Source organism: Ranitomeya variabilis, chromosome 3 (genome assembly GCF_051348905.1).
Source record: "Ranitomeya variabilis isolate aRanVar5 chromosome 3, aRanVar5.hap1, whole genome shotgun sequence".
NCBI classification, from domain to species: domain Eukaryota; kingdom Metazoa; phylum Chordata; class Amphibia; order Anura; family Dendrobatidae; genus Ranitomeya; species Ranitomeya variabilis.
Window position 1 is genome coordinate 264,207,940 of NC_135234.1, and position 72,089 is coordinate 264,280,028.

Genomic DNA, 72,089 nt, shown 5'->3' on the forward strand with positions numbered 1-72,089 from the left:
TGGGAGTACTGGGACAGACACTCCTTGCACTACTCCTCCACTCACCACCAAGCTGCCTGTGTATCCATGTAACCGCTGTAAAACTGCCATGAGCCTATTGTTTGTTATTTTAGGCCTTTGATAGCCTGTCTGCGGCCCCTACTTGCAATACTCCTCCACTGACCACCAAGCTGCCTGCCCGTGTATCCATGTAACCGCTGTAAAACTGCCATGAGCCTATTGTTTGTTATTTTAGGCCTTTGATAGCCTGTCTGCGGTCCCTACTTTAAATACTCCTCCACTGACCACCAAGCTGCCTGCCCGTGTATCCATGTAACCGCTGTAAAACTGCCATGAGCCTATTGTTTGTTATTTTAGGCCTTTGATAGCCTGTCTGCGGCCCCTACTTGCAATACTCCTCCACTGACCACCAAGCTGCCTGCCCGTGTATCCATGTAACCGCTGTAAAACTGCCATGAGCCTATTGTTTGTTATTTTAGGCCTTTGATAGCCTGTCTGCGGCCCCTACTTGCAATACTCCTCCACTGACCACCAAGCTGCCTGCCCGTGTATCCATGTAACCGCTGTAAAACTGCCATGAGCCTATTGTTTGTTATTTTAGGCCTTTGATAGCCTGTCTGCGGTCCCTACTTTAAATACTCCTCCACTGACCACCAAGCTGCCTGCCCGTGTATCCATGTAACCGCTGTGAAACTGCCATGAGCCTATTGTTTGTTATGTTAGGCCTTTGATAGCCTGTCTGCGGTCCCTACTTTAAATACTCCTCCACTGACCAGACCACTGCTGCCCGTGTACCCCTGGAACCAATTATAAAGTGCCTACAGCCAGCCCATTTTCTTATGTTAGGCCTTTGAAGCCTGTCTGCGGTCCCTACTTTAAATACTCCTCCACTGACCAGACCACTGCTGCCCGTGTACCCCTGGAACCAATTATAAAGTGCCTACAGCCAGCCCATTTTCTTATGTTAGGCCTTTGAAGCCTGTCTGCGGTCCCTACTTTAAATACTCCTCCACTGACCACCAAGCTGCCTGCCCGTGTATCCATGTAACCGCTGTAAAACTGCCATGAGCCTATTGTTTGTTATTTTAGGCCTTTGATAGCCTGTCTGCGGCCCCTACTTGCAATACTCCTCCACTGACCACCAAGCTGCCTGCCCGTGTATCCATGTAACCGCTGTAAAACTGCCATGAGCCTATTGTTTGTTATTTTAGGCCTTTGATAGCCTGTCTGCGGTCCCTACTTTAAATACTCCTCCACTGACCACCAAGCTGCCTGCCCGTGTATCCATGTAACCGCTGTGAAACTGCCATGAGCCTATTGTTTGTTATGTTAGGCCTTTGATAGCCTGTCTGCGGTCCCTACTTTAAATACTCCTCCACTGACCAGACCACTGCTGCCCGTGTACCCCTGGAACCAATTATAAAGTGCCTACAGCCAGCCCATTTTCTTATGTTAGGCCTTTGAAGCCTGTCTGCGGTCCCTACTTTAAATACTCCTCCACTGACCAGACCACTGCTGCCCGTGTACCCCTGGAACCAATTATAAAGTGCCTACAGCCAGCCCATTTTCTTATGTTAGGCCTTTGAAGCCTGTCTGCGGTCCCTACTTTAAATACTCCTCCACTGACCACCAAGCTGCCTGCCCGTGTATCCATGTAACCGCTGTAAAACTGCCATGAGCCTATTGTTTGTTATTTTAGGCCTTTGATAGCCTGTCTGCGGCCCCTACTTGCAATACTCCTCCACTGACCACCAAGCTGCCTGCCCGTGTATCCATGTAACCGCTGTAAAACTGCCATGAGCCTATTGTTTGTTATTTTAGGCCTTTGATAGCCTGTCTGCGGTCCCTACTTTAAATACTCCTCCACTGACCACCAAGCTGCCTGCCCGTGTATCCATGTAACCGCTGTGAAACTGCCATGAGCCTATTGTTTGTTATGTTAGGCCTTTGATAGCCTGTCTGCGGTCCCTACTTTAAATACTCCTCCACTGACCAGACCACTGCTGCCCGTGTACCCCTGGAACCAATTATAAAGTGCCTACAGCCAGCCCATTTTCTTATGTTAGGCCTTTGAAGCCTGTCTGCGGTCCCTACTTTAAATACTCCTCCACTGACCAGACCACTGCTGCCCGTGTACCCCTGGAACCAATTATAAAGTGCCTACAGCCAGCCCATTTTCTTATGTTAGGCCTTTGAAGCCTGTCTGCGGTCCCTACTTTAAATACTCCTCCACTGACCACCAAGCTGCCTGCCCGTGTATCCATGTAACCGCTGTTAAACTGCCATGAGCCTATTGTTTGTTATTTTAGGCCTTTGATAGCCTGTCTGCGGTCCCTACTTTAAATACTCCTCCACTGACCACCAAGCTGCCTGCCCGTGTATCCATGTAACCGCTGTAAAACTGCCATGAGCCTATTGTTTGTTATTTTAGGCCTTTGATAGCCTGTCTGCGGCCCCTACTTGCAATACTCCTCCACTGACCACAATGCTGCCTGGAGTGCCTGCCTGTGTATCCATGTAACCGATGTAAAACTGCCATGACTGCCTACTGTTTGTTATTTTAGGCCTTTGATAGCCTGTCTGCAGCCCCTACTTGCAATACTCCTCCACTGACCACACCAATGCTGCCCGTGTACCCCTGGAACCTATTTAAAAGTTCATAGAGCCTAGTTATATATTTTATTTACTATTAATAAGGCCATGATGGACTACGCTGTACCACGCTACAAGCTAACCAGTCGACACTTCTTTTGCGAGAAAAGCCATCCCAACCCTCCACCAGCATGTAGAAGACCGCATTGTCCATGCACTCTGGCAATCTGTGAGTACAAAGGTGCACCTGACAACAGACGCATGGACCTGTAGGCATGGCCACGGAAGATTACGTGTCCATTACGGCGCAATGGGTTAATGTGGTGGATGCATGGTCCACAGGGGACAGCCTACTAAGTCTGTCTGCAGTCCCTAATTCAAATTGTCCTCCACTGTCTAAATCGGAACTTCCACCTTCTGGCTTTCGGCCTATAGTATCAGAAATTAAACTGCATTTGGCCTTCAACTTTGGTTAGGGCCTACTAACGGCTTCTGCCCCTCCCTGGTGTTGCCCTCAACTAAATAAAGCTGAGCTTCAACCTTCTGCTCCAAATTACCATTTTGAAAAATGCAATAGGCTTTTCAGGCCTACTAAAGGTGTCTGTCTGTGTGCCCCTCCCTGGTGTTGTCCTCAACTAAATAAAGCTGAGCTTCAACCTTCCGGCTCTCATTATGTGGTTTTAAAAAAAAAAATGGTGGTTAGGGCCTACTAAGGGCTTCTGCCCCTCCCTGGTGTTGCCCTCAACTAAATAAAGCTGAGCTTCAACCTTCTGCTCCAAATTACCATTTTGAAAAATGCAATAGGCTTTTCAGGCCTACTAAAGGTGTCTGTCTGTGTGCCCCTCCCTGGTGTTGTCCTCAACTAAATAAAGCTGAGCTTCAACCTTCCGGCTCTCATTATGTGGTTTTAAAAAAAAAAATGGTGGTTAGGGCCTACTAACGGCTTCTGCCCCTCCCTGGTGTTGTCCTCAACTAAATAAAGCTGAGCTTCAACCTTCCGGCTCTCATTATGTGGTTTTAAAAAAAAAAATGGTGGTTAGGGCCTACTAACGGCTTCTGCCCCTCCCTGGTGTTGCCCTCAACTAAATAAAGCTGAGCTTCAACCTTCTGCTCCAAATTACCATTTTGAAAAATGCAATAGGCTTTTCAGGCCTACAAAAGGTGTCTGTCTGTGTGCCCCTCCCTGGTGTTGTCCTCAACTAAATAAAGCTGAGCTTCAACCTTCCGGCTCTCATTATGTGGTTTTAAAAAAAAAAATGGTGGTTAGGGCCTACTAACGGCTTCTGCCCCTCCCTGGTGTTGTCCTCAACTAAATAAAGCTGAGCTTCAACCTTCCGGCTCTCATTATGTGGTTTTAAAAAAAAAAATGGTGGTTAGGGCCTACTAACGGCTTCTGCCCCTCCCTGGTGTTGTCCTCAACTAAATAAAGCTGAGCTTCAACCTTCCGGCTCTCATTATGTGGTTTTAAAAAAAAAAATGGTGGTTAGGGCCTACTAACGGCTTCTGCCCCTCCCTGGTGTTGCCCTCAACTAAATAAAGCTGAGCTTCAACCTTCTGCTCCAAATTACCATTTTGAAAAATGCAATAGGCTTTTCAGGCCTACAAAAGGTGTCTGTCTGTGTGCCCCTCCCTGGTGTTGTCCTCAACTAAATAAAGCTGAGCTTCAACCTTCCGGCTCTCATTATGTGGTTTTAAAAAAAAAAATGGTGGTTAGGGCCTACTAACGGCTTCTGCCCCTCCCTGGTGTTGTCCTCAACTAAATAAAGCTGAGCTTCAACCTTCCGGCTCTCATTAAGTGGTTTTAAAAAAAAAAAATGGTGGTTAGGGCCTACTAACGGCTTCTGCCCCTCCCTGGTGTTGTCCTCAACTAAATAAAGCTGAGCTTCAACCTTCCGGCTCTCATTAAGTGGTTTTAAAAAAAAAATGGTGGTTAGGGCCTACTAACGGCTTCTGCCCCTCCCTGGTGTTGCCCTCAACTAAATAAAGCTGAGCTTCAACCTTCTGCTCCAAATTACCATTTTGAAAAATGCAATAGGCTTTTCCGGCCTACTAAAGGTGTCTGTCTGTGTGCCCCTGCCTGGTGTTGCCCTCAACTAAATAAAGCTGAGCTTCAACCTTCTGCTCCAAATTACCATTTTAAAAAATGCAATAGGCTTTTCCGGCCTACTAAAGGTGTCTGCCCCTCCCTGGTGTTGTCCTCAACTGAACAAAGCTGAGCTTCCACATTCTGGCTTTCGCCCTATACTATCAGATATTAAACTGCATTTGGCCTACTAGTGTGGTTAGGCCCTTGAAACAGTGTCTGCTGCTCTTGGGTTTGCTACTCCACTGAACAAAGCAATGCCGCCTGTTTAGTCCTGTTACCAATTTTGAACTGCATGTAGCCTACTTTATTCTTTGGCCCTATATCTGTTTCCTCCTCATCCTGCCCATTGCCCAGCCACTGCTAAATGAGTCTGCTGGTACATTGACCTAGACCACTACATTCCCCTTGTACTCTACACAGCCAGAATCTGTCCCTGCTGAAAGTAAGGTTCCCCTTCCCGCATGTTATACCACCTTACACAGGGACAAAGAGGAAGGTGCAGATGAAAGTGCAGGTTCCTTCATCAGGTGGGGGGGCATACTCGTTGGCGACGTCACTGGCACAGGGCCCCTCAGAGTACGCAAAAGTGTCGCTGCTGGTGGGAGGCGCCCCCGCCATGCAAACACACCGCCGTACTTTGAGGGGCCCTGTGCCAGTGGCAATGCGAACGAGTGGGCCCCCCCCCTGCTTGCTCAGGATCACAGCACTTGCAACTTTTAAATACTTACCTTTCCCTGCAACACCGCCGTGACGTAGTCCGCATTTCCTGGGCCCACGAAAAACTTGAGCCAGCCCTACTCCCCCCACAACTTTCCCCCAATTCCCTATGCCCAACTATTATTATACAGTTAATTAAGATTGGCAAGCTTCAGAAACAAGAATGGATGTTTTTGGCATTAAAATGGGCACTGTAGGTGTTTTCCTGGCCTCCACTCACTGCCGACTATGCTTCCCCATTGACTTGCATTGGGTTTCGTGTTTCGGTCGATCCCCGACTTTTAGCGATAATCGGCCGACTGCACTCGACTCGACTCTGGACAAAATCGGGTTTCCCAAAACCCTACTCGATCTTAAAAAAATGAAAGTCGCTCAACCCTATTTTCAACTACTATACACGGTATAGAACATAACATTACTTTCAGTTTAAGAGCACCGAGCCATTTCTATATGGCTCCTAGGAGGACTCAGGGTTCACCTTCTATCCTCGTTGTCTATCAACATTATCAAGCATTTCCTATAGAACATTAAACTCTCTTCCATCTTTCACTTTCTTTCAGGGAACATCATCAGCATTTCTTCACAATTAACTAGTTGAATACATATAACTTTCTCATGTAAACTTTATCATCACTTTCTTTCGTCAAAACATTATTGCTACCTGTCTTAAAGCAATATCACCGTTTAAGTGTGACAAATGAACATCCCCTTTAAGAGGGGACCAAGTCTCTATGAGGTAGCACGTCTTCTCAAGCTACCAGTCCATACTCAGCAAAGGTTCCAGTGTGGTATCTTCACAAAGAGTCCTTCTTTAAGTAAAACCAGTAGTGAGCACCTTTAATAAGGTGCAAACTATGTACAAAAAGTTTGTATCATGCACTGTTCATGATTGCGGCAGTTCTGGAAACTTTGTGCAAAAACTTGAAAAACAAACAAAACAATAGGGATCCCGGGTCAACGAAAAGGATCCCCTTTAGAGTTAACCCTGGACGGGTTTTAGCAGCAACATAAGAGAACAGTAACTATTTACATATTGATAAAGCAATTATGCTTACTCGTTCTTCGGTGAAGGTGGTTTCCTTCCGGGCCTCACCAGACCAACGGGTCATGCTGCCGATCCAGGGAGCGGTTCTGGTCCCAGCAACGACAGGATCCCTCGCCGCGATGCCCTTTTCACGGAGGATCCGGCACGCCCCCAAGGTACATGGTGGGTCCGGGTTCCCCGCTGCTCCGCAGGGTCAGGTTCCGTTGCCTTTTCGGCGGGAGGTTCATCTTCGGAGGTTGCAGCGGCGGCCTGGAGCGCGACGCACCGCTGGATGCCCCGCGCCATCCAGCCAGCTTCGCCTGTTGCTCTCCTCCACCTGGTGTAGGTTACGGCATCACCTGGCTCCAGGTCGCGAGCGAACCTTCCTCCGCAGGACTCCACCTCCTCTCGGTCCACGTGGACTTGTAGCGGCTCCCCGATCTCCTGTATAACCCCTCTTCCATGTCGGGGGTTGAAGGAGACCACTACACCCCAGTGGGACGATGGGACCTCTGCAACGCTGGTCAGATCAACCTGAACTGCCGGTTGTGGTCGATCTCGCCATGCAGCCACCAAGCGCCGCAGGTGTTCGGCCTCTGGCATGATCTTCAGGCCCTGCGTCTGCAGCGCACTTTCAGCCGCGGCCGAGTTGGGAGGAGCAGGGGACACCGGAGACAAACGGACCTCTGTGGGCTGGCCCAGCCGAGCGAGCACGCGGGCATCAACCTCCAAACGGCGTGCTATCCGGCGGGCCTCGGCTGCAGCTACACACTCCTCAGACGGTGGAAAGGGGGGTCGGCCCATCGTTGACTCCGTGAGGGTCAGTCCCCACAACGTTGGCACGTCTGGGGCTGTGTCGAGTGGCGCAGCCTCAGGCTGGATCGGGTCAGTCCCACGCGGTGTTCCCGGTGTCGCCATCTTTTTTCCTTCTCCAGTGTCCTCTTCCCGCGGTCTCTTTCGTGGGCGGCCCCATCTCCATGGTCTCCACCCTCCAAACAGGATCAGGAGGCGGACCTCAGCTGTTGACGGACACGTCCTCAGGACACAGAAATATTTAGACTGGGCGGCCATTGTTGTTAGCGCTCTCCAGCTTGTCTACGCCCACTCCACGCCCCTCTTCTTCTCCTGCGCTCTCCTCAGCGCTATAATGGCGGCGGATTTTGGCGGTAAATGGCGCAGCACAGTCTTTGCAATAAAGTACAGTCCAAGCACAATAACTCACAGTTCCAAGGCACACATGACCTGATTCTTCAGGCTTAAGTAGATCCTGTTCGTGACGCCAAAATGGAGTGCCCCCACTGCCGCAGGGCCGAGGGGTACCCGGTACCGGGCCTCCGAGTCTCTGCTCCGGGGTTGTCACGGTGGCTAGGCCCGGTCCGTGACCCTGCCGAGGGGCGTACAGTGATAGATATGATGTATGATGGTGGTGGTGGTGGTGCGGTGCAGTAAATAACGAGGACACCAGGTTGCAGTCTCTTTACCTCTTTACTGAAGATTTCTGGGTCCTCAGTCCGGAATCCGGATAACCAGGCTGCACAAGTCCGGCCGGTCCAATGGCACCTCCAGAGTTCTCTTAGCAGGTGGAAATCTGTGCCTTCCTGCTAGCGCTAGGTGTTGTGGTCCTTCCCTGCTGTGCTTACAGAAAGTCCCCACAACTGTTGTGTCTGTTTCTTAAGTTCCCTCACAACTCGATTAGATGATGTTCTGCTAATCCTCCGTCCCTCCCTGGTGTTCTGGTTGGGACGGCACCCGTTTGACGGGTAGGCTCGGAGCTCTTCCGGGACCCTAGAGTCGCCCCTCTCCACAAGTTGCCCCCCAAGACTGCATAGGTGATTAAAGTTAGACAGCCCGCCTTAAACTGACTGTCCTGCCGCTGTTTGGAGTATTGCTTGAAGCTGAATGTTATGATACTCCCTCGGCGTTCCGGCCACCGGTAGTGCGCCTCAGTAGGATGTTGCTTCGGTCTTACAGCACGACTCCTACTGGTATTTCTCCTTTTGCTTGATCTCGTTTCTCACTCAGCACAATCTATCTCGCTTCTAATCCTTCCTTGGGCACCGCCGCTATCCTGAGCAGGCACGGTCCCGTTACGTTCGTTCAAGTTGCCAAGCCTCTGTCAGGATCCCACCCCTGACAGAGACCCTACTGTCTCTTCCCCCCACAACACCCTCTGCCACAAGGTGTTGCCTGGTTCCAACCCAGTCAGCTTTCTGATCTAACTTCCTGCCTGACCCCCAGTTTACCCACTATGGTGGGGAGTGGCCTAGTGAATAGAACCCTTAGCTCCCCCCGGAGGCCCGGCTGTGAAATGTATTGGTGTCTGTGATACCTGATCAGATGAACTCCTTCAGTGCCATCAGACGCACCATAGCTCCCCATAGTGGCGGAGCCACAGTACTGCAACGACCAGGACTCTGGGGCGCTGCATCATGTACTCCCATTCTGCGCCCCGATCCTGTCATGTGCTGCTCCATCCTGCGTCCCCATCCTGTTATGTGCTGTTCCATCCTGCGCCCCCATCCTGTCATGTGCTGCTCCATCCTGCGTCCCCATCCTGTCATGTGCTCCCATCCTGCGCGCTGAGTGTGGGCGGCTGTGCTGAGTGCGGGCGGCTGTGCTCAGTGCGGGCGGCTGTGCTGAGTGCGGGCGGCTGTGCTGAGTGCGGGCGGCTGTGCGTGGCTGTGCTGAGTGTGGGTGGCTGTGCTGAGTGCGGGCGGCTGTGCGTGGCTGTGCTGAGTGCGGGCAGCTGTGCTGAGTGCGGGCGGCTGTGCGTGGCTGTGCTGAGTGCGGGCGGCTGTGCTGAGTGCGGGCGGCTGTGCGTGACTGTGCTGAGTGCGGGCGGCTGTGCGTGGCTGTGCTGAGTGCGGGCGGCTGTGCTGAGTGCGGGCGGCTGTGCGTGGCTGTGCTGAGTGCGGGCGGCTGTGCTGAGTGCGGGCAGCTGTGCGTGGCTGTGCTGAGTGCGGGCGGCTGTGCGTGGCTGTGCTGAGTGCAGGCGGCTGTGCTGAGTGCGGGCGGCTGTGCTGAGTGCGGGCGGCTGTGCTGAGTGCGCGTGGCGGTGCCGAGTGCGGGCGGCTGCGCTTGGCGGTGCCGAGTCTGGGCGGCTGCGCTTGGCGGTGCCGAGTGCGGGCGGCTGCGCGTGGCGGTGCCGAGTGCAGGTGGCTGCGCGTGGCGGTGGTGAGTGCGGGCGGCTGCACGTGGCGGTGCTGTGCTTGGCGGTGCCGAGTGCGGGCGGCTGTGCGTGGCGGTGGTGAGTGCGGGCGGCTGCGCGTGGCGGTGCTGTGCTTGGCGGTGCTGAGAGCGGGCGGCTATGCGTGGCGGTGGTGAGTGCGGGCGGTGGTGAGTGTGGGCGGCTGTGCGTGGCGGTGGTGAGTGCGGGCGGCTGTGCGTGGCGGTGGTGAGTGCGGGCAGCTGTGCGTGGCGGTGGTGAGTGCGGGTGGCTGCGCTGGGCGCCGAGTGCTGGCGGCCTGAGCAGGCAAGGACACCGGCACGCTGTGGGGGTTCAGGGTCCTGGAGTCGCCGCTAGCTCAGGCCCCCGGCACTTGCTATATTTACCTGTCCCCCGTTCCACTGCTGCGCTCCGCTCCATCTTCCGGGTCCTCTGCCTGTGACTGTTTAGTCAGAAGGCAGCGTGCATTAAGTGCATCATCGCGCCCTCTGAACCGTTCAGTTCAGAGGGCGCGATGACGCGTTAATGCGCGCCGCCCTCTGACTGAACAGTCGCAGGCGGAGGATGGAGCAGCGCGCATCACTGGAATGGGGACAGGTAAATATAGCATATACTCACCCTCCTGGCACGTCCCTGCTTCTCCGTTGGAGATCGCGGTGTGCGTTCAGTGCTTACGCATACCGCGATCTCCTGGGAGCGTCACTCTGTGGGGTCCAGACTGCGCCGACGCTTGCGCTTGCGCAGTCTATAAAGGCTTCGGACAGAGTGACGCTCCCAGCGTTATATTATATATATATATATATATATATATATATATATATATATATATATATATATATATACACTCACCGGCCACTTTATTAGGTACACCATGCTAGTAACGGGTTGGACCCCCTTTTGCCTTCAGAACTGCCTCAATTCTTCGTGGCATAGATTCAACAAGGTGCTGGAAGCATTCCTCAGAGATTTTGGTCCATATTGACATGATGGCATCACACAGTTGCCGCAGATTTGTCGGCTGCACATCCCAAAGATGCTCCATACAAGGCAGGATGGATCCATGCTTTCATGTTGTTTACGCCAAATTCTGACCCTACCATCCGAATGTCGCAGCAGAAATCGAGACTCATCAGACCAAGCAACGTTTTTCCAATCTTCTACTGTCCAATTTCGATGAGCTTGTACAAATTGTAGCCTCAGTTTCCTGTTCTTAGCTGAAAGGAGTGGTACCCGGTGTGGTCTTCTGCTGCTGTAGCCCATCTGCCTCAAAGTTCGACGCACTGTGCGTTCAGAGATGCTCTTAGGCCTACCTTGGTTGTAACGGGTGGCGATTTGAGTCACTGTTGCCTTTCTATCAGCTCGAACCAGTCTGCCCATTCTCCTCTGACCTCTGGCATCAACAAGGCATTTCCGCCCACAGAACTGCCGCTCACTGGATTTTTTTTCTTTTTCGGACCATTCTCTGTAAACCCTAGAGATGGTTGTGCGTGAAAATCCCAGTAGATCAGCAGTTTCTGAAATACTCAGACCAGCCCTTCTGGCACCAACAACCATGCCACGTTCAAAGGCACTCAAATCACCTTTCTTCCCCATACTGATGCTCGGTTTGAACTGCAGGAGATTGTCTTGACCATGTCTACATGCCTAAATGCACTGAGTTGCCGCCATGTGATTGGCTGATTAGAAATTAAGTGTTAACAAGAAGTTGGACAGGTGTACCTAATAAAGTGGCCGGTGAGTGTATATACTTTGTTTATTATTTATGATTTTGTGTTATCCTGAATTTATGTACTGTTTTGATATATATACTTTTCAGTTACTGACGAAGGTCTTATGTGTGACCGAAACGTTTGCATTGGGATACAATAAATTATACGTTTTTCTTCTCACAACAAAGTTGAGTGCTGGGTTTTGTTATTGCTTGCCAAAGAAGAATGGTCTAAAATTCCAGCAGAGCATTGTAAGAAACTCATTGATGGTTACCGGAAGTGGTTGGTCGCAGTTATTTTGGCTAAAGGTTGTGCAACCAAGTATTAGGCTGAGGGTGCCAATACTTTTGTCTGGCCCATTTTTGGAGTTTTGTGTGAAATGATCAATGCTTTGCTTTTTGTTTCATTCTATTTTGTGTTTTTTCATTTAAGACAAATAAAATGAAGATAATAATACCAAAAAATTTGTGTTTGCAATCTTTTTCAGGAAGAAACTGAGTATTATCTGACAGAATTGCAGGGGTGTCAATACTTTGACCACAACTGTACTATATACAGGAGGAGATGAAATACCGGTCTATACTATATATAGGAGGAGATGACATACAGGTATATACTATATACAGGAGGAGATGACATACAGGTATATAATATATGCAGGAGGAGATGACACACAGGTATATACTATATATAGGAGGAGATGACATACAGGTATATACATATATATTCTATATACAGGGGAGATGACATTTTCTCTCAGTATTTATAAGCCAAAACAACGAGTGGGAGAAAAATGCAGAAGCGGTGACATGTTTCTAATAAACTTTTCCTCTGATTGTTTTACTCCAAGTTTTAGCTTACAAATACTGAGGTAAAAATACTGACAAAATAACGTGTGAACAAGGTCTAATACAGGAGGAGATGACACATAGGTATACACTGTATACTACGGAGATGACATACAGATATATACTATATACAGGTGGAGATGACATAAAGGTATATACTGTATACAGGAGGAGATGACATGCAGGTATATACTATATACAGGAGGAGATGTCATACAGGTGTATACTATATACAGGGGAGATGACATACAAGTATATACTGAGGGGAAAATGACAGGTGTTAGGGGGGAAAATGAGAGGAGTGAGGGAGAAAATGAGAGGAGTGAGGGGGAAAATGATAGATGTGAGGGGGAAAATGAGAGGCGTGATGGAAAAATGAGAGAAGTGAGGCGGAAAATGAGAGGAGTAAGGGGGAAAATGAGAGATGTGAGGGGGAAAATGAGAGTCGTGATGGGAAAATGAGAGAAGTGAGGGGGAAAATGAGAGGAGTGAGGGGGTAAATGAGAGATGTGAGGGGGAAAATGAGAGATGTGAAGGGGAAAATGAGAAGTGTGATGGGAAAATGAGAGAAGTGAGGTGCTATAACTAACCACAGTTAGTTACTATGCCCGGGCAACGCCAGGCTCTTCATCTAGTGAACAATAATAATCATTATTTAATTAAATAAGGAGACAACAATTGAATACAGAGCAATGTAAATGGAAATGATTAACAAAACATTATTAAAAGCAGGCCACACATCCAGATGTACACATACTATGTACACCATAGTGAAGAGGGAAAAAAAGAAAATGTACTTTGCAGTGTACTTGAAACTCTATAACTGATTGGTAGGGTTGAGCGACCTTTACATTTATAGGATCGGGTCGGGTTTCACGAAACGCAACTTTTTCAAAAGTCGGGTCGAATGAAATCGGCCGATCCTATAAAAAAGTCGGGGTCGGGGTCGACCGAAACTCGAAACCCAATGCAGTGCATTGGGTTTCCAATGGTTCCCAGGGTCTGAATGAGCGGAAACTCTCTTCAGGCCCTGGGATCCATATTTAAGTGTAAAATAAAGAATTAAAATAAAAAATATCGCCATACTTACCCTCTGATGTGCCCTGGTACTAAGCGGGAACCTTCCTTCCTTAGAATCAGCCTTCCAGGACCTTGCGGTGACGTCGCGGTGACGTCGCAGCTTGTGATTGGTCGCGTGGCCGCCCATGTGACCGCTCGCGCGACCAATCACAAGCCGCGACGTCACCGTGACGTCACCGTGACGTCACCGAAGGTCCTGGAAGGGCTGATTCTTAGGAAGGAAGGCTGCCGGAAAGAAGCCGAGGGTGAGTATATTCCTATTAGGTATATACTCACCCTCGGACGCGCCCTGCTTCTTTCCGGCAGCCTTCCTTCCTAAGACGTCACTGCAAGGTCCTGGAAGGCTGATTCTAAGGAAGGAAGGTTCCCGCTTAGTACCAGGGTGCATCAGAGGGTAAGTATAGCGATATTTTTTATTTTAATTCTTTATTTTACACTTAAATCTGAATTCCGATACCAATTCCCGATATCTTAAACATATGTAACATGTATAGGAGTTGGTTCCTTCTGGCCAGCTCAACCATGATTGGTCAGCATCGCAATCCAGTGGGTCCACTCTAGGTTTTGTAACACATGGGTGTGTGCGAGTGCACCAATAGTGGAAGAGGGGGGTGTGGTGTGATGCATGACAAGCCACAGTGCAACCATGGTGATCACATCATGTGACCAGAGGCGTCGCGATCACATGAAAAACCACGCAACCTGGTGTCACTGAGCACATGAAGACACAGCCAGCAAGGAAAGTCATGAGCATTGATGGTGCGCATGCGTACCGCCATCTTCAGGTGGATCAATGATACCTACACGGGGACCAGAATATGGGGCAAAAAGGAGGATAAGAATAGAGTTAACCACTTGTATACTATAACATAGTGTATATGCAAAGGAACATGTCAGTGAGTGAAAGTGTAAAAAAAAATATATATAAATATAAAATTAGTATTGCCGAGGTGTAAATGGATGGAACAAAGCGGGATATATTAATGAAATGATAAATAATAAGTAATGAAAGTGATGAAGAGTGGCAGTGAAAATAAAACAAAAAGAAAATAAGTAAATTTTGGAAGAATTGAAAGAAAGTGGTGATGGTGTATGTGCAGGTGAAAAGTAAAATTTGAGACCAAAGGAAAAGGGGACATGGTTAGTGCCATGAATCACAAGGGGGATATTTCTATCATCCCCACTGCTGACACCAATATGTCATGAACCGGGGTTGTTTGGTTGCGCTGTTTTTTTCTGAAGGGGATTTATCTATATCCCACTTCCCAGTTCTGGTTTGGAACTTATAGCTCTCTAGCGCCCCCTCCTCTTACCCTCAGGTCATTCAGGGAACTGCACCTAGGAAAATTAATCGCCAGAATGGCAGCTTGCTATGTACAGGCTATTGGGCGCACACTGCAATGAGGGTGATCTAATTATTCCCAGCCGAGCATAACACTATAAAAACCTCATTCCATCAATGCCAGCTTTACGCACCAGCACAGGACACTACAGTTGCCACCAGCTCCTATTTCTTAATTAATAACGGGTCAGGAGCTAACCCAATTAGTAGCGTAATTTACTTCAGAGGACGTGAAAGAACATTATAGAGCAAGGAGAAATGGAGCTAGTAATTTTACATATTTTACTCCAAAAGGTAGGCAGTGTTTGCAAAAGTATAAATCGATATTATAAAATGAGACCAGTATCGTATATACAGACATTTACAAAAATTAAAGGGATTGAAGATGAAAATAAACAGTTCTCTCATATCATGGCTGACCATGCGGCTGGGGGGAGGGGAGCATATGTACCAATGCATCACAGTATGTCTCAGCTAGTTCCCTGGACAAAGGCTCGATCAAAATGAGGTCTCACTGTCTTATAATTGTGCCTAAAACCAAGGCACTCCCCCTATGGTGACCTCACTGGGTGGCTGAATACTCCCCTTTCTTGAAGATATGAAAAACCATCTCTGAACATATCTCAGCGTATGAACCTTGTAGAAATACAACACCAGTGTTGTTATGCTCAGCGTGACATGGGGGTTCATTTAAGTATAAACACAAAGTGGATACATGACTTGCTTATAGAGAAATCTGTTCCTTGCATTTCATTGGGTTTTAATCCTAGAGATTTCAGTGGAGTATAGATCTCTCGGTGGACATTCGGAAAATGTAACTGTTATATATTTATCACTAATTTTGGTCAAGTTATGCTCTACTATTAAGATTTTACATGAACAAAAGAGCATATGTTACCACAGCTGCCTTTAGCCAGCTTAAGGCAATAAACTACTCAGTGGGGGCTTCTGCACATTGGTATCAAGTTGCACAGAGTGTGTAGTGAGAAGATGTTTTCTATGCAGTGTGAAGAAGAGGGTCAGAAAGCCCACAGCGTGTGTCTGTAAAGCCATGTAACCTTCTGGAATTCAGAATATGGTATATTTATATTATCGCGACAGTTAGGGATGAGCGAGTATATTCGCAAGTATTCGATACTCGGCGAGTAATGCGGTGCTCGCAGTACTCTGAACATAGTGAGTATTTCATTGCACGTCTCGCAATATTCGGATCTCCCGCCCAGCATGTTAGCCAGTCATAGTAATGCCACAGCCATCTTGGTTGTGGCATTACTGTGATTGGCTGTACACACAGCATCATAGATTAGTCATAGCCTATATCTTATAGGCTCTATATAAGCCTTGCCACCGCCATTTTCTGCATATTGCATCCAGACCACAGATAGTGCTAGCATAGGGAGAGTTGTGCTTTTGCAAATTGTCCAAAAATCATCTCAAAAACACAAAAGCTCTTCTGAGAGCAACCTGGAGTATTTTAGTAGTAGGTGACTATAGTGCAGGGAGACAGGCAGGAGTTACAGTACATGCATAGTAACTCAATATCTCAGCTCTTCTACGAGCTGAAAGTACTGTATAAGGTCAGGGAGTAGTGACATTTTTACCAGCTATTTTTGGGGTCACATTTACCCCTGCAGGCCAGTTTTTTGCCCTTGCGGTGCTGTTTGCACACCGAATAGCACGCATGGTACTGCACAACTGAGACACAGCCAGCGCGGCTGTCTTCTGTGGTGACTGTTGAGCTAAATCTTCAGCTTTAACCTCAGGCCAATTTTTTTAACGTTGCAGTGCTGTTTGCACACCAAATAGCACGCACAGTACTGCACAACTGAGACGCAGCCAGCACCGCTGTCTTCTGTGGTTACTGTTGAGCTAAATCTTCAGCTTTAACCTCAGGCCAATTTTTTTGCCCTTGCGGTGCTGTTTGTAAAACACAAAGCAGTACTAGGCTGTAGTGCTACCTTCCACAAAGCTCCTTGTTCCCCAATATCTGCATCTGAACATCTGCTGCTATGTCACAAAAACCCCACATTCCCAAAAAGCCTGTTGTGAAGAGACAGGGACATGGACGTTGACGTGGGCGTGGGCTTGTCAGTCGTGCCCGACAAGGCACTGAGTCTGGGAGACAGAAGAAGGTTGATGCATCTATGTTCCTTGTGAAAAGTCCCGGTCTGGCACGTAAACATATCTGGAACCCAGAAGAGCAAGAGCAGATACTGTCTTGGATGGCAGATAAGGGCTCAATGAAATTTTCTAGCAGCACCTAATCTTCTACGATTACACAGTCTACTGTCAATACACAAAACGCTAGGTCATCCAATCCTCAACCTGTCCCCCCCTACTTCCTCCCCCCCTCAGCAGTCACAAGAAACATTTGACCTCAAGCTTGACCACTCCGATGATCTCTTTGCTACATATGATCCTTTGGTTGCCTCTGGCCTATCAACGTGCAACATTGAAGAGGAACGTGAGGAGGTATTGTCTCTTGATGGTCGAATATTTGAAAACCCACGGCCAGAAGAAAGCCACTTTCAGCCACGTGATATACCGGCTCAAGAGGTGGAGGCTGCTGATGATGAGACACAGTTGCCATCTGGCCAGCTGACAATATCAATATGGAAGGAGGATGAAACGGACGACGAGGTGGTAGATGATGAGTCCACTGATCCGACCTGGAACTTTGGTACGCATAGCCAGCACAGCAGCACAGAGGAAGAAGGTGAATACGTAGCACCAACAAAGGCACCAAGGGCTACTGGTTTGAGCAGAGTGGGAAGTGTGTCAACTGTTGCCAAGAGCAATCCCTCTGTGTCCCAAGTCAAAGCAAGGGGTCGTTCATCCTGTCTGGAATTTTTTTCGGATAGTCCTTCTGAACCAAACATTGTCATCTGTAGCAACTGCCATGCAAAGCTGAGCAGAGGCCAGGGCAAAGGTAACCAAAGCACCACCAGTATGCAGAAACACATGGCAGCCAAGCACCCTAGTCAGTGGGCGGATAAACAGGATACCAAATAATTGTCTGCGGGTCAAACCACTGCCATGTCGCCTGTGATCTGTCCTTCCCAATCTGCTGGCCAGGAAGTAGGTGCTCATACCTCCTGGTCACAAGCTGTGGTTGCAGAGACACAGGACACAACAATCCCATTCACTTGTTTGTCCCAGCCAAGCGTCCAGTTGTCCGTGCCCCCGATGTATGAAAGGTAGCAAAAATACCAACCCACACCCACAAGCACAAATACTAAACGCGGACATTGCCAAGTTGCTAGCCATGTTGATGTTGCCATTTAGGTTTGTGGGGACACAGTTTTTCTGCTATCTTTTGGCTGTGGCTTTCTTTCTTCTTCGAAGTCTTTCTTCGCTTCTCTTGGCCTACGATACTCAGTTCCCAGCCAGCAATATTTTTCCCGGTGTGCCGTCCCTGCGTTACACCAGTACGTGTTAACAAACAATCTAAAGTGTGCTCTCACCAATGCCATAACCGAGAAGGTCCACCTAACAACAGACACGTGGACAAGTAGTTGTGGACAGGGACGATACATTTCTGTCACGGCACACTGGCTGAACCTTGTGGAGGATGGGACAAAGTCGCAAACTGGAACGTCACATATCCTACCCACGCCATGAATAGCAGGCCCAACCTCAATCACGGTTTCCGCCTCATCATATACATTATGTCTCCCCTCTTCCTCCTCCTCTGCCTCCTCATCCTATGCTGAATTACCCTCCATATCACTCCCAAGTTGGGAGCTGTGCAGCAGTGTATTGGAAAAGCGGCAACACGCTCTTCTGAAGCTGATCTGTTTAGGTCAAACACCGCATACTGCAGCATAGCTGTGGCAAGGAATAAAACAACAGACCGATCAGTGGCTCTCCCCACTGCAACTCGAACCCGGTCTGGTTGTCTGCGATAATGGGCGTAACCTGGTGGCGGCTTTAAAACTCGGGAAGCTGGTACACATGCCATGCATTTATCAAAACATACCCTGACTTGCCGTACCTACTTGAGAAGGTGCGCAGTATTTGCGCCTATTTCCGCCATTTGTCTACCGCTGTTGCCCGAACTTGCAGCACTTCAAAAGCAATTCAATTTGCCAAATCACTGACTCATTTGCGACCTGCCCACACGGTGGAACTCAACATATAGGTTGGCAAGGATAATTGAGCAGCAGACGGCACTTGCTGAATACCAGCTTAAATATGCCCGTCAGACTGCGACTCAGCCATGACACATACCAACTGTCGAGTGGGTGTGGATTGCTGACATTTGTGATGTGTTTGACAACTTTGAGTAGTGCACCAACCTCGTGAGCGGTGATTAGGCTATTATCAGCGTTACTATACCGATGCTATATACATTGAAGGAATCTATGCACAATCTAAACATGGAATCTTTGAGTGCCCATCAGCTGGGTATGGTGCAAGATTTCACACTGGGTGAGCCTACCCAGCCCAGCCAATATCATGAAGCAAGATTGGGTGATGAAGATGAGGAGGAAGACAAGGAGGGAGAGGACTTCTTTTTCTGTGGTACCGAGGGGACCTCTGATGCTACAGAAGGGACTCCAAACCCCAGCTTCATGTCTGTCCAGCATGGGTGGGCTGGAGAGGAAGAGGTGGAGGAGGAGGAGAGTCAGTGTGAGGAGAGGATGGGTATTGTTCCTCCTTCTGGGGCCACAGATCATTTGCCTCTTTGCAGCTTGGCACACATGGCTGTTATGGTTTCCAATGGCAAGGAAACATCAGAAGCATAGAATAAACGGACAAGCTCTCGGGTGATGGAAACTAGAGCTGACCGCGATGCTAAACCTACACACCACACTAGAAGTAGCCAGGGGGCATTCCTGCGTTGACTCTAGATGCCGCGCGCCAGCCGGAGAACTAACTACCCCTGGTAGAAGAAAACACAGTCCTGGCTTGCCTCCAGAGAATGTCCCCACAGGAGATAGCAGCCCCCCACATATAATAACGGTGAGAGCAGATGAAAAGACACACGTAGTATGAAAGCAGATTTAGCACAGAGAGGCCCGCTAACTAAATAGCAGAAAGTTACAACAGAGGACTTCGCGGTCAGCTGCAAAACCCTTCAAAACACCATCCTGAAATTACCTTAACTCATGTGACAACTCATGCCACTGGAGTGGTAATTTCAGCCCAACAAGAGCTTCCAGCTGCAGAGATTCACATAAGTGCAAACTGGACAAAACATACAAAAATAGACTTAAGGACTAAAGTGTCCAACTTAGCTGAGCAGAAAACTGGGAGCAGGAACATGCAACAGAATCACTCTGGATACATTGATGGCCAGCATTAGAATGACTGAGGAGCAAGGTTAAATAGGATACTCCCACACCCTGATAGGAACAGGTGAACTGAGAAGGCAAAGCTTGCAGGACACCAGTACCACAAGAGACCACCGGGGGAGCCCACGAACCGAATCACAACAGTACCCCCCCCTTAAAGGAGGGGGCACCGAACCCTCACAAGAACCACCAGGGCGATCTGGATGAGCCCTATGAAAGGCACGGACCAAATCAGAAGCATGAACATCAGAAGCTGTAACCCAAGAATTATCCTCTTGACCGTAGCCCTTCCATTTCACCAGATATTGAAGTCTCCGTCTGGAAACACAGGAGTCCAAGATTTTCTCCACCACGTACTCCAATTCACCCTCAACCAGCACAGGAGCAGGATGCTCAACAGAAGGCACAAGTGGTACCTCATACCTCCGCAATAATGACCGATGGAAGACATTATGGATAGCAAAGGATGCTGGGAGGTCCAAACGAAAAGACACAGGGTTAAGAATTTCCAAAATCTTATAAGGACCGATGAACCGAGGCTTAAACTTAGGAGAAGAGACCCTCATAGGGACAAAACGGGAGGACAACCACACCAAGTCCCCAACACGAAGACGAGGACCAACACGACGATGGCGATTAGCAAAACGTTGAGTCTTCTCCTGGGACAACTCCAAATTGTCCACCACCTGCCCCCAAATACGATGCAACCTATCCACCATGGTATCCACTCCAGGACAATCCGAAGACTCCACCTGACCAGATGAAAAACGAGGATGGAACCCTGAATTGCAAAAGAAAGGGGAGACCAAAGTGGCAGAACTGGCCCAATTATTAAGGGCAAACTCAGCCAACGGCAAAAAGGAGACCCAGTCATCCTGATCAGCAGACACGAAACACCTCAAATAAGTCTCCAAGGTCTGATTAGTACGTTCCGTCTGGCCATTTGTCTGGGGATGAAATGCAGACGAAAAAGACAAATCAATGCCCATCCTGGCACAAAACGCCCGCCAAAATCTGGACACAAACTGGGATCCCCTGTCGGAAACGATATTCTCCGGAATACCATGCAGCCGAACCACATTCTGAAAAAACAGGGGCACCAACTCAGATGAGGAAGGCAGCTTGGGCAAGGGCACCAAATGAACCATCTTAGAAAAGCGGTCACACACCACCCAAATGACGGACATCTTCTGAGAAACAGGGAGATCAGAAATAAAATCCATAGAGATGTGTGTCCAAGGCCTCTTAGGAACAGGCAAGGGCAACAACAACCCACTAGCCCGAGAACAACAAGGCTTGGCCCGAGCACAAACATCGCAAGACTGCACAAAAGTACGCACGTCCCGAGACAGGGAAGGCCACCAGAAGGACCTAGCCACCAAATCTCTGGTACCAAAAATTCCCGGATGACCTGCCAACGCAGAAGAATGAACCTCCGAGATGACTCTATTGGTCCACTCATCCGGCACAAACAATCTACCAGGCGGACAACGATCAGGCCGATCCGCCTGAAACTCTTGTAAAGCACGTCGCAGGTCTGGGAAGACAGCAGACAATATCACCCCATCCTTAAGTATACCCGTAGGTTTAGAATCACCAGGGGAATCAGGTTCAAAACTCCTAGAAAGGGCATCCGCCTTCACATTCTTAGTACCTGGCAGATACGAAACCACAAAATTAAACCGGGAGAAAAACAACGACCAGCGCGCCTGTCTAGGATTCAGACGTCTGGCCGACTCAAGATAAATCAAATTTTTGTGATCAGTCAAGACCACCACCTGATGTTTAGCACCCTCAAGCCAATGACGCCACTCCTCGAATGCCCGCTTCATCGCCAAAAGCTCCCGATTACCGACGTCATAATTTCGCTCGGCGGGCGAAAATTTTCGAGAAAAGAACGCACAAGGTCTCATCACTGAACAATCTGAACTTTTCTGCGACAAAACCGCCCCCGCTCCGATCTCGGAAGCATCAACTTCCACCTGAAAAGGAAGAGAAACATCAGGCTGGCACAACACCGGAGCAGAAGAAAAACGGCGCTTAAGCTCCCGAAAGGCCTCCACAGCAGCAGGAGACCAATCTGCAACATCAGCACCCTTTTTAGTCAAATCAGTCAAAGGCCTGACAACGCTAGAAAAACCAGTTATGAATCGACGATAAAAGTTAGCAAAGCCCAAAAATTTCTGAAGGCCCTTAAGAGAAGTCGGTTGCGTCCAGTCACAAATAGCCCGAACCTTCACAGGATCCATCTCAATAGAAGAGGGGGAAAAAATGTACCCCAAAAAAGAAATCTTCTGAACCCCAAAAACACACTTTGAACCTTTAACAAACAGAGAATTGGTCCGCAAAACCTGAAAAACCCTCCTAACTTGTTGAACATGAGATTCCCAGTCATCCGAAAAAATCAAGATGTCGTCCAAATACACAATCATAAATTTATCCAGATATTCACGGAAAATATTGTGCATAAAAGACTGAAAGACCGAAGGGGCATTTGACAGACCAAAAGGCATCACCAAATACTCAAAATGGCCCTCGGGCGTATTAAATGCGGTTTTCCACTCATCCCCCTGCTTAATTCGCACCAAATTATACGCACCGCGAAGATCAATCTTAGAGAACCACTTCGCCCCCTCAATGCGAGCAAATAAATCTGTCAGCAATGGCAAAGGATACTGATACTTGACTGTGATCTTATTCAAGAGTCTATAATCAATACAAGGTCTCAAAGAACCATCGCTTTTAGCTACGAAAAAGAACCCCGCTCCAAGAGGAGACGAAGAAGGACGAATATGTCCCTTTTCCAAGGACTCCCTAATATACTCTCGCATGGCAGCATGTTCAGGTACAGACAGATTGAATAGACGACCCTTAGGAAATTTACTGCCAGGGGTCAAATCTATGGCGCAATCGCAATCTCTGTGAGGAGGAAGAGAATTAAGAGTAGATTCCTCAAAAACCTCACGATAATCAGACAAAAACTCAGGAATTTCAGAGGGAATAGATGAAGCAATGGAGACCAAAGATGTGTCCCCATGATTTCCCTGACATCCCCAGCTTAGTACAGACATTGTTTTCCAGTCAAGGACTGGGTTATGAGTTTGCAACCATGGCAATCCCAGCACCAACACATCATGTAGATTATACAGTACAAGGAAGCGAATCACCTCTTGATGGTCTGGAGTCATACGCATAGTCACTTGTGTCCAGTATTGTGGTTTATTACTAGCCAATGGTGTAGAATCAATACCCTTTAAAGGTATAGGAACTTCCAGAGGCTCTAGATCAAACCCACAGCGCCTGGCAAAGGACCAATCCATAAGACTCAAAGCGGCGCCAGAATCCACATACGCATCCGCAACAATAGAAGATAACGAACAAATTAGAGTTACAGACAAAATAAACTTGGACTGCAAAGTGCCAATAGCAGAGGATTTATCAACTTTCTTTGTTCGTTTAGAGCATGCTGATATAACATGAGTAGAATTTCCACAATAGAAGCACAAATGATTTTTGCGCCTATAAATCTGTCGTTCGCTTCTGGACAGAAAGCTATCACATTGCATACTCAGTGGTGCCTCTTCAGAAGACACCGCCAACTGGTGCACAGGTTTGCGTTCCCGTAAACGCCGATCAATCTGAATTGCCATTGTCATGGACTCATTCAGACCAGTAGGCGCAGGAAACCCCACCATGACGTCTTTTACAGCATCAGAGAGACCTTCTCTGAAAATTGCCGCCAGAGCGCACTCATTCCACTGAGTAAGCACAGACCATTTTCGAAATTTTTGGCAATATATTTCGGCTTCATCTTGCCCCTGAGAGAGGGCTATTAGGGCTTTCTCAGCCTGAATCTCCAAATTTGGTTCCTCATAAAGCAACCCCAAAGCCAGAAAAAACGCATCCACATTGAGCAACGCAGGATCCCCTGGTGCCAATGAAAATGCCCAATTTTGGGGGTCACCCCGCAGTAAAGAAATAACAATTTTTACTTGCTGGGCAGGATCTCCAGCAGAATGAGATCTCAGCGAAAGAAACAATTTACAATTGTATTTAAAATTTAGAAAACAAGATCGATCTCCAGAAAAAAACTCCGGTATAGGAATTTTAGGTTCAGACCGAGGAGCATGTAACAAAAAATCTTGTATATTCCTGACTTTAGAGGCAAGATTATTCAAATTGGTAGCCAGACTCTGGGGATCCATATTTCAACAGATAAAGTCTGAGCCATTCAGGGGTTAAGAGGAGAGGAAAACAGGAGACTGCAATTAGAGCTGGAGTGCAACTTCAGAGGAAGGGAAAAAAAAAAAAAAAGGTTTCACACAGTTACTTTTCTCTCCTGCTTCAGCCTATAGATTAAACATTTGGGCTGGCCATACTGTTATGGTTTCCAATGGCAAGGAAACATCAGAAGCATAGAATAAACGGACAAGCTCTCGGGTGATGGAAACTAGAGCTGACCGCGATGCTAAACCTACACACCACACTAGAAGTAGCCAGGGGGCATTCCTGCGTTGACTCTAGATGCCGCGCGCCAGCCGGAGAACTAACTACCCCTGGTAGAAGAAAACACAGTCCTGGCTTGCCTCCAGAGAATGTCCCCACAGGAGATAGCAGCCCCCCACATATAATAACGGTGAGAGCAGATGAAAAGACACACGTAGTATGAAAGCAGATTTAGCACAGAGAGGCCCGCTAACTAAATAGCAGAAAGATACAACAGAGGACTTCGCGGTCAGCTGCAAAACCCTTCAAAACACCATCCTGAAATTACCTTAACTCATGTGACAACTCATGCCACTGGAGTGGTAATTTCAGCCCAACAAGAGCTTCCAGCTGCAGAGATTCACATAAGTGCAAACTGGACAAAACATACAAAAATAGACTTAAGGACTAAAGTGTCCAACTTAGCTGAGCAGAAAACTGGGAGCAGGAACATGCAACAGAATCACTCTGGATACATTGATGGCCAGCATTAGAATGACTGAGGAGCAAGGTTAAATAGGATACTCCCACACCCTGATAGGAACAGGTGAACTGAGAAGGCAAAGCTTGCAGGACACCAGTACCACAAGAGACCACCGGGGGAGCCCACGAACCGAATCACAACACATGGCACAGTTCATGTCTAACTGTCTGTCCCAAGACCACTTCGTGAGCCACATTTTCAAAAGCAACCTATACTGGTTGGCCACCTTTCTCGACCCATGGTACAAGGACAAATTTCCTTTACTACTGTTGCACTCACCAAGGGGTTTCACATTTGAATCCTTCAAGAGGGCAATGGTCGATCATTTGATGACAACATCACACTCAAGCACCGCTGGTAGCAGAGGTACCAGCTCTTTGCAACAGCATTCATTAACGGGGAGAGACACACCCAGCAGGTCCAAAAGAGGTGGGGTAAAATGTCTACAAACTGGGCCATCTTCAATAATCCGGCTCATCAGCAAGGGCTAGCTGGACCAGTAACAATGTCAAGGAGGCAGAAGTTGAACAACATGATTAACGAGTAACTAAGTGATCATACCTTTGTCCTTCTGACACTTCTGTCCGGTGAATTACTGGGTATCCAAGGTGCAGAGTGGGCCAGACCTATCCTTATATGCCTTGGAGGTGCTGGCCTGCCCTGCTGCTAGTGTGATGTGAAAGCGTGTTTTCATTGCCGCTGGGGCAATCATCACAAATACATCACATGGCTGACTACAGAGAATGCAGACAGGCTGACGGATAAAATTTAACAAGGACTGGATTTCTCCACAATTTTTAAGCCCTCCAGATGACAGCATCCCAACCTAAAATTAACAAAAGCGTTCTTTTATGCTACTGGTGATCACGTCCATCCCTTCCCATACAAACCCCTTTCCTTCTTCTTACATGTGTATCCTACTCCTGCTTCTGCCACATATACCTCATGGTCAACAAGCTAGAAAAAATGTTCCATTCATTAATATTTCCCATCGGAGACATCTTTTGATGAGACCTCTTTCCTGCGTTAACCATGATACAGCCCCTTGGGCTAATTTTTGGAAATTTTGGAAACACTTTGTCTATGCCTGCACATTGGGCACTGTAACTACCGTGCTAGTAGTCCTAGCTTCTTAACCCCTTCATGACCTTGGGATTTTCCATTTTTCCGTGTTCGTTTTTCGCTCCCCTCCTTCCCAGAGCCATAACTTTTTTATTTTTCTGTCTATTTGGCCATGTGAGGGCTTATTTTTTGCAGGATGAGTTGTACTTTTGAACGACATCATTGGTTTTACTATGTCGTGTACTAGAAAACGGTAAAAAAATTCCAAGTGCGATGAAATTGCAAAAAAAGTGCAGTCCCACATGTTTTTTGTTTGGCTTTTTTGCTAGGTTCACTAAATGCTAAAACTGACCTGCGATTATGATTCTCCACGTAAGTACGAGTTCATAGACACCTAACATGACTAGGTTATTTTTTATCTAAGTGGTGAAAAAAAATTCCAAACTTGCTTAAAAAAAATAAATAAATTGCGCCATTTTCCGATACTCGTAGCATCTTCATTTTTCATGATCTGGGGTCGATTGAGGGCTTATTTTTTGTGTGCCGAGCTGGCGTTTTAATGATACCATTTCAGTGCAGATATGTTCTTTTTATCGCCTGTTATTGCATTTTATTGCAATGTCGCGGCGACCAAAAAACGTAATTCTGGCGTTTTGAATTTTTTTCTCGCTACGCCGTTTAGCGATCTGGTTAATGCTTTTTTTTTTGATAGATCGGGCGATTCTGAACGCGGCGATACCAAATATGTGTAGGTTTGATTTTTTTTTATTGATTTATTTTGATTGGGGCGAAAGGGGGGTGATTTAAACTTTAATATTTTTTTTATTTTTTTCACATTTTTTTTTACTTTTTTTTTTTTTTTACTTTTGCCATGCTTCAATAGCCTCCATGGGAGGCTAGAAGTGGCACTACGCGATTGGCTCTGCTACATAGCAGCGATCATCAGATCGCTGCTATGCAGCAGAAATGCAGGTGTGCTGTGAGCACCGACCACAGGGTGGCGCTCACAGCTGCCAGCGATCAGTAACCATAGAGGTCTCAAGGACCTCTAAGGATACAATGCAGAAGCATCGCTGACCCCCGATCATGTGACGGGGGTCAGCGATGCGCTCATTTCCGGCCGCCCGGCCGGAAGCGCCGGTTAAATGCTGCTGTCTGCGTTTGACAGCGGCATTTAACTAGTTAATAGCGATGGTTGAATCGCGATTTCACCAGCCGCTATTGCGGGCACATGTCAGCTGTTCAAAACAGCTGACATGTCCCGGCTTTGATGCGGGCTCACCGCCGGAGCCCTGCATCAAAGCGCGGTATCTGACATACTATCCCGTCCGAGGTCAGAAAGAGGTTAATTATCTGGCCCTTGAGGCCTCCTTCCTGCATCAGCCATGATACAGCCCCTTGGGATGATTTTTGGAGACACTGTCTATGCCTGCACATTGGGCACTGGAACTACCGTGCTAGTAGTCCTAGCTTCATAATTGTCTGGCACTAGAGGTCTCATTCCTGCATCAACCATGATACAGCCCCTTGGGCTAATTTTTGGAAATACTATCTCTATGCTTGCACATTGGGCACTGGAACTACCGTGCTAGTAGTCCTAGCTTCATAATTGTCTGGCCCTAGAGGTCTCATTCCTGCATCAACCGTGATATAGCCCCTTGGGCTAATTTTTGGAAATACTATCTCTATGCTTGCACATTGGGCACTGGAACTATCGTGCTAGTAGTCCTAGCTTCATAATTGTCTGGCCCTTGAGGCCTCCTTCCTGCATCAACCATGATACAGCCCCTTGGGCTAATTTTTGGAGACACTATGTCTATGCCTGCACATTGGGCACTGGAACTACCGTGCTAGTAGTCCTAGCTTCATAATTGTCTGGCCCTTGAGGCCTCATTCCTGCATCATCCATGATACAGCCCCTTGGGCTAATTTTTGGAAACACTATGTCTATGTCTGCACATTGGGCAATGGAACTACCATGCTAATAGTCCTAGCTTCATAAATGTCTGGCCCATGTGGCCTCCTTCTTGCATGAACCACGATACAGCCCCTTGGGCTATTTTTTGGAAACACTATGTCTATGCCTGCACATTGGGCACTGGAACTACCATGCTAGTAGTCCTAGCTTCATAATTGTCTGCCCATTGATGCCTCCTGTCTGCATCAACCATGATACAGCCCCTATTGCTATTTTTTGGAGACATTATGCCTGCACATTGTGCAGTGGCAGTGGAACAAAAAGGACAGTAGTCCAAGCTTTATAATTGTGAAGCCCTAGTGATGATGATGGGTGGCTTCTTCCTGCATTAACCAACACACAGCTTTTTAGCGCCTGCTTTTAAACAATCATGCACCAATTTCAGCCTTTTCCTCAGGCCCCCAGACCACTTTGTATCGTCCAGCAGAAAATTACTCGCATTTACCATTGACTTGCATTGGACTCATTACTCATTACGAATACCTCAGTATTAGGACCTACTCGTTACGAGTATAGCTTGTCCGAATATTTCACTACTCGCTCATCCCTAGTCATGGTATGTAGAAATGGATGTTTTGTACATAGAGTGAATGCCATTGTGTAAATCATACAAGTAAACCAAAATAGAAGTGTCAAAGTGAGAGAGTGTCACTCTAGATTATACATTTCAGGAGTGACATAGTTCTTTATACATATATACTGTTTATGTAGACATTCACCACTGACGCATGCATATAGCTATCCATGCACAGATTCACTTTCCCATATGTTCACAGCATGTGTGTTCTGCCCATTAATTTGCAGCAAGTTAATTCACAATGTAGTACCAGTTGTCATCATTAGAGGTCACTAGGTACACATTTATCCTATTCCTGTATTCAGGAGCATTTCGCTTTCAGCCCTGTGTTGTGACTAGAACCGCCTCCCTGGTTTCCCGGGCAAGAGTAGCCATTTTTCTCCGGACCTTTAAGTTTTACACACGTGTTCCTGGCTCTCTTTTCCTGCAGATCATTGCTTTTGATAAGCGGATTCTGGTGAGGCACAAATGCACTTCCATATGTGTGTTATGTAAGGATCTGTATATGCAGCCACCGTGCAATGTACTGTGTAGTTAGGTATATTGTGCAATGTATCCTGCACTTTATTATAATGCCTTTGCACTGCTTACACATAGATTGTATTTCTGTATATTTCGAACAGTGTTGCAGCATGTATTTGCCTTAGATATTATAACTGCATTCCTGTGTTGTGATGTTGCTGTGCAGCCTCTGTAATTTGAGTTACTGATATAATTGCACTCTGTATAATGCTTTTGTCTCTGTTAACTACCAGTACTGATATATTGTTTATTCCCTTTGTAGCTTTTACCCATTATCGTCCACTGTTCATCATCTCAATAAATATAGACTTAAGAATCCATACAGTCTGTTTACTGGGAAGTGGATGAGGGTTAGCCATATGCTGAAATCCACACAGCACCATATGTGGAGGAAGGCACAGACTGTATGAGACCGCTACCACCCAGACTGCACTGCATACGGGCATTACAGCAGCCACCACACAGCCACAAGGAACAAGACTCCAGGCCCCAGTAAGAACAGAGTAGCTGCCTTCAGTGAACCTGATAGCTGGTCGCAGGCTTCAGTTGATCAGACTGTATGGGAGGGCTAACACCCACACTGCTCCGCATATGAGTATCACAGCAGCTGCCGTACAGCTGCAGAACGATACTGCAGCCTGCCAAGAAGTGCTACGTCATTCCCTCCAAGCCGAAGCTCGCCCGCACAAAGACTCCGTTTCCTGCCATACACAGTAGTATGCAGCTAAGCACACAAAGTCTCGACGTGATAGATCCTCATACAAAACGAGGTCAAGAGCAGGCTCTAACAAGTCTTAAAAGAGCTTGCTGCTGTTGCTCGTGCCGAAGCCGAAGCCACCAAAGCGAGGTCCTCTTTCGCCGAACAAGACATGCATCTAAAGATGAGACAAGCAGAAGATGAAGCAGCAACTGCACGCCTGCAAGCAGAAACTGCACACCTGCAAGCCGAAACCGCACGTTTGCAAGCAGAGAAAGAAGAGGAGAGTGCGCCTGCGAGCGTCGATAGGAAGACTTGCGGCAGACAAAGAGACAGCAGCTGCAATAGCTAAGGCAGAGTACTTGGAAGCTTAGGAGGATCCTGATGATGAGAGACGAAACAATTTTCTCGGAACACATCTAGAGCAGCAAGATCCAGCGCAGCGTGTCGCAGAGTAGTCCATGAACATTCTGGCATGGATGACAGCCCTGACGCACTACATCGACCAGCCTATGCTGATTACCAGCGATGCAACCCTGAACTTCGCTACTATAGACAAGAGGACGCCCAGCATAGAGTTGTCGACCACAGCTACCATTCCACTGAGCAGAAGGTACAGCTCCCATCCCGCCTTAAAGAGACACCTTCAACGGAAAGGTACTAGGCAGATTATCCGAAGCCAGGAGCGTCTCACAGGTATGGTGGTACACCATACATTAGACATGAGTATAACACATCGGCTCGTACCAGCACTGACCAAGCCACCATGGACTTTGCAAAGTTTTTTGCCCGCTGAGAACTGGTTACTAAAGGACTTGTAAAGTTCACTGATAAAGCCGAAAACTATAGATCATGGCGTGCCTCATTCCAGAACGCCATTTAGAGACTGGACCTTTCTAGTAGTGAGGAATTAGACATCCTGGTAAAGTGGCTCGGAAGTAAGTCAGTCGAGCATGCCAAAAGACTAAGAGACATTAATATAAAGTATCCACACATTCAGTAGGTCTACGTAAAGTGTGGGAAAGACTTGATGAATGCTATGGGTCCATAGAAGTCATAGAGAATGCTTCATACAAAAGAATTGATGATTTCTCTTAGATAGGGCCTAAAGGTTATCAGAAGCTTAGAGAATTGAGTGATTTAATGATAGAGTTACAGGTTGCCCAGAAGGAAGGTCATTTGCCCAAATTGGCATTCTTAGACACTGCTAGGGGTGTCAATCCAATAGTACAGAAACTCCCTTACAACTTACAAGAAAAGTGGGATACACATGGTTCATGGTATAAGCAAACTCATAACGTACCATTCCCTCCTTTCACTGTATTTGTGGAATTTGTCACCCAACAAGCTAAGATCAGAAATTACCCTAGTTTTGACTTCACTCTGTCATGTTCCACTGCCCCCGGTGTCAAACTCAGTAAGACACCTGAGGCAGTCCACAAAACTAATATTGTTTCCACAGGTCCTCCTCACAATACAAGTAAGCCCCCTCCAGAAGAGAACAAACCTCAAGATGTCAGTAAGCAGTGTCCTCTACACAGAAAACCACATCCTCTACTGAAATGCAGAGCCTTCAGGGAGAAGTCTTTGGAGGATCACAAAGGTTTCCTCAAGGAAAACAACATCTGCTTCAAGTGCTGTGCCACAACCTCTCATCTCACCAGGAACTGTGAAGCTAGCGTGAAATGTGCAGAATACAGCAGCATGGATCACAGCATAGCCTTGCATCCTGGACCACCTCCACAAGCATTGTCACAAGCAGAGGCTCATGATGGGAACTAAAAGAACACTGATGAAGACACCCCTGTGGTCACCTCTCAATGTACCGAGATCTGAAGGGGACTCATAGGAGGAAGATCCTGTTCAAAAATCTGCCTTGTCCAAGTCTACCCAGCTCGCCGCAGGGACAAAGCATTCAAGATATATGCAATCCTGGATAACCAAAGTAACAGGTCTCTAGACAAGTCCATCTTCTTTGACAACTCCCGCATTGTAGGCCCCGGTTCTCCCTAATCCTTGAGGACGTGCTCAGGTAACGTTGAGACTGCGGGGTGGAAAGCAACCAGATACAAGGTGGAGCCCATACATGGCCAGACCTGCCTATCACTACACTACACAACAGATCTGAGATACCTTCAACGGAGGTGGCAACACATCACCCCCACCTGAAGCGTATAGCCCACCTAATAAATGAGTTTGACCCAGAAGCCCCAATAGCTTTACTCCTGGGAAGAGATTTACTAGGAGCCCACAAGACTAGAGAATATATTAATGGCTCCTGTAACGCTCCATATGCACAGAGGCTCGACCTTGGATGGGTCATTATAGGAGACATCTGTCTAGGAGGAGCACACAAGCCGGCCTCAGTCAACAGTATGCTTACCAACACACTAGAAAATGAATGTCCGTCTCTCTTCCAGCCATGTCACAATAGTCTACTGGTAAAGGAATTACCAAACAGCACTTCCCTACCTTGCCCTTTCTCAGTTCTTACCAACGAACACCATGCCTGTGAAGGTGAACAAGATCACATAGGATGAACAGTCTTCCACAGGACTAATGAAGACGACAAGGTAGTGATGTCTATAGAAGACAAGATGTTCTTGGACATCATGGATAGTCAAATTGTCAAGGACAAGTCAAACAGTTGGGTCGCACCATTACCATTTCAACCTCGGAGAAGACGCCTACCCAACAACAGTGAACTGGTCTACAACCGATTCATCTCCCTCAGACACAAGTTTCAGAAGTCACCTGAGACGAATGAAAATTTCTTTAAGTTCATGGGGAAGATATTCCAGAACAACCACGCAGAGACTGCACCTGCACTTTGGCACTCAGAGGAGTTTTGGTACTTGCCCATCTTCGGAGTGTACTATCCTAAGAAGCCAGGGCAAATAAGAGTGGTATTCGACTCAAGCGCCAAATACGAAGATGTCTCATTGAATGATGTCCTACTGTCGGGCCCAGACCTTAACAACAGACTTCTAGAAGTACTACTCAGTTTCCGCAGAGATACGGTGGCATTTATGGCTGATATACAAGAGATGTTCCACTGTTTTCTCATCAATGAGGAACACAGAAACTACTTGAGGTTCTTCTGGTACTGTGACAATGACCCGGGCAAAGGCATCACAGAGTACCGGATGAGAGTACACATCATCGGGAACAGCCCTTCCCCGGCAGTCGCTATCTATGGCCTCCGGCATTCCATCAAAGAGGGCGAAGAAGAGGGTCAGACGTCAGATCCTTCATAGAAAATACTTCTATGAAGACGACTGTTTGAAGTCCACACCAACAAATGAGTAATGTTACTGTGCAGCCTCTATAATTTGAGTTACTGATATAATTGCACTCTGTATCATGCTTTTGTCTCTGTTATCTGCCAGTACTGATATACCGTTTATTCCCTTTGTAGTTTTTACCCATTATCGTCCACTGTTCGTCATCTCAATACATATAGACTTAAGAATCCATACAGTCTGTTTACTGGGAAGGGAATGAGGGTTAGCCGTATGCTGAAATCCACACAGCACCATACGTGGAGGAAGGCAGAACAATGTGCATTAGATATGCTCTCTCCCCACCCATGATACATATAAGCAAGGTGTGTAAGTATATGTGTTGTATGGCTTTGACACTGTTCTATTTTGGTCTACTTTTATATTTTACACAATAGCATACACTCTGTGTACCAAGCATCCATTTCTACATACCATGACCCCTTTTCCTTTGGTTTGAAATCAGCTGACATGTGCCAGAAAAGATATGGACTCAGCGCCCGAACCCACATCAAATGGAGAGACCCGACATGCACGCTACATGTACGATGCATGTCGTGAAGGGGTTAAACCCTTACAAACAGTGATAAAAATCTAATGCTGAGGCCGTGTAGCGTAAATACTGCAGTCTTTCTGCTGCTTTGTTTCTGCATATTTTCTGTAGATATCCTCACCATATAACGCAAAAACAATCTTCTCTGATTATTGTGTGTTTGCTGCATTTCTTTTATGTATTTTCACTCCTTTTAGATGCGATTTTGGTGCAGATACAAAGCAGACTTTTAAGGGTATGTTTTCACGTTCAGGAAACCCAGCACTTTGGACACAGCGGATACTCCGCTCTTCCCCCTGTTGTACGCTCGATGATTCTGGATGTGTTCATTGCGGAATCACCGCATCGTTCTCATAGACCGGGTTATTTATCTTGCGGAGAAGGAGCATCCCCGCAAGATAAATAGACATGCTGCGGTCGGTAAAGACGCGCCGCATGTCCAGATATACAGGGCCGCCGGATGCGGCCATGCGAATGAAACACCCGCTAGGGCCGTGGGGTACTCGGAACTGGGTTGGATGGTTCTTAAAGGGATGGTCACAGCAGCAATGACCCGGTCCGTGACCCTGGGAGCGCAATTAAAGGGGATGAGGGAATGTTTGTAGAGGATTGTTCATGACACCACCTGTGGTATTTGACTATAGATAGCCGACGCTTCTTAAAGGGACTTCTGGGGCCGATGGTGATGCAGCTGGGTTGGTTCTGCTCCCCCAGGTGGATCGGTGTTGTGGACGATGGGGTGCAGGAATGATTGGAGGACACAGGGACTGTAGTTTCTTTACCTTTAATTGTAGGTGCAGTCCGGAGCACAGGTAGAGGTGGTATTGGAGATCCGGGCAGCCTGGAAGCAGTTCAGAATCCCTCTAGCCAGGTAGGGTTGGAAGCCTCCCTACTGCGCTGTTCTTTAGGTTCTCGATGCCATAAGCTCTCTTCAAGTCCCTCTCTCAGTCTGTCCTTTAAGTGGAACACTACCCGCATGGCAGGCAGCTCGAGCCTTTTTATGATGTCACTCTCTCATGGTGACTCCGGCTCTCTAGTTTGCTGCTGTGCCTTCAGGCATCAGATGAGGCCAAGAGACCTGCAATCTCCTGTTCTCCAGATTCAGTTGCTGGGCATGCAGTTCCCACACAACCACAGACTTCAGTGTCCGGTGTCGTGAAAGTCTATGTTTCTACTGCGGTCAGTCTGACCACTTTTTAATCAACTGTCCCAAGTGTCCCAAGCGGCCTAACAAGGTGATAGCAGCAGTAGGAGAATATGACAACTGTGATGATGAATCTGACATCTTTGAATGTAGCCTGCCTTTAAACGCTGTATTCCATTCACTTTCTATGACTTCACCCCCCAAGGAGCTCAAAGAAAAGAACTCTCACTGTTCTCTCCCTATTAAGATCCTGTGCTCAGGACAGTGGATTTCCAGTGCAGCTAAGATTGACTCTGGTGCAGGTGGCAATTTCATGAATATCGCATTTGCCAAGGAACATGGTATTGAAATTCAGCAAAGAGCCTCTCCAATTACCATGGAAATAGTGGATGGGTCACCTTTAATCTCTGGGCCTGTGGATCAGGAGACCGTACCCCTTGAAATTTTGTTGGAGCCTAATCATCAGGAGCAACTTTCTTTCTTGCTAATTTCTTCTCCTCATTTTCCTGTGATTTTAGGCATTCCTTGGTTGCATTCTAAGAACCCAATTATCAACTGGGAGACCAAGGAGATTATCTTACCAACAAGGAGCAACTCAGCGTTAACAGAAGCTGTCCCTGAGTCCACGGCTACGGAACCACATGTACAGGTATTTACTTTACCTTCAGCATATAAAGAGTTCTCTGACATCTGTGACAAGAAGAATGCAGATCAGCTTCCTCCAAACAGGCATTATGACTGTCCCATTGAGCTGCTTCCTGGGGCAGCTATTCCTTTTGGTAACGTATACCCTTTGGCGGCACCTGAGCTTCAAGCCTTAAAGGGGTATATTGATGAAAATCTGGCCAAAGGCTTCATACGTCCTTCTTCCTCACTAGCAGGGGCACCTATATTTTTTGTAAGAAAGAAGGATGGGACCCTGAGACCCTGTGTTATCTATTGGGAACTCAATAGGGTAACCATACAAAACCGATACCCTTTGCCTCTGATTCCTGAATTACTGGAAAGAGTCCGCCATGCTAAGGTGTTCTCTAAACTGGATCTTCGTGGGGCTTATAATTTGGTACGTATTCATCCAGGGGATGAGTGGAAGACAGCATTCAGATGCCGGTATGGACACTTTGAATATCTTGTGATGCCCTTCGGGCTTTGTAACTTCCCTGCAACATTTCAACACCTTGCTAACGACATTTTCAGAGATTTGTTGGACCAGTTTGTGGTGATCTATTTGGACGATATACTAATCTTTTCTGACTCTCTACAGGAACATGAAGTACATGTCACAACTGTTTTAAGACATCTGAAAGAGAACCATCTGTATATTAAGCCGGAGAAATGCGAGTTCCATCATTCTGAGATACAGTTCTTAGGTTATGTCATCTCTCCCCAGGGGATGAACATGGAATCTGGTAAGATTCAGGCTATCCTTGACTGGCCGGTACCCAAGAATGTTAAGGAGGTCCAAGGTTTTATTGGTTTTGCAAATTTCTACAGACGCTTCATCTGAAATTTTTCTGATATTGTCCGTCCCATTACTTCCTTGACAAAGAAGGAAAAGCCCTTTAAGTGGTCATCACAGGCTCAAGAAGCTTTTGATCGGCTTAAGATCTGTTTGACCTCAGCACCGCTGTTGATACACCCAGATCCAACACTTTCATTCATTGTGGAGGTGGACGCTTCTGATAATGCTTTGGGGGCTATTCTCTCCCAAAGAACTGGAGAGAAGGGTCTGCTACATCCTTGTGTTTTCTTTTAGCGTAGACTAACCTCAGCAGAGAAGAATTACGAGGTGGGAGACAAGGAATTGCTGGCTATTATTGCGGCTTTCAAAGAATGGAGGCATCATCTGCAAGGAGCTGCACAACAGATCATAGTGCTAACTGACCATCGCAATTTAGAGTTCCTTAGATCCGCTAGATGTCTTTCTCCTCGTCCGGCTCGTTGGAACTTATTTTTAAATCAATTTAACTTTGCTATCTCGTACTGTCCAGGTTCTCGTAATGGGAAGGCTGATGCTTTATCCCAAATCCATGCTGCGGATTCTGTACCTGGAGCCCTGTTCAAGACCATTCTATCTGATGCCAATTTCATTGGAGTTATTCACGATCAAGACTTGGGGAAGGAGTGCAGGGAGGCTTATGATGGTGATGTATTTCTGGCCAACCCACCTGTGGATATTAATCTTGTCTTTAAGGGTGGCATGTGGTTCAGAGATCGACATATCTACGTCCCAGAGGTCGTCCGTCTGCAGATCCTCAAGTTGATACATGACTCCAAGTTGGCTGGTCACAGGGGGGTACAGAAGACACAAGAGTTCCTGAGCCGATTCTTCTTGTGGCCAACTTGCCTGAAGGATACCAAGGACTATGTTCTCTCTTGCGAGGTATGTGCCCATTACAAGACTCCTCATGTGGCACCTACGGGTCTTCTACTACCATTACCTGTTTCATCCCGCCCTTGGGGGTCTATATCAATGGACTTTTTTGTGGAGCTGCCTACATCGGGGGGCATGAATACAGTCATGGTGGTAGTTGACTAAAGCTGCTCATTTTGTTCCGTGCACCGGCTTCCCCTCAGCTAAAGATACAGTGAACTTGGTTATACAGAATGTCTTTCGGTTGCATGGGGTCCCGGATGAGATCATCTCTGACCATGGAGTACAGTTCACTTCAAGATTCTGGAAGGTGTTTTGCTCTGCACTCAATATTAATGTCTGTCTCTCTTCCGCTTACTATCCCCAGACAAATGGTCAGACTGAGCGTACCAACCAGACGCTGGAACAATATCTAAGATGCTATATCAGCCATCTCCAGGATGATTGGTTGGAGTTGCTGCCGTTAGCTGAATTTTCATTTAACAATTCTCAGAGCGCCTCCACTAAATTTACACCTTTCTTTGCCAATCTGGGTTATCATCCGTGTATCTTACCTAAGTCTCCAATTAATTCTCCGGTTCCAGCAGAGGAGGAAAGGCTGACTGTGATGAGGCAAAATCTGGAGGTTCTGAAGGAATCCCTGACCACAGCTCAAGAACGTTATAAGAGATTGGCTGATAGATTCCGTAAACCTGCACCCATGTTCAAGGTAGGAGATTCCGTGTGGTTATCAACTAAGAATCTGAAGTTAAACGTTCCTTCACAAAAACTTGGACAGAAATTCATTGGCCCTTTCAAGATCAACGGTATTGTGAGCTCTGTGGCCTGCCGGCTGAAGCTACCTAGGACTATGAAGGTACACCCAGTTTTTCATGTATCTTTACTGAAGCCTGTATCTCCTAATACCTTCCAGGGATGTGTTGTGCCACCTCCGCAGCCTGTGGTGATTGATGGGCAAGAACAATTTGTGGTGGAGGAAATTATTGATTCCAGGATTCGCAGGAATCGGCTCCAATATCTGATAAGATGGCAGGGATATCCCCCTGATGAAGATTCTTGGGAACCTGTGGAAAACATCAATGCCCAACAGAAGATTTCTCATTTTCATCAGAGATTCCCTGAGAAACCAGGTCCAAGATCGTCCTGATGCCGCTTCTAAGGAGGGAGTAATGTCAGGACTCTAAACATTTTTTACCTTTTGTGCATTACTGCCCTTTTCCAAGACGGCGTCTTTGGTCTCATGTGCACTGTGTCTTCCTGCTATAAAACTCCAACCCAGCCTTCAGTCTGTGATAGAGTATTCTGCCTTGCATCCAGCTCCTGACCCTGGTGGCTCCCTGGCTATATACCTGCTCCTGTGAACCTGTGTGGTTATCCTGCTACTATACTCTGAGTTCCTGCTGCATACACCAGTTTCCAGTAATCCTCCTTCATCTGCTGCTCGTATTAACTTCCATCTGCATTTGCTGGACATGTAAGCTGCTGCTGCTCTGCTTAAACCTGAGATTATCACCCAGACCTTCCTGGTTGAGATAAGACTTTGCTTGAACTGCCTTATAAGCATATTTATCTGTGTTTGGACTATACAAGGACTTATTCGTGTCAAGTATCCTCAAGAGTAATTGTGCTTCATGGACTTTCTGCTTGATTGCATTTTGCTCTGAAGTTTCCTATAGACTGCTAAGCTGCGTTTATTATTTGCACCAAGTGTTGTGGACTTGAGTTTCTCTCTGCACCTGTTTGAATCACCATGTGATAATATAGACTTTACCACTTATAAAACTGTGTCCTGTAGTTGTCTTGTTCCATGCAGAGTCTCCTGAGTTATCCCCTATAATTATTACATCCGGTCTGTTGCGCTCAGTCCTAGGGTGAGCTCAGTTGCAGCTCCTATCCCCAGCTTCTCCTCACTTGCTTCCTCCACTAGCTCTGACTTACTGACTAACCCCGCCTCCAGACCAGAACTTATAGGGAAGTTCCCCTTAAACCGGGTTTAGAGCTCCCCCTTCTGGTCTGGAGTCAGGAAAGGTGTTCTTGCTTCCAGGCATGGCATTACCCAATGTGAGGGACACAATGCCACTGTGGCAACCGGACTCCTGGGGTGCCACACGCTCATAGTGGAGACAGGATTTCATAAAATCCCCTCCACTATGCTGTAACATCTGGACGCTGCGGATTGGACGCTGTGGCTGATCCACAGCAAATCCTGATGTAATCCAGCACGTGGAAACATACCCTTACGGTGCACAAAAGCAATGATTCTGCGCTTAAAAATGCATCTTTTTTTTTCATAAGTTTTATTCAGAAGAAGCCTATAGAGGAAAATTCACCAAAACCCTGGAGTTCAGCAGTGTCTTCAGACCACAGAAGGCAGAAAGTTCATGAAATCACATGCACTTTGCTTGGAAATTTAGACCATATTCACAAGTAGCATAAACGCTACATATTTTCTGCTGCTTTTTTTGCACAGAAATTATGCTGTGTTGAACTGTCTAAACAAAGTGGATGTGATTTAATGAAAAGTTTGCACCCATGACATCTAAAGACACTGATACACCTGTGCGGGTTTGGTGATTGTTTTCTATCTTGTCTTCAACATGGAGCCTAAACAAATGCATGTAAAAAACTGCAGTTACTTTTTTAAGTGCAGAATCAAAGCTTTTCTGTACTATAAAAAAAATATTAAATGTGGCTTCACATCTGCACCAAAATTACATCAAATAAGGGGGAAAAGGACTAAAAAATGCAGTAATAATCAGAGAATTGTTATTGTATAGTTTGGTGCAGATCTTGCAGAAAACAAAAAAACACAGTATTTTTGCAACGTGTGATCACGACCTTACAGATAAAAAATGCCAAATGTCATGTAGTCAAGCTGCATAAAGATGAGAATTTTCTGGCTACAACAACTGTGAATGTAGGAGCAAAAAAAATAAATCCACAGGTCCCAACTAGAGATGAGCAGGGCACACAGGACACCGTAAGGTAAAAGATTTGCAGCCTCCCATCCAGGTAGCACTGATCTAGATGCTGGACATGGCCACACAAGGCCCATTCATACTGGTAAATAAAGAAACCAGGCAATATTTGGAATGAATGGCCGTGTCATTTATTTTTGAGTTACTTGAAATCCAATCACATACCAGTTTAACTTTAAACTTAACTCTTAAAGGGAACCTGTCACCACGTTTTTGGAAGATGGGATAAAAATAGCGTTAAATAGGGGCAGAGGTGGGCGTTACATTAGTGTGTGTGTTATGCGTTTATTACCCACCTAAGTTGCCGAAATAACTTTGCAAAGTCTCCGTTTTCGCCTGTCAATCAGGCTGGTCAGGTCACATGGGCGTGGTGTCTTCACCCAGATTTGGCGTAGTTTTCCGTTGGTGGCGTAGTGGTGTGCGCATGCCCAAAGTCCGGAATCCTCTTCCAGGGGATTTAAAATAGCGCGGTGTTCGTTATTGCATTGGTGATCGGTGGGCGCGGCCATCTTCCTTTGGCCGCGCGTGCGCAGAAGCGGCGCTCTGCTGGCCGCGGCTTCAGGAAAATGGCCGCGGGATGCCGCGCGTGCGCAGATGGATATCGCGGCGGCCATTTTCCTGAAGCCGCGGCCAGCAGAGCGCCGCTTCTGCGCACGCGCGGCCAAAGGAAGATGGCCGCGCCCACCGATCACCAATGCAATAACGAACACCGCGCTATTTTAAATCCCCTGGAAGAGGATTCCGGACTTTGGGCATGCGCACACCACTACGCCACCAACGGAAAACTACGCCAAATCTGGGGGAAGACAACGCCCATGCGACCTGACCAGCCTGATTGACAGGCGAAAACGGAGACTTTGCAAAGTTATTTCGGCAACTTAGGTGGGTAATAAACGCATAACACACACACTAATGTAACGCCCACCTCTGCCCCTATTTAACGCTATTTTTATCCCATCTTCCAAAAACGTGGTGACAGGTTCCCTTTAAATTAACCACCAATTTTAACCACCGTAAATGACCAATCCACCCAATAAGGGCGATTTCCCAAATGCCAGGGCTCAAAGAGACATGGCCCCCCTACTAAGCCACAGCCATTTTTCCACCATTGTCTGAAGGTTCAAATTAAATATATCTAGGTCTATATCCGAAAGATGAATTAAATCATTTCTGTAAAACCCAGGCAAAAAACCCTCCAGATCCTCATGCCTAAAAGAAAAGCCATTAATCATAGGAAGGAATTTAGCGATCTCTCTGTTAACCCTTTTTCTTATTTTTTCCAAGGACAGTGCCCTCTTATTCCATAACAATCTGGGAATGATCTCTGAAAAAGCAAAAGACGTATATGGAAAAGTTGCTTAAGGAAAATAATGTCTGCTCTCAAGGTAGCAATTAAATCAAGAGTTTTGATTTTTCCAAGATCATTTCCGGGTAAATGCAAAATAACCAAGTCTGGGTGAGGAAGTTTAATACAACATTTGTTAAATTCCGTAACTAGTCTATCCCAAGACATGCCTCGAATGCTGTGCCAAAAAATTTGCACCGTCTCATGGCTGAATGAAAGGTTCTCAGAGTAGGAACGTTGGCAAGCCCTCTTCTGCGCCCAGAATATATAGGAATGTCCTAGAATCCAAACAACCCTGGGACCTAAAAGCAAACTCAAAGTTAATTGTTATATAAATCATGGCGCACATAAAGTTTAAATCTCCCCGATTCCCACCTGCCCAATTTCATTATTTCAGAATCATGAAGACCAGATCTTGCTGCCTCCGTTGCTGCTCCTATTCTAAATGAATGCGAGGTAAACCTTAAATGCTCTTTTCCTAGCAACCGTAAACACTTTTTAAAAACCGAATGAAACTGAAAAACGTTTGCAGGGGTGCCATCCGAATGAACAAATAGCGGGCCAGGAACGCAGGGCCTAATGCGTAACCAATTCTTGGTGTTGAGTACTGGACAAAAATTTTGATCCGGCATAGAGTAAATTTTTAGCCTAATACCCCTACCCAGCTGATCAGTCTTGGATCGCCTGACAAATAAAAACAAATGGGACTCATATAAAGTCACATCCGAAGCCATAAGTCCAGAAGGATCCGATTTAATTGATGAGACTAACTCACCTACCCTTAAAGCAACGAAAAATGCCAACGAAAAAGCCGATGAAAACAAAAGGGTCTCGAAAGCATTGAGACTATTGAAGAGACTGTTTGAAGAGATGAGCATAGATCTTTCAAGAGAGGAAGTGAAATAGGGCATCTAGAGTCCGGTTTGAATTTAGATCTTTTGAAACCCTTTAAAAATTGTTTAATCGGGAATAAGCCCGTCAGTGGCAGTGACTTGGCTACCGCCGAATAAGATAGACCCTTGTGACATAAAAATTCAACAAATCTCAAGCCAGAAATAGGGCTAGAGATACTGAAATTAAAATTGTTCATGTTACAAAACGTGATCCACTGCTGCCATGCGGCTGAATAGTCAGCCCATGATCGCGCAGACAATGAATGTTCAATAAAATGAGGTATCAGTTCAATACCATGTCCCAAATCTCCTGAGGGCAAGGCGTTATGTCCACGTCTGCGTTGGGCACCTGTTGGTGAAACATTTGCCATTGTTGACTACAGAGAGAATCCGTAATCGATGCTAACACACTTGTCCCAAATCTGGCTTTCAACCAGATGTTAAATTTTAGGCAGGTCAAAACTATCCGTCTCAAAATCCTAGCCGCCCATAAATTTTTGGAAGAAAGGGAGTTAATCAGAAAAATAACGCCTTTATTAATGGAAAGGATTAGGATCCTGGCATTCTTCATCTGGTGGCCCCATAAATGTAAACCTATGAGAATAGTGAAAATTTCCCAAACCATAGGGCTCCCTGTCAATTGTTTAGACATCCAAGCCTCCGGCCATGGATGAGCAAACCAATGTGTAGAAAACAAAATTCCGCAGCCCAAATCGCCATTGGCTGAAAATGCAAAATTCAAATCATCTGCCAGGACAAACGAGGACTGCCAACAGGATTTGCCATTGAATCCTGATAAAAAAAGATAGCCAGATCTTCGCATCTTCTTTTAAATCTGACGATACCCTAATGTGAGACTCAGGGGATGAAAAAAAATTGTTGCGTCGTAAAGCCGTCTGGAAAAAACCCTGCCCATGGGAATGACCCGTAAGGCAAAATTTAAAAGCCCTAATAGAGATTGCATCTCCTTCAAAGTCACTTTCTTTTTTGACCAAAAATTTTCCAAAGATTCGCGTAATTTAAAAATTTTTTCTTCAGGCAACCTGCATTCCATTTGCTGGAATCCAAGGTAATGCCCAAGAATTCAATAACTTTCATGGGAAGGCATGTTTTCTCATGTGCCAGAGGTACACCAAAGGTGCTGAACATATGCATAAAGCTATTTAGCGTTGCAAGGCAATTAACCGAATGGGGGGAACCGACAAAAAGAAAATCGTCCAGGTAATGGAGAATACCTGCATCCCGAACGTTATACTCTAAAACCCAGTGTAAAAAGGACGAAAAAGTTTCAAAATAAAAACAAGATAAAGAAAACCCCAGACATCTGTCAAAGTAAAATTGATCTTCAAAATGGAAGCCTAAAGAATTAAAACCCGATGGGTGAACAGGGAGCAATCTGAATGCGGACTTGATGTCAGATTTCACCATTAATGCATTCCTGCCAAATCTTCTGAGTAGGTCGACAGCTGTGTGAAAGGATGAGTAGGTGACTGAACCTAGCGCTTGATCAACCTCATCATTGAGGGAAGAGCCAATGGGGTATGATAAATGGTGAATCATACGGAAACTACCAGGCTCCTTCTTAGGTACAATACCTAAAGGGGAAATACGGAAATTTAAAAAAGGAGGGGAAGAAAAAGGGCCTGCGATCCTACCCAATTTCAATTCCTCATTAATCTTTTTTTTGGCAACTTCGAGGTGAAAATTCAGGGAAGCCAAATTTTTTACTCGGACGCATACAGGGCCTTTAAATTGCGGTATTTCAAAACCTGAGGAAAAACCGTTAAGTAAGAGCTTACTGCTCTCCCGGTTTGGATATATGCTTAGCCACCAAAGCATTTCTCCCAGTCTCACTGGGGTCTGAGCTCTTTGAGTTAGAATCTCTGGGAGCTGGTTGGGAGGATTGCTTCCGAAAGCATTTAGACATTGGGTGTGGATTTCCACAGAAGGAGCATTCGTGGCAAAACCTGCATGAGTTATTCCACTTGCAGACCGACTCATTGAACGCAAAACAGACTCCCTTCTTGGCTAAACCACAGCACAATAGAGTATAATCCTTATGAAATAATTTTTATTAAGGAACAATTAAAATAGACATGAAATACACATTTAAAATGAGAAAAAACTGGATAACCAACAAACAGGACACACAAAGTGCCTGGCACATGCAGTCTAGGATAATAGAGTAGAAATTCAATGCCCCATAAAGTGCTAATAGTAATTTAATCATACAGCCATATAAATATCAGAGTGATACAAACTACAGCGATCACACCATGGAAACTGTATATGGTGTCAGAGACAACCACATGGTACATAGTATGTGTAATGGCCAAGTTCAGTATAGAAGGTATATACGCTGCTAGATAATAAGTAACGGATAACTAGCATTATCCCACATTAAAGTCAGTGTATAATGTGGCAAGGTGAAACAACAGGCGTGAGCCTAAGATATGAAAGTATAATAAGAAGCATGATATACTCACTAAGTGTTTAAAAGGTAAAGTGCCGGCACCACGTAGGTCCCTGCCGGGAGGCGGCAGGGACCTACGTGGTGCCGGCACTTTACCTTTTAAACACTTAGTGAGTATATCATGCTTCTTATTATACTTTCATATCTTAGGCTCACGCCTGTTGTTTCACCTTGCCACATTATACACTGACTTTAATGTGGGATAATGCTAGTTATCCGTTACTTATTATCTAGCAGCGTATATACCTTCTATACTGAACTTGGCCATTACACATACTATGTACCATGTGGTTGTCTCTGACACCATATACAGTTTCCATGGTGTGATCGCTGTAGTTTGTATCACTCTGATATTTATATGGCTGTATGATTAAATTACTATTAGCACTTTATGGGGCATTGAATTTCTACTCTATTATCCTAGACTGCATGTGCCAGGCACTTTGTGTGTCCTGTTTGTTGGTTATCCAGTTTTTTCTCATTTTAAATGTGTATTTCATGTCTATTTTAATTGTTCCTTAATAAAAATTATTTCATAAGGATTATACTCTATTGTGCTGTGGTTTATCCACCTGTGGTTGTTAATGCTCCTCGAGTTTTTTGTCCTTTAACACATTTCTGGGCATTTGTTGATTTTGATCCCTTCTTGGCTAGACTGGAAACCGGTTGTTTGTTTGTGTAGTGTCTTTGTGGCAACATAAGGTTAATCCATAAACCCAATTAACGTCAGGGTGGACTGCTAACTTCTGTCTAAACGCCTCATCATAGTGAAGCCATGCTAGGCCTCCAAAATTACGGTAAGCCTCCAAGATGATATCAATATGCTGAAATAATTTACTGCATAAGTTAGGGAACTTCTCTCCCAAGACTGCTGAGTAGATCGAAAAAGCCTGAATCCAATTGTTGAACGACTTCAGAGAGCCGCGTTTGGAATCATCAGCGTCAGATTTGTCCTCTTTCTTTTCAGGTCTACTCAGGTAGTCCTTACGGGGAAGAAGTGAAAATAAATCTACATAGTTGTTATTCCAAATGTGCTCTTTAGTTACGGAGCTCAAATGGAAACCCAGGGGGGAAAGGTCACAGGTCAAAGCCTTCTTAAAGGGGTTCTGAGGAGGAGGGTTACACTCCACTATAGGTCTGATTAAGGAGGATGGAGCAGGGTTAACTACTTCCCCCAAAGATTCAGACAAAATGCTTTTTATGATATCCCTAAGCTGGTGATGTGGAACAGACAGGGGTACATTAAGCATCTCACCCCTTCCTGAAGATTCTCCTCTGGTCGTCCGATCAGCTGAGCAGCCAGTATTCCAGCCCTGAGGGGAGGACGAGTACAGCTGTGGGTGAGCCGGCGGAGAAGAATTCTGCCCATCATCCGAATCCTCTTCCTGGGCGATGACAGGCGATGCCTGCAGCTGGGCGCTGGAGACTGGAGCTGAGGTGGAGGCTGCCGCCTGACAGGCTGATGCCGCCACAGCACTTTTACGGCTGCGGGGGGCGGGTAACCTGCAGGCAGTTTTGGATGGCGCCGCCCGGTGGCTGCACTGGGAATCTCGCACTGGACTGCGAGACTTCGTGGAAGATGGGCGGCGGGACTTCCTGCGCACATCCGGTGTGCGGCTGCTGGACCTTGTCGGCTGTGATGGCGGTGAATACGATCTCCGGGGCGTCTTCCTCCTCCCCCGGCTGGAGAGATTCACCGCTGGCTCTTCAGCTTGACCCGACGGATGGAACGGAGGAGACAGCACCGGAGTAGGGGGGACGGCGTCAGAAGCTGCAGGTAAAGGTTTAATAGCAAGGCAGCTCTTAAGCCAGTCCGCCCAGTCCTCCTGGCCGGCCCTAGTCAGGATTTGCTGTAATAGGCTCTCCATTCTTCTCCTGGTATCTTCGGTTTCGTCAGGGAACTGTTGAATGAGGTAAATTCATAAACACAGGGCTTTTTATAATCCAGAAAAAGCCCGCCAATCACCAACCCACCAATAAGAAACCGTTATTTCAGGCGCAAAACAGCTAGAAATAACCGGTTCTGACTGCTCATGGTCTTATCTGACTGCTCATGGTCTTAATACCACAGCTAACTTCAAGTTTACCTCATAAACCACAATTAAAAGGCAAATAAGTTGTTTATTCAGGGCCCGTGTGTTCATGAGACCCCCCCCCCCCTATAATGCTTTATTATGGACGGGGGAGGGCTAACAGGAGTCCTGTGAATCTATCCACTCATCTCTAGTCCCAGCTGTCCTTTACTCAATCCTGGATTTGGGTCTACACCCTGCAGTCTTGGATGTCTGCTGAATGTCCATCACTACCACCATCCCTGACATCTCATCTTGCAAGGGCAGAAAGAAATTGTAAATGGAATTGGACTGGGTTGTGGTCAAAATAATTTATCGCTGCTCAAATTTCATGGTTCCCTTGAGACATGTGGGTAAAAATCAGGCAGCATAAGCATGGTAAGTGTGCTGTCCATTTTTTTCTCACCCACATTGACTTGCATTGGTAATTCTCATCCAATATATGCAGCCATATTGTTCCTCAGCCCAATTACAGTTGAGGAAAAACTCTCAAATGAACACTGCTTCATTGAATAACATTGGTGTGAGTGCAATGTGATAAAACGTATTTATGCGCAGATGTCCACGAACCCTTGGGCCGAGGTCACACGAGCATTGAATACGGACAAGTGCTATGCGAGAAAACATCACATAGCCCTCAGACCATTGTTAATCTATGGGGCAGCTCCCATCAACTTTTTTTCCTCGGGTGTATTCTGCGTGCGAGAGAAATAACAGCATGCTGCGACTGTATCAGTATATCACCCGAGTCTTGCCAATACAAGTCTATGGGTGCGAGAAAAAATCAGATACCAAATGGACTATCAGTGTAGCTTGCAAGAAATACGCAACCATTTTCCTCATTTCAGCCCATTGAGCCATAAAATTGAATGGGGAAAAGCAGTGAGAAATGTAAAGCCATACGCATGTCATACGGATGTCATACGGATACATAGGTGCGGGAAAATCGCATCATCGCATTGCAAACACATTACACATGAATGACCATACAGAGAACATTTATGCAACTTTCAGCAGGGGGACTCAGACCGATTTTCCATAAGGTAAGTGCGACCCCGGCCTCAGTGGGAAAATCAGCTGGCATTTTCCCAGGCTGAAGAGTTCATTTAAGGTCAATCCACCAAGGGGCGCAGCTTCAGTGACGGCACCGCTAGTCACCGAAGCTCTGTTCCCTGGATTTCATTCATTTCCCAGTCGTTTACAGCCGGGAGCGGCATTAGCAGCGCTCCCGGTTGGAAATTGTAAATGCCCCAGATATGGATTATTGCGTGAGACTTGACTGTACAGCGGACAGGTAAGGGATATTGTTGCTTTTTCATTTTGGCATTTTTTACAGGAGAACGAGGGCTTCGCTTGGATTGAGCGTGCAATAAAGATGCCAAAACCTGTGTGTTTATTTCATTAAAAGACTTTATTCTTAATGTGTGTGTATTTTTAACCCTTTCAGACTATTGGATTAATAATGGATAGGTGTCTTATTGACACCTCTCCATTATTAACCAGGACTAATGTCACATTACAATAGCAAAGTGACATTAACCCCAGGTTACCCCATATGCCAATGCTACAGAGCAATGGGAAGAGAGAAGCTAAATGCCCGAATAGGTGCATCTTACAGATGGGCCTTTTCTGGGGTGGCTGGGGGCAGATATTTTCAGCCAGGGAGGGGCCAATAATCATGGTCCCTCTTTGGGCTACTAATATCTGCCTTCAATCACTGGCTTTCCCTATCTGGTGGGGAAAATTGTGCGGGAGCCCACACCAGTTTTTTCCATGAATTAATCCTTTAATTTAATACCTACAGCTCCCAAATTTTACACACACACACTAGTAACATTATGAGTGAGGGACATATAAAAATCTAACTGTTCTGCAATGGTTTACTGTATGTCAACCATGTCTCATATCCTGTCAGGTTCTGCAATGATTTTACAGAACCCGACAATTCTGCCATCTAACTTTCTATGAAATATAAAGATATACAGTATATACAGTTAAGTCCATATATATTTGGACAGAGACAACATTTTTCTAATTTTGCTTATAGACATTACCACAATGAATTTAAAAAAATAATTCAGATGCAGTTGAAGTTCAGACTTTCAGCTTTCATTTGAGGGTATCCACATTAAAATTGGATGAAGGGTTTAGGAGTTTCAGCTCCTTAACATGTGCCACCCTGTTTTTAAAGGGACGAAAAGTAATTGGACAATTTCATGGACAGGTGTCCTTTGTTATGTCATTCTCAATTAAGCAGATAAAAGGCCTGGAGTTGATTTGAGGTGTGGTGCTTGCATCTGGAAGGTTTTGCTTTGAAGTAAAAATGTGGTCAAAGGAGCTCTCCATGCAGGTGAAACAAGCCATCCTGAAGCTGCGAAAACAGAAAAAAAACCCATTCAAGAAATTGCTACAATATTAGGAGTGGCAAAATCTACAGTTTGGTACATCCTGAGAAAGAAAGAAAGCACTGGTGAACTCATCAATGCAAAAAGACCTGGGCGCCCAAGGAAGACAACAGTGGTGGATGATCGCAGAATAATCTCCATGGTGAAGAGAAACCCCTTCACAACAGCCAACCAAGTGAACAACACTCTCCAGGAGGTAAGCGTATCAATATCCAAATCTACCATAAAGAGAAGACTGCATGAAAGTAAATACAGAGGGTTCACTGCAAGGTGCAAGCCACTCATAAGCATCAAGAATAAAACGGCTAGACTGGACTTTGCTAAAAAAAAAAACATCTAAAAAAGCCAGCACAGTTCTGGAAGAACATTCTTTGGACAGATGAAACCAAGATCAACCTCTACCAGAATGATGGAAAGATAAAAGTATGGCGAAGGCGTGGTACAGCTCATGATCCAAAGCATACCACATCATCTGTAAAACATGGCGGAGGCAGTGTGATGGCTTGGGCATGCATGGCTGTCAGTGGCACTGGGTCACTAGTGTTTATTGATGATGTGACACGGGACAGAAGCAGCCGAATGAATTCTGAGGTATTCAGAGCCATACTATGTGCTCAGATCCAGCCAAATGCAGCCAAACTGATTATTATTATTTAATCTGTCCAATTACTTTTGGTCCCTTTAAAAACAGGGTGGCACATGTTAAGGAGCAGAAACTCCTAAACCCTACATCCAATTTTAATGTGGATACCCTCAAATGAAAGCTGAAAGTCTGAGCTTTAACTGCATCTGAATTGTTTAGTTTAAAATTCATTGTGGTAATGTCTATAACCAAAGCTAGAAAAATATTGTCTCTGTCCAAATGTATATGGACATAACTGTATATATATATATATATATATATATATATATATATATATATATGTCTCAATGACATAAATAAATATATATATATATATATATATATATATATATATATATATATATATATATATATATCCTATACTATATGTAGACATTTATTTTATCTATTCTATTCTAACCTGTTAGTGTGATTTTACTGTAAACCGCACTGAATTGCCGGCTTTTCTTAAGGACACCGGTGCGTATTTCTCTCAAGTCACACTGATGGTCCGTGTGGTGCGCGAGTTTTTCTCGCACCCACAGACTTTCATTGGCGATTCTCGGACGATATATGGTGCAAATCGCAGCATGCTGCGATTTCTCTCACACGTATAATACGGCCAAGAAAACAACGGATGATAATAATAATAATCTTTATATAGTGCTAACATATTCCACAGCGCTTTACAGTTTGCACACATTATTGTCACTGTCCCTGTTGGGGCTCACAATCTAAATTCCCTATCAGTATGTCTTTGGAATGTGGGAGGAAACCATTGTACCCGGAGGAAACCCACGCAAACACGGAGAGAACATACAAACTCTTTGCAGATGTTGTCCTTAGTGGGGCTTGAGCCCAGGTCTCCAGCGCTGCAAGGCTGCTGTGCTAACCACTGCGCCACCGTGCTGCCCCATAGATTAACATTGGTCTGAGTGCTATGTGATTTTTTATCGCATAGCACTCGTCCATATTATACGGTAGTGTGACTCCAGCCTTATAGTGAGTCTTCATCTATGAAACTGTTGACATGAAGTAGGGTATTCCCAATTTATTCTTTTTCTTAGTATGATGAATTTTTAACATTTCACATCCCTAAAACGCTTTACATAGAAGGAAGACAGTGGCCAAATATTGTAGGTATAGAACATCCAGCTGTTCTCGTCTACCTGTTGGGCTAATATCTTTCCTGTGTCCTGAACTACCCTGAGAAATGTCATAACTATTAGTAATGCTTTGTGCTATATATACCTCAGCCCAGAAAATCATCACAAAGTAATTTGCCATGAGAAAATAAAAACTGATTTGTTCTTCGTTTAACACCATAATAAACACATGGCCCAGTTTACATGGACACATTTCCTTGCATAACTACAGAAATGGAAGTACGGTTCCAATGTAACCACTGCGCTTCACAACTATGATTTAGCTGTTCATTTGCCATAATGCACTGCAGAATCCATGGGTGATAGAACATGCTCTCATTACAATAAAAGTAATGCAATCATTATGTGTTAGCTCAATTATTCCTCCTGCAGTCTGAGTCTAGACATCCGCAGTATGACTGATCTGGGAATTGGCTTCTATTTGCGGGTCACTTGACTAGATAGACTTTAGTAGATAGTTTGTTTGCAAATTATTCTCATAATTTTAAAGCAATAAATGTCTGACTCTTGCTACTTATGTAATTGTTATTATGAATACAATTTAGGTCTCCTTCACATGTCCTGATATTTCCGATACTGGAAAAATCAGTACCTATCAGGGCCGGACTGGCCATAGGGCACTTCTGGCAAATGCCAGAAGGGCCGGTGCCAGTGGTGGGCCGCTCAATCCGCCGCCCCCGCCGTCGCATTCAACTATACCGGCGTATAGACGCCGGTACAGTTGAATGCAATGATGGAGGAGAGAGCGTCTACAGACGCTCCTCTCCCATCATTCCCCGCTCTGCCTCTGACACTGCGGGTGCGCGATGATGTCATATCATCGCGCACCTGCTGTGTCCCGGGCAGACTGCAGCTGCTGAGACAGGAGCAAGAACCAGGAAGCAACGCTGGGCACGAGGAGAGGTGAGGAGAGTTTTTTTTTTTCTGGACTGTGGGGCCATTCTCGGAGGAGGTGAGGGGAGGAAGAGAAGAGATGTGGGCTGTATATAGTTCTCTGTGGGCTGTGCTCGGTGCTGTATACTGCTGTGGGCTGTATATAGCTCTCTGTGGGCTGTGCTCTGTGCTGTATACTACTGTGGGCTGTATATAGTTCTCTGTGGGCTGTGCTCTGTGCTGTATACTGCTGTGGGCTGTATATAGTTCTCTGTGGGCTGTGCTCTGTGCTGTATACTACTGTGGGCTGTATATAGTTCTCTGTGGGCTGTGCTCTGTGCTGTATACCACTGTGTGCTCTGTGCTATATATAGTTCTCTGTGGGCTGTGCTCTGTGCTGTATACTGCTGTGGGCTGTATATAGTTCTCTGTGGGCTGTGCTCTGTGCTGTATACTGCTGTGGGCTGTATATAGTTCTCTGTGGGCTGTGCTCTGTGCTGTATACTACTGTGGGCTGTATATAGTTCTCTGTGGGCTGTGCTCTGTGCTGTATACTACTGTGTGCTCTGTGCTATATATAGTTCTCTGTGGGCTGTGCTCTGTGCTGTATACTGCTGTGGGCTGTATATAGCTCTCTGTGGGCTGTGCTCTGTGCTGTATACTGCTGTGTGCTCTGTGCTATATATAGTTCTCTGTGGGCTGTGCTCTGTGCTGTATACTACTGTGGGCTGTATATAGTTCTCTGTGGGCTGTGCTCTGTGCTGTATACTGCTGTGGGCTGTATATAGCTCTCTGTGGGCTGTGCTCTGTGCTGTATACTGCTGTGGGCTGTATATAGTTCTCTGTGGGCTGTGCTCTGTGCTGTATACTGCTGTGGGCTGTATATAGTTCTCTGTGGGCTGTGCTCTGTGCTGTATACTGCTGTGGGCTGTATATAGTTCTCTGTGGGCTGTGCTCTGTGCTGTATACTACTGTGGGCTGTATATAGTTCTCTGTGGGCTGTGCTCTGTGCTGTATACTACTGTGGGCTGTATATAGTTCTCTGTGGGCTGTGCTCTGTGCTGTATACTACTGTGGGCTGTATATAGTTCTCTGTGGGCTGTGCTCTGTGCTGTATACTACTGTGGGCTGTATATAGCTCTCTGTGGGCTGTGCTCTGTGCTGTATACTGCTGTGGGCTGTATATAGCTCTCTGTGGGCTGTGCTCTGTGCTGTATACTACTGTGGGCTGTATATAGTTATCTGTGGGCTGTGCTCTGTGCTGTATGCTACTGTGGGCTGTATATAGTTCTCTGTGGGCTGTGCTCTGTGCTGCATATAGTTCTCTGTGGGCTGTGCTCTGTGCTGTATGCTACTGTGTGCTGTATATAGTTCTCTGTGGGCTGTGCTGTATATATTACTTTGTGGGCTGTGCTGTATATATTACTTTGTGGGCTGTGCTGTATATATTACTCTGTGGGCTGTGCTGTATACTACTGTGTGGACTGTGCTGTATACTTCTACGTGGGCTGTGCTGTATACTACTGTGTGGTCTGTGCTGTATACTACTGTGTGGTCTGTGCTGAATACTGCTGTGTGGGCTGTGTTATCTACTACGCGAGCTGTGCTATAGTATGCAGGCTGTGCTGTATACTATGCGGTTTGTGCTATATAATATGCAGGCTTTGCTATATACTATGGGGAGTATATTATATTCTATGGGGGAGGCCATGTTATGTACTATGTGGCTGTGTTATATACTATTGTGGGGGTATATTATATTCTATGGGGGAGGCTGCGTTATATACTATGGGGGGCTGCATTATATTCTATGGGGGGCTACATTATATATTATGGGGAGGTGGGCTGTATTATATTCTATGGGGGTTACATACTCTGGGGTGGCTGCATTATACTCTGTGGGGTGGCTGCATTATACTCTGGGGTGGCTGCATTATACTCTGGGGTGGCTGCATTATACTATATGTGGGCTGCATTATACTGTATCGAGGACTATGGGGTGCATTATACTATGGGAAGTGAATTGTACTACATGGATGACTGTGGCGGTGCATTATACTATATGGAGCACTATGAGGATTGTATTATGCTATATGGAGGACTATGAGGATTGTATTATGCTATATGGAGGACTATGAGGAGTGTATTATACTATGTGGAGGACTGAGCAGTGTATTTTAATATATGGAGGACTATAGGGAGTGTATTATACTATATGGAGGACTATGGAGCACATTATAATATATGGAGGACTATGGGGTGTATTTTACTAAACAAGTAAAATGCTGCATATTCGGATTGTTTTTGCTGGAACAAAAAGCCTTGTTGTCAGCAGCACATTGCCAGTGTAAACTGTAGATGTGCTGCTGAAAACATGATACTGTATGGTGATCTATTAGTGATCGTTCTGTCTCATCATTATTCCTCAGCTGGTGGAAAGAGGCCGGGAAACAAGCGTTGAACAACTTCAGTATTGTCGATCAAACTCGTTTAGCGGCCTGAACTCAGCGCACGTAAATACAACAGAAAGGCTTCTGTGTGATGTGCAATATGTTAGCATTTGGGGACCCATTTTAAACTTTGCCTAGGGCCCCACTTTGCCTAAAACCGGCCCTGCCTACAAGTGTACAAAGATATTATACAGTCACCATGTGACAAGTGGGCCTGTGTAACTTCAAATGCCAGGGCTGAATTTTAGTCCCAGTCCGGCCCTGGTACCTATGCTATCCGTGTCCGTGTGTACAATCCGTGTGGCATCCGTGTGCTATCCATGTCCGTGTGTACAATCCGTGTGGCGTCCGTGTGCTATATGTGTCCGTGTGTACAATCCGTATGCTATATGTGTGTCTGTATGAACCATACCTGCGGCGTCCGTGTGCACCATTATTGTGACTTATACTGGAATAGAATACAGAATAGAAATCACAGATGTTTAGGATTTAGATGTGCAGAGATAGATAGACAGACAGATAGATAGATAGATAGATAGATAGATAGATAGATAGATAGATAGATAGATAGATAGTAAAATAGGTGCAGCACTAGCAATAGCAGACAAAAATAGCATAGTTTCAAACTACAATGGGTTTAATTGCTTACAAAGTGACACATGTATATTTAATTCTAATCATGACTTATGCCACCAACATCTATGATTAACAAATATTTGCACTGCAAATAGCGTCTAAGATTTACCATAGTTCATGTCAATATTGGACTAGACAGAGAGAGAGCGAATTCCCGACTGTGCATGTGCGCAAATATGTTGAAGCCTAATGTGCCATATTGTCGTGGATATACAGAATGTGCATGTCTGTTCCTGTGCAATTGAGATATCGATGGTAGCAGACGTTATCTTAGTGTAGTATAATGCTTCCTTATCCATAACTACATGTTTAAAGTTATAAATATATCCATAATTGTAGGAGTATTGTTCAATGCCGGAATAATAGTTATTTAAGTATATAATATGGAGTTAATATATAAAAATGAATTTTTGGCAGTCAGCTCACCGCTTTGAAAAAACAGGAATGCATCCACTTGTGGTTTGGTTACAGTTTGCACGGAAAACGGATTGGGATAAATCTACACTTGTAAAGAAAAAACTTTTTTTTTGTCCAGCGATCAGCCCAATGGTAGAGTAAAATATACCTGTTATTTATCCATTAAAAAGTTCCAGATTTCTTCAATAACAGTATTGCATACATTCAATCGCTTATGGACGACATGTTTCGACACCACATGTGTCTTCCTCCAGGTCCCAATATGGAGTTAATAGTGCATAGTCTCCCACTAGTTGGGGCAGACATCCTGTAATACCTACATTTAAAGGGAAAGTACATATTTAATAAAATATAACATAATACCACCCTCAATCCCATATTAAATATCTGTGGCTCCCCTGAGGGTCCAGTTGCCACAGAGGTACTGCACCTCATTCAGAGGTGTAGTACCCAACTCTAGGGTAAGAAGGGGGCACTACCCGGTACCCGCACACTAGCAACCAACAACACACCACTCCAGGCCAGGGGATCTGGGCGGACCCTATTTAGGGAGGGCCCCATCTCAGGCTGGAGGGGGAACTATTTAGATGGTGTGGGTGGATGAGGTAGTTTGATAGTGGGTAGTGAAGTGTTGTCATGGAAACGGGATTAGGAGTCAGGTAGTTAGGAAGTCTGTGAGGAGTGAGTCGGAAAAGAGCGGAGAAGACTGGAGCTCCTGAAAGAGAGAGAAAGGGTCCTAGGGGCCAGGGAAGTGAAGAATCCACCCGTGATGCCCGAATCCACGCCAACCGTAGTCGGGTGGAGGGACCAAGTCGCAGTGGGGACCAGCCCCAGACTAGTGGAGAGACTGTAGGGCCCAGCTAGTGAACCAGAGGCTGTGCTGTCTATATGTGCCACAGCCAAAACTACACACATTCACTAAAAAGGCAGCCACATAGGGTCAAGGGGACCAGGAGTACGTCGCCTGACAGGACCTGAGGCTGCTGGCTTGGGACACTGTGTGTTCGGCGCAGGGCAGGAGGGTGTGAACCAGTGCAGAGAGAGATGACTCAGAAAGGTACACAAGAAGGGGGTCATGGAAAAGTGCACCCCAGACTACCTGAGAGCTGGCTGGACCACCGACCTGGAGGACACAGCACCTGGCTGGTGTTTGTAACCGACAGACTGTGAGTAAAGTGTGAAGACTGCACCCCACTGTGTACTCAGAATTATTTACTGCCTCACCTGCCCTGTATCACAACAATTACCATCATCAAAATTTACCCTCTAACTGCCCTGGGGCCCCGCTCCACCTGTGGGGAGCTGTGCCATCTTTGATGCATCACCATCGGCCCCAGTGGACCTGAACAGCAGAGTAGGCCATCCCTTGCCGAACACCATGGGTGGTATCACGAATCAATCCCATATAACTTTTCCCCTTGCATATTTTTATTGCACGCCCAGGGCCACAGAGTCGTGTCATGGCACCATGACTTCCCCAAAGAACTGTGCGACCCAGTTCTGAGTACCCCACAGCCCTGGTGGGTGTCGCATATTCACATCATTGATTATTATAATATAGCCTCAATACTTCATATCAAATATAGAAAAAATATAATAATTCATAAATGCAAGTAATATTTATTCAAGAAACCAACAATTCAAGGCTGATTGTATGATGGGTTCCAATAGATCTTCTGTGTATAGAATTTGTACAATGAAAAAATAATATCAATATGATACCAAAATGCAAACAATTATGCCTTATTATAACACCAATTAATGAAAAGGTGAGTATTCAAAACATTTCCAAAAATTAGGGACAGACAGCAGGAAAAGAGGCATCAATTGACGCACAGTGGAAATTTTATAATGGCGCAGCAGTCAGGCATGGGCCATGCATGAGACAGGGTCTGGCCTAGCATTTATAGCTTTGAAATTAAGTTGAAATTAAGAAGTGGGTGAGGAACTGGTGTAGGCCTGCTGGCCTGGATGTCCTCATATGAACTCGAGCGTGGGAACTTTTCCAAGGCTCCAGTTCATGAGGACATCCAGCAGAGGGCGCATCACCGCAACTCAAGGTAAGTACAGATCATCCAGCTTTCCTTTCAGCACCCGTGGTTTACAGGCACGAGCTTCTTATATATTTGGTAGAGAGAGCTTGATTGTACTATGCTCTTAGCCCCATTATTTCAAAGGTGTTTTTGGATTATTGTGTCAATCTATAATTGTTCTGTGTTGTCCACAGCTTCTAATCTTAAACACATGGATTTTCGGGCCCAGGATTCAACCTGGCTCTCTCGTTTGAACGAGGTTTTCAAGGATTTCTCTAAGTGGGAACAAGAGATAGGTACCACAAAGACTAAAAAATTACAAAGAGATAGTCTTGATTTTTTGGAAAATAGAGTATATAGGTGGAGGGGGTTGAGGAATACACAAAGGGCCCCCCTGCAGACCAGATCAGAGTCCATGTCATCATTTACCTCCATTGATGAGTCCAATACAACATCTGAATCCATCAAAACCACAGGGAATGAAAGGACTAAAGGTGCAAGGAATGTAAAAGGATATTCAAAGAACAATAAGAGGAAAAATACATCTCCTTCTAAGTATGAAAGGAGGGCTAAAAACATGAACTTAGATGTAATTAACTTGTCATCTCATCACTTGTTGGAGGCACAATGTGAACTTTTAAAACTGGGTTTAAATTTGTACCATCTAATGGAATTATTAAGGGAACAACAATCTAAGACGACAGGTACATGCCCACAGTCAATTGTCCCCAGATCTCTTACATTCCCCCCTTTGTCCGTCTGTCCACAGGTTGATATCTTTTTTAGATTGGTCACGGAGTGTTATGGTCTGGTGATTAAGGAGCGACATGCGACTAGCTCTGTGCAGGTGGTAACTATACCGACCGCAGTTCCTGATCTTAACACAGACACTAGCAGTAGCCGTGGGATGTTCCTGTCACTCCCTGGACACCTAGTCACAGCCGGAGATCTAGCTACCCCTAAAGGTAGAAGCAGGAAAGCTATCTTGCCTCAGAGAAAATCCCCAAAGGATAGGACAGCCCCCCACAAATAATGACTGTGAGAGGAGAAGGAAATGACATACGTAGTATGAAACAAGATTTAGCAAAGGAGGCCACTACTAGCTAGAAAGAATTAGTACAGGACAGAACACTGTGCGGTCAGTAATAAAAACTAGAAAAAGTCCACCGCAGAGAAATGCAAAAATCTCCACACCTGACTAAAGGTGTGGAGGGCAAACTCTGCTGCCCAGAGCTTCCAGCTTAGCTGACTAGATACATACTGATAAGCTGGACAAATGAGCAAAACATAGAAAGTGCTAAACAACAAAGTCCACAACAAGTGAACTGCAAAAAGACAAGCAAGGACTTAGCTTTGCTGAAATGGTCAGAGTGACAGGGAAAACCTCAGAGAGCCATGACTCCAAGCTCAACAATTGACAACTGGCATTGAATTAGGGAAAAGGCCAGACTAATATAGCAGAGCCAGAAAGACGATCAGTGAAAACAGCTGCTGATGCTAAATCTAAGAAGCAGCCATACCACTCAAAACCACAGGAGGGAGCCCAAGAGCAGAACTCACAAAAATGCTACTCATAACCACCGGAGGGAGCCCAAGAGCGGAATTCACAACAGTACCCCCCCTTGAGGAGGGGTCACCGAACCCTCACCAGAGCCCCCAGGCCGATCAGGACGAGCCAAATGAAAAGCATGAACCAAATCGGCAGCATGGATATCGGAGGCAACCACCCAAGAATTATCCTCCTGGCCATAACCCTTCCACTTGACAAGATACTGAAGCCTCCGCCTCGAAAAATGAGAATCCAAAATTTTCTCAACCACATATTCCAACTCCCCCTCAACCAACACCGGGGCAGGAGGATCAACAGATGGAACAACGGATACCACATATCTCCGCAACAAAGATCTATGGAAAACATTGTGGATGGCAAAAGAGGCTGGAAGGGCCAAACGAAGACACTGGATTGATAATCTCAGAAATCTTATAAGGACCAATAAACCGAGGCTTGAACTTAGGGGAAGAAACCTTCATAGGAACATGACGAGAGGATAACCAGACCAAATCACCCACACGAAGCCGAGGACCAACACACCGACGGCGGTTAGCAAAAGGCTGAGCCTTTTCCTGAGACAACGTCAAATTGTCTACCACATGAGTCCAAATCTGATGCAACCTGTCCATCACAGAATCCACACCAGGACAATCAGAAGGCTCAACCTGCCCTGAAGAAAAACGAGGATGGAAACCAAAATTACAAAAGAAAGGCGAAACCAAAGTAGCCGAACTGGCCCGAATATTAAGGGCAAACTCGGCCAACGGCAAGAAAGCCACCCAATCATCCTGATCAGCAGACACAAAGCATCTCAAATAGGTTTCCAAGGTTTGGTTAGTTCGCTCAGTTTGGCCATTTGTCTGAGGATGGAACGCCGAAGAAAAAGACAAATTAATGCCCATCTTAGTACAAAAGGCCCGCCAAAACCTGGAAACAAACTGGGAACCTCTGTCAGACACAATATTCTCTGGAATGCCATGCAAACGAACCACATGCTGAAAAAATAATGGAACCAAATCAGAGGAGGAAGGCAATTTAGGCAAAGGTACCAAATGAACCATTTTAGAGAATCGGTCACAAACCACCCAGATAACAGACATCCTCTGGGACACAGGTAGATCCGAAATAAAATCCATGGAAATATGCGTCCAAGGCCTCTCCGGGACAGGCAAAGGTAAAAGCAACCCACTAGCGCGGGAACAGCAAGGCTTAGCCCGGGCACAAGTCCCACAGGATGGCACAAAAGAACGCACATCCCACGACAAGGAAGGCCACCAAAAGGACCTAGCAACCAAATCTCTGGTACCAAAAATCCCAGGATGACCGGCCAACACAGAACAATGGACCTCAGAAATTACCTTACTTGTCCATCTATCAGGAACAAACAGCTTCCCCACAGGACAGCGGTCAGGTTTATCAGCCTGAAATTCTTGAAGCGCCCGCCGCAAATCAGGGAGATGGCAGACAGAATCACCCCTTCCCTAAGAATGCCAACCGGCTCAAGGACTCCAGGAGAATCAGGCAAAAAACTCCTAGAGAGGGCATCCGCTTTAACATTCTTAGATCCTGGAAGATATGAGACCACAAAATCAAAATGGGAGAAAAACAGGGACCACCGAGCCTGTCTAGGGTTCAGCCGCTTGGCCGACTCGAGGTAAATCAGATTCTTATGATCGGTCAAGACCACAATGCAGTGCTTGGCTCCCTCAAGCCAATGTCGCCACTCCTCAAATGCCTACTTCATAGCCAACAACTCCCGATTGCCGACATCATAATTGCGTTCCGCAGGGGAAAACTTTCGGGAAAAGAAGGCACATGGCTTCATCAAGGAACCATCAGAATTCCTCTGTGACAAAACGGCCCCTGCCCCAATCTCAGAAGCGTCAACCTCAACCTGAAAAGAAAGAGAAACATCCGGCTGACGCAAGACAGGGGCAGAGGTAAATCGGCGTTTAAGCTCCTGAAAGGCCTCAACAGCCTCAGAGGACCAATTAGTCACATCAGCGCCTTTCTTCGTCAAATCGGTCAGGGGTTTAACCACACTAGAGAAGTTGGCAATGAAACGGCGATAAAAATTAGCAAAGCCCAAACATTTCTGAAGGCTCTTCACAGATGTGGGTTGAATCCAGTCATGAATGGCTTGGACCTTAACAGGATCCATTTCTATAGACGAAGGAGAAAAAAATAAACCCCAAAAAAGGGACCTTCTGAACTCCAAATAGGCACTTAGACCCCTTCACAAATAGAGCATTATCACGAAGGATCTGGAATACCATCCTGACCTGCTTCACATGAGACTCCCAATCATTGGAAAAAATCAAAATATCATCCAAATAACACAATCAAGAATTTGTCAAGATAATTGCGGAAAATATCATGCATAAAGGATTGAAATACAGAAGGAGCATTAGAAAGCCCGAAAGGCATCACCAGGTATTCAAAATGGCCTTCGGGCATATTAAATGCAGTTTTCCATTCGTCACCCTGTTTAATACGAACAAGATTATATGCCCCCAGGAAGGTCAATCTTGGTAAACCAACTAGCCCCCTTAATCCGAGCAAACAAATCAGAGAGCAAAGGTAAAGGGTATTGGAATTTGACCGTGATCTTATTAAAAAGGCGATAATCAATACAGGGTCTCAAGGAGCCATCCTTCTTGGCAACAAAAAAGAATCCCGCTCCCAATGGTGACGAAGACGGCCGAATATGCCCCTTCTCTAAACACTCCTTTACATAGCTCCGCATGGCGGTATGTTCAGGCACAGACAGGTTGAAAAGTCGGCCCTTAGCAAACTTACAGCCAGGAATCAAGTCAATAGCACAATCACAGTCCCTATGTGGAGGAAGGGAACTGGACTTGGGCTCATCAAATACATCCTGGAAATCTGACAAAAATTCAGGAACATCAGAAGAGGGGGAAGAGGAAATTGACATTAAAGGAACGTCACTATGTACCCCTTGACAACCACAACTAGTCACAGACATTGATTTCCAATCCAGCACTGGATTGTGTACTTGTAACCATGGAAAACCCAGTACAACAACATCATGTAAATTATAGCATTAATAGGAGAATCATGAGTCAAAAAAGTTGCCAAAAAATAATTAGAGCAAAAATACAAAATTTATTAAAGATACAATCGATATCAGGATAAAATATTACCAATTACAGTAAAGTGACTAAATCCGTGGATACAGTGGTGAACTGAGAACACCAGGACGAGACATAGAAATCCTAAGGTATATGAATATGTAATACATATGCTGTTACAATCGTATGTACTGAAGACAGACTGCCAAAAGCAGGCAGCCCGGCACAGAGATGTGATGGTAACATAAGGTGCAGACGTACTAAAACACTTAGCCGGGAGCTACAGCACACACAAAATAAGTAAGGCAGTTAATTACCCATGTGGGATGATATGGAGGTCCCGTACGGCGCCCAGTCACATACCCCAATGCGCGTTTCGCGTTTGAACGTTGCCGCTTCCTCAGGGGGCGTGGCTTAATTGAGATCTCAGTCCCATATAAATAGCGGTCACATCCGATCATGTGACCGAGTGAAGCAGGTGAAATAATGCGCATGCGTGAACCGCAAGTCCAGCGCTGTGCATCCCAAGCCTCATTCCCATGACGTCGACGCCGGTCATGTGAGCGGGCAGGCGCCACGCCCACAACACATGACACGGGACCGCAGCACAGGAAGAGGTCGAGAGATAACACAGGCCAGATTATGCAGTATATTAAGAAGTGACAGTGCGAAAAACAGTGCCAAAGTACTAAATGGTAAGATACCAATATATTGGGAATAATTAGATTGTGTTAAATAACGCTAAAACATGCGAAAGCGCACATGGTAATAAAAGTGATAAGTTCCCCAAAATCCAGTTTCAAGGATCCCATGATGGATGTCGATACTGAGATCCAGCCTATATACAAGAACAAACAATGCAGGGATGACTGGACAGGGGAAAATTAAGTGTGCAATACGACAACATTATAACAGTAAATGGTAATAACATTAAAAAAAATGACAAAGGTAAAATATCCCAGCGGTGTACATGAACGAGTCCACAATTAAGGACATCTAAAAAAGAGCACATTCTCCAATGTATGATGTAGAGCAATTGGCCATAAACCACATATGACAAATCTTCAATTGATTATATCTGCAGAGGCCGTTATTCACAGTTATAATGTTCATTCTAAACTCTACGTGATGCTCAGTGTTGAGGCTTGTAGATCTTCAGTTCCGCTCCAACCTCAGATTAGTGTCCCCAGATAGCAGACATCGCATGGACACCGTCGGAAAAAAAGTTTACACACTAAAATATGAGACAAAGACACACAATTAAAAACTGATATGGTATGGTGGGGACAGCAGAAAAAGCCGAAGGAACGGGAAACACAACCTTATATATTTCAAAGATAAGAGGAAAAACCATGTGCCTCATTGAGGCCTATGGGCGTCATGGTGCCCAATGTGGAAATCCAGCGACACTCTCTCTGTGCCAGAATGCGCTTGATATTTCCACCTCTAATACCACACTTTACAAGGTCAATACCACGTACCATAAAGGACTTCGGGTTACACCCATGAAACTGCAAAAAATGACGTGGTATTGTTTTTAGTTGTGTCATGTCTGTCTCATTTGCAGCCGCCAATATATCTCGCACGTGTTCCCGAGTACGGGTGCCCAAACGACGAGAGGTTAGACCAATGTAGATCTTAGGGCAACTGCACGTGGCGTAATATACCACATGCGTGGTATTACAATTTATGTGGTAATTGATGGAAAAGATTTTTTTACCATCCGCAGATTCAAAGGTGGCGGTGCGACAGACATTAGGACAAGAGACACAATCACCACATTGATAGCAGCCATGAGGCGGTCCGCCAGATCCAAAATTGTATGTATGTATCTTGGGGACATAGTGACTTGACACCAGCAGATCCCTAAAATTTTTACCATCACATCTCTGTGCCGGGCTGCCTGCTTTTGGCAGTCTGTCTTCAGTACATACGATTGTAACAGCATATGTATTACATATTCATATACCTTAGGATTTCTATGTCTCGTCCTGGTGTTCTCAGTTCACCACTGTATCCACGGATTTAGTCACTTTACTGTAATTGGTAATATTTTATCCTGATATCGATTGTATCTTTAATAAATTTTGTATTTTTGCTCTAATTATTTTTTGGCAACTTTTTTGACTCATGATTCTCCTATTAATGCTATATCTATGGTTGAGTCGCCATTTTCTGGTAGTACAAACACGGCTGATGTTCCTGTTTGTGTATGTTCATTTCTGTATATTTTTACAGCATCCAAAATCAGCTCCCACATGGATTATAAAGCCCGTGAACAGACGTGGCTGATACAGCTTAATGATGTGTTCTGTGACGATCCTGGTGCATCTCTGATGGGTAATGGTGGTGATAAGCAGGAAATTTTTAGACAACTGAAAGACCATCTTAATAAACGCTTACGCGTCTGGTGGAATCGGGCATTTTTGAATAAATATTTGGAAAAGCAACTCATACCACGGGGATTAAGGGTGCAGGTGTTCCCTTCGTTTGAAGTGGAGGATGTTAATTTTCGAGAAAAGTGGGAGGAACTAGCCACAACTTGCTCTAGAGGCTTCATGGAACTCTTGGCCCATAATAATCAATCCAATTTGGATATATTGGATAAAAAAATAGAGGAACTTCAGAGTAAACTTAAGCAAGATCTGTCTACCGATGCCCTAGCCCAATTCAACACTGAACTGGACAGTGAGTTCAGTAAGTGGGAAAAAAATATATGTGAAAATAAATCACGTAAATTTCAGCGAGATCTGAGTGATCAACAATCTAATATGATCTATAAATGGAATAGAAGGGGTCATCGGTCGAGGGGATCCTCCCGTGCCAGATCTGCCTCCACGGTATCCATTGCTTCAAGTGAAGAGTCAAATAAAAACCAACCAAGATTTTATGATTTACGGAATTCTGGCTTTAATCGTGAGAGAGGTGGGGCTAAGCGCAAAAACACCCAAGCCACCCAACAAAATAAAAAGAGTAATAAAGGTCTTGAGGTAATTAACCTTTCTCACCATATACTTTCTAATGACCAACTGGATGTTTTACAGAGGGGTTTGACCTTTTCCCCTACTAACAAATTTAATCTCTTCACAGCTACCAAGGATTTATACTTGTTCTCAAGGAAATTGATTTTTAAGAAATTATTTGAGAAGGGTAACCACTTGTCAACAAGTGAGGATGTGGAGAGGGAGGCGCTCATGGCACTGGAGGATCTCTTGGACGAACAGACCTCAGGAATGGTAGGTACTTTCCCACAGGATTGTCGGCCTAGATCTACCAGGTTTCCCCCCTTGTCTGCTTGTCCAGCAGTGGAGATCTTTACCTAGATGGTCCTGCAGGACTTTCAAAAGATTTCAACAAGGCGCAAATATGACAATTTAACATCTAAACAAAGACTGGCCTTGGAACAACTAAAAACATATGATGATGTAGTCATCAAACCGGCAGACAAGGGGGGAAACGTGGTGATCTGGCCCAGTGTTCTCTATGAGAAAGAAGCATTTAAACACCTTAGGGATAAGGAGACATACAAAAAATTGGATTATAATCCCACTGATGCTTTCTCTCATGAGTTGGAGGGAATTTTGGTTGATGCCCATGATAGAGGCATCATTCCTAAACATGTGTTGGACGGCCTGTTGACTAAATTTCCCAGGGACCCAACACTCTACTTCATTCCTAAGATCCATAAAAATCCCATTGACCCACCGGGCCGTCCGATAGTCTCTGGTATAGGGGGGTTGAGCGACCCCATATGTAAATTTGTGGATTACTATTTAAAACCATTGGTTGAGTCGCTCCCCTCCTATGCCAGGGACACGTCGGACATACTGTGTCGGATCAATGGGATACAATTGGAGGAGGACATGTGTCTTGTCACCGCAGATATACAATCCCTATATACCTGCATTGGTCATAAGGACGGATTGGAGGCGGTCCGCTTCTTCCTGGATGCCAGCAACTGGGATGGGGCCACCTGTGAGCTGATCATGGAACTCTTGACATTTATTTTGACAAAATTTTTTTTTGTTTTTAAGGATGTTTTTTATCTGCAGCAGCGCGGCACTGCCATGGGCGCGGCCTGTGCGCCCTCTTTCGCCAATCTCTTCCTAGGGTATTGGGAAAGGGAGATTTTTGGCGGGGGAGGGCCGCGGGCCGCGGACCATGTGCAGTGCTGGCTGCGTTACATCGATGATCTGTTTATCATCTGGCAAGGATCCGATGTGGCTTTACATGAGTTCATGTATCAGCTCAATGAAAATGAGTATAATATTAAATTGGCGTATCAGGTGAGTAGGGCCGAGGTGGACTTCCTGGACATCAAGATTGAGGTTGATAGTGACCGGTTCTTGCAGACTGATGTCTTCAGGAAGTCCACGTCGGTCAACTCGCTTTTACATTCGGAATCAAGCCATCCTTACAGTACAATCAGGGCCATCCCAGTTGGTCAGCATCTTAGGATGAAGCGGATCTGTTCCTCCACCACTAAGTTTGAAGCGCAGGCAGCAGACTTGAAAGTCAGATTTCAGACCAGGGGTTATAGCAATAGAAGCGTTAATAGGGGATATTTAAGAGCTAAGTATGCACCACGTGATGAATTGCTATACGCTGGTAAAAAGAAACTTAAAACCTTTGAACAGCAAAATGTAGTAAGATTTATTTCTACCTACAATGGTGAGTGGTCCACTATGAGGGATTGTCTCCAGAAACATTGGGGCATTCTCCATAGTGACCCACTGCTATCTAAATGCCTGACAAAATGTCCGTTAATGACCGCAAAACGCAGTAAAAATCTTAGGGATCTGCTGGTGTCAAGTCACTATGTCCCCAAGATACATACATACAATTTTGGATCTGGTGGACCGCCTCATGGCTGCTATCAATGTGGTGATTGTGTCTCTTGTCCTAATGTCTGTCGCACCGCCACCTTTGAATCTGCGGATGGTAAAAAAATCTTTTCCATCAATTACCACATAAATTGTAATACCACGCATGTGGTATATTACGCCACGTGCAGTTGCCCTAAGATCTACATTGGTCTAACCTCTCGTCGTTTGGGCACCCGTACTCGGGAACACGTGCGAGATATATTGGCGGCTGCAAATGAGACAGACATGACACAACTAAAAACAATACCACGTCATTTTTTGCAGTTTCATGGGTGTAACCCGAAGTCCTTTATGGTACGTGGTATTGACCTTGTAAAGTGTGGTATTAGAGGTGGAAATATCAAGCGCATTCTGGCACAGAGAGAGTGTCGCTGGATTTCCACATTGGGCACCATGACGCCCATAGGCCTCAATGAGGCACATGGTTTTTCCTCTTATCTTTGAAATATATAAGGTTGTGTTTCCCGTTCCTTCGGCTTTTTCTGCTGTCCCCACCATACCATATCAGTTTTTAATTGTGTGTCTTTGTCTCATATTTTAGTGTGTAAACTTTTTTTCCGACGGTGTCCATGCGATGTCTGCTATCTGGGGACACTAATCTGAGGTTGGAGCGGAACTGAAGATCTACAAGCCTCAACACTGAGCATCACGTAGAGTTTAGAATGAACATTATAACTGTGAATAACGGCCTCTGCAGATATAATCAATTGAAGATTTGTCATATGTGGTTTATGGCCAATTGCTCTACATCATACATTGGAGAATGTGCTCTTTTTTAGATGTCCTTAATTGTGGACTCGTTCATGTTCACCGCTGGGATATTTTACCTTTGTCATTTTTGTTAATGTTGTTATTACCATTTACTGTTATAATGTTGTCTTATTGCACACTTAATTTTCCCCTGTCCAGTCATCCCTGCATTGTTTGTTCTTGTATATAGGCTGGATCTCAGTAGCGACATCCATCATGGGATCCTTGAAACTGGATTTTGGGGAACTTATCACTTTTATTACCATGTGCGCTTTCGCATGTTTTAGCGTTATTTAACACAATCTAATTATTCCCAATATATTGGTATCTTACCATTTAGTACTTTGGCACTGTTTTTCGCACTGTCACTTCTTAATATACTGCATAATCTGGCCTGTGTTATCTCTCGACCTCTTCCTGTGCTGCGGTCCCGTGTCATGTGTTGTGGGCGTGGCGCCTGCCCGCTCACATGACCGGCGTCGACGTCATGGGAATGAGGCTTGGGATGCACAGCGCTGGACTTGCGGTTCACGCATGCGCATTATTTCACCTGCTTCACTCGGTCACATGATCGGATGTGACCGCTATTTATATGGGACTAAGATCTCAATTAAGCCACGCCCCCTGAGGAAGCGGCAACGTTCAAACGCGAAACGCGCATTGGGGTATGTGACTGGGCGCCGGACGGGACCTCCATATCATCCCACATGGGTAATTAACTGCCTTACTTATTTTGTGTGTGCTGTAGCTCCCGGCTAAGTGTTTTAGTATGTCTGCACCTTATGTTACCATCACATCTCTGTGCCGGGCTGCCTGCTTTTGGCAGTCTGTCTTCAGTACATACGATTGTAACAGCATATGTATTACATATTCATATACCTTAGGATTTCTATGTCTCGTCCTGGTGTTCTCAGTTCACCACTGTATCCACGGATTTAGTCACTTTACTGTAATTGGTAATATTTTATCCTGATATCGATTGTATCTTTAATAAATTTTGTATTTTTGCTCTAATTATTTTTGGCAACTTTTTTGACTCATGATTCTCCTATTAATGCTATATCTATGGTTGAGTCGCCATTTTCTGGTAGTACAATACACGGCTGATGTTCCTGTTTGATCATGTAAATTATGCAACACCAGAAAACGGCAATCTTCCTGATGTGCTGGAGCCATGCACATAGTCAGCTGAGTCCAATACTGAGGTTTATTCTTGGCCAACGGTGTAGCATCAATACCCCTTAAGGGTATGGGACTCTGCAAAGGCTGCAAAGAAAACCCACAGCGCCTAGCGAATTCTAAGTCCATTAAGTTCAGAGCAGCGCCCAAATCCACAAATGCCATGACAGAAAAAGATGACAATGAGCAAATCAGGGTCACAGACAGGAGAAACTTAGGCTGCACAGTACTAATGGTAACAGATCTAGCGACCCTCTTAATACGCTTAGGGCAATCAGAAATAGCATGAGCAGAATCCCCACAGTAAAAACACAGCCCATTCTGACGCCTGTATCCCCTCTGTTCCTCTCTAGTCAAAATCCTATCACATTGCATGGGCTCAGGACTCTGCTCCGAGGACTCTGCCATATGGTGCACCACTTTGCGTTCGCACAGGCGCCGATCAATCTGAATGGCCAGAGACATAGATTCGCTCAAACCAACAGGCGTGGGGAACCCCACCATAACATCTTTAAGGGCTTCAGAAAGACCCTTCTGAAAATTGCTGCCAGAACGTCCTCATTCCATTTAGTGAGCACAGACCATTTTCTAAATTTCTGGCAGTATAATTCTGCCGCTTCCTGACCCTGACACAGGGCCAACAGTGTTTTCTCAGCATGCTCTACAGAGTTAGGTTCGTCATACAATAATCCAAGCGATTGAAAAAATGCATCTACATTAAGCAATGCCGAATCCCCTGACTCAAGGGAGAATGCCCAGTCCTGAGGGTCACCACGCAGCAGAGAAATAACTATTTTTACTTGCTGAATGGGGTCACCAGAGGAACGGGGTTTCAGAGCAAAAAACAATTTGCAGTTATTTTTAAAGTTCAAAAACTTAGATCTATCCCCGTAAAACAAATCTGGAGTAGGAATTCTAGGCTCTAAGGCCGGAGTCTGAACAACATAATCTTGAATACTCTGTTCTCTTGCAGCAAGCTGATCCACACGAGAAAACAACCCCTGAACATCTATGCCCGCATCCAAATCCTGAATCACCCAGAGATTAAGAGGAAGGAAAAAGACAAAACAGACTAAAGAAAAAAAAATGGCTCAGAACTCTTTTTCTTTTCCTTCTTTTGAGATGCATTCAGCTCATTTTTGGCCAGTTTTACTGTTATGGTCTGGTGATTAAGGAGCGACATGCGACTAGCTCTGAGCAGGTGGTAACTATACCGACCGCAGTTTCTGATCTTAACACAGACACTAGCAGTAGCCGTGGGATGTTCCTGTCACTCCCTGGACACCTCGTCACAGCCGGAGATCTAGCTACCCCTAAAGGTAGAAGCAGGAAAGCTATCTTGCCTCAGAGAAAATCCCCAAAGGATAGGACAGCCCCCCACAAATAATGACTGTGAGAGGAGAAGGAAATGACATACGTAGTATGAAACAAGATTTAGCAAAGGAGGCCACTACTAGCTAGAAAGAATTAGTACAGGACAGAACACTGTGCGGTCAGCAATAAAAACTAGAAAAAGTCCACCGCAGAGAAATGCAAAAATCTCCACACCTGACTAAAGGTGTGGAGGGCAAACTCTGCTGCCCAGAGCTTCCAGCTTAGCTGACTAGATACATACTGATAAGCTGGACAAATGAGCAAAACATAGAAAGTGCTAAACAACAAAGTCCACAACAAGTGAACTGCAAAAAGACAAGCAAGGACTTAGCTTTGCTGAAATGGTCAGAGTGACAGGGAAAACCTCAGAGAGCCATGACTCCAAGCTCAACAATTGACAACTGGCATTGAATTAGGGAAAAGGCCAGACTAATATAGGAGAGCCAGAAAGACGATCAGTGAAAACAGCTGCTGATGCTAAATCCAAGAAGCAGCCATACCACTCAAAACCACAGGAGGGAGCCCAAGAGCAGAACTCACAAAAATGCTACTTATAACCACCGGAGGGAGCCCAAGAGCGGAATTCACAACAACGGAGGACCTGAAGAGGTTACCTAAGAGCATACGAAATGATAATCTCACTCATGCCCAGAGACTGCTCTTAAAGGGCTACAGTCTCTGGATGATGTGGTTATTAAACCGGCGGACAAAGGGGGGGATGTTGTGATCTGGCCGGCTGAAAAATACGAGAAAGAGGCTTTCCGTCAGCTGAAAAATAAGGAAACGTATTGTAGATTATCTCACAATCCTTTGGCCTCTTTTCTGACTCAACTTGAGTCTATTGTTCTTGAAGCCTGTGAGTCGGGTATTGTCCCAAAGAAGGTGATGAAGGGGCGGCTACCTAGATCACCGAAAGTGGCAACTTTTTATTTGTTGCCCAAGATACACAAACACCCTGTATGTCCACCTGGCTGGCCAATTGTCTCTGGCATAGGAGGTTTGAGTGATAATGTTTGTAAATTTGTGGATTTCCACCTCAAACCACTTGTGGAAATGCTCCCCTCCTATGTCAGAGACACAATGGATGTTCTCACAAGGATTGATGGATTGTCTCTTGAAGGTAACATGATATTGGTTGCAATTGATATAGAATCATTATATACATCTATTCGCCATAAAGACGGCCTCAGGGCAGTCTGCTTCTTTCTGGAGATGACCAACTGGGATGGCCATTTTGTTGATTTCATTTTGGACCTGTTGGAATTTATTTTGACACTCATTTTTTTTGTTTTCAAAGACCGGTATTTTTTGTAGACCCAAGGGGACTGCCATGGGCGCAGCATATGCTCTGTCATATGCAAACCTCTTTCTTGGATTCTGGGAGAGATGGCTTTTTCATGGTGACGGAGCACATGCCTCTGACCCAGTCCTAGGCTGGTTTCGTTACATTGATGATGTTTTGATGATTTGGGAAGGTGACGAAACCAGCCTGGGAAATTTTCTACAACAGCTTAATGATAATCCATTTAATTTGAAATTTACTTATAATTTTCATCACAAAAAATTGATTTTCTGGACATTACACTGTGAGTCGGTGAGGATTGGTCTATTGAGACGGACCTCTTCCATAAAGAAACAGCTGTTAATTCTTTGTTACATGCCACACAGTCAATCAGTGATTAAAGCCATCCCATTTGGTCAATTCCTTAGAAACAGGTGGATTTGCTCTACAGAAGCCCGTTTTGAGAGACAATCCGTCATCCTTACTGAAAGATTCAAGGACAGGGGATACAGTGGTCGGTGTATCAAGGCAGGCTATAAACGGGCTAAGTCTATGGGAAGGAGTGACTTACTGATGCAAACTAAAACTAAGAA